At 33.0% G+C, this 72,089-nt stretch overlaps 4 protein-coding genes and 1 non-coding gene across 6 annotated transcripts; 1 reads left to right on the forward strand and 4 right to left on the reverse strand.

Annotated features, from left to right (window-relative positions):
• Positions 1-11,650: 11,650 nt before the first annotated feature.
• On the reverse strand, positions 11,651-28,712 carry LOC100250192 (protein MULTIPOLAR SPINDLE 1). Of its 2 annotated transcripts, none has more exons than XM_010658317.3 (11): positions 28,633-28,712; positions 18,593-18,768; positions 18,428-18,485; positions 18,191-18,337; positions 18,045-18,107; positions 17,826-17,905; positions 17,643-17,697; positions 16,394-16,507; positions 13,744-13,936; positions 12,312-12,382; positions 11,651-12,053 (listed from the first exon to the last, which is right to left on the reverse strand). In XM_010658317.3, exons 2-11 carry the CDS (start codon positions 18,722-18,724, stop codon positions 11,869-11,871), a joined length of 1,098 nt encoding a protein of 365 aa, XP_010656619.1. In that variant the 5' UTR covers positions 18,725-18,768; positions 28,633-28,712; the 3' UTR covers positions 11,651-11,868. The 2 variants fall into 2 exon arrangements, with proteins under 2 accessions (XP_010656619.1, XP_010656620.1); XM_010658318.3 differs by having other exon boundaries at positions 11,651-12,066.
• On the reverse strand, positions 23,002-25,179 carry LOC104880719 (uncharacterized). The gene is made up of 3 exons (XM_010658355.1): positions 24,583-25,179; positions 23,391-24,468; positions 23,002-23,294 (listed from the first exon to the last, which is right to left on the reverse strand). The coding sequence occupies exons 1-3, from the start codon at positions 25,177-25,179 to the stop codon at positions 23,002-23,004; spliced, it is 1,968 nt and encodes a 655-aa protein (XP_010656657.1).
• Positions 28,713-38,247: 9,535 nt separating the features above from the next.
• On the reverse strand, positions 38,248-48,303 carry LOC100260481 (eukaryotic translation initiation factor). The gene is made up of 9 exons (XM_002277182.5): positions 47,859-48,303; positions 46,238-46,309; positions 44,751-44,846; positions 44,348-44,539; positions 41,628-41,722; positions 40,650-40,737; positions 40,190-40,540; positions 39,842-40,084; positions 38,248-39,751 (listed from the first exon to the last, which is right to left on the reverse strand). The coding sequence occupies exons 1-9, from the start codon at positions 48,045-48,047 to the stop codon at positions 38,693-38,695; spliced, it is 2,385 nt and encodes a 794-aa protein (XP_002277218.2). The 5' UTR covers positions 48,048-48,303; the 3' UTR covers positions 38,248-38,692.
• LOC132254705 (small nucleolar RNA snoR103) lies at positions 46,995-47,096 on the reverse strand. The gene has a single exon (XR_009467011.1). It is a non-coding gene; the product is annotated as a small nucleolar RNA snoR103 (small nucleolar RNA).
• A 20,711-nt stretch (positions 48,304-69,014) lies between the features above and the next one.
• LOC109123376 (uncharacterized mitochondrial protein AtMg00810-like) lies at positions 69,015-69,485 on the forward strand. Its single transcript, XM_019222923.1, has one exon. The coding sequence runs from the start codon at positions 69,015-69,017 to the stop codon at positions 69,483-69,485; it is 471 nt and encodes a 156-aa protein (XP_019078468.1).
• Positions 69,486-72,089: the final 2,604 nt, after the last annotated feature.

The following is a 72,089-nucleotide window of genomic DNA, read 5'->3' on the forward strand; positions in this document are numbered from 1 at the left end:
ATATAATTAAAAAGTTAGGATTAAGGTGTACTAAGATTAAATGCAAGTTTTGAACCATTGTGTACTCAAACACAATCCCTTAAGCCTTAATAATATTCAGCAAAGATTTGGAAATCATGCTCTTCACATGAAGTTCGAAATCTTTAAAAAGGAGTTAGGGATCCAAACTAGCTATTAGACATAGTTTTGGAGTCAAATCGACTACTAGTTATTAGAGATTTGTTGGTAACTGTAAGGCCATAGGACTCAATCAAGTGAGCCATTGGTTAAAGTAGCCAACTAAATCTTTGAGGGATTAATTGACTTGTTCAGCCAACTAGTTCAATCAATTTCCTTGCACCTTAACTAGTTGAACTGAAAAAGCAATTTTGAGACCAAATCAAGGTCAGAAAACCATGGCTAAACTCTTTAACTTTTGAAAAACCTTTTAATATGATTTTAACCAAATATAAGCTTAGGTTTTTCCTCAAAAATGGATTCATCCAACTTGTAAAAGATAAAACCAATTTTAGAACAATTGGATGAAATAAGGTGCTTTTAAATGCAAATGTGCTAAGCTTAGTACACCAACAACCTTAAAAAGAGAATCCTTAAAAGATTTGATCTTCAACCTTCTCTTTTGAGTATTTATCATTTTTCTTCAGCCGAATGATTTACATTTGACATGTATTCTTCAAATGGTTTTCTTTTTGTTTAAATCTTCTTACTTGGATACATTTAGATATAAATAATTACTACTAACATGCTTTGTTATTATAAAATCAAGATTAATCAAACTTTGATTTCCTTCATCTATGTAAAGTAATATGAAAAAAAATTGAAACCTTTTTTGAAAAACTTTTTAAATACCAAAAATAGTTATTAAAAATCAAATACAACTTTTAAGAATATTTGATAAAATTCAAGAGCACATTATGCTTTCTTAGAAACATGATAAAGAAGATATTTTGGTTTAATTAAATCTTTTCAAAAATATCGTAATTTTTTATCTTTAATAAAAACATTTTCAAACATAAAATTAGTCTATCATAATAATAATAATAACTTTCATTTTTTTCACCATTAAAAATAAAAACTAAACATTATCTCAAATGTAGTTTAGAGTGCGTTTGATAGTGATTTTAAAAAATATTTTTAATATTTTTAATACTTAAATGATACAAATTTTAAAATGTTAAAAAGTTGATAAATACTTTCTAAAATCATTATCAAACATAGTCTTTTACAACAACTATTTTACACTTTTATTTAGTTTATACTAAACCCGCATTTTCTAAATGTGTCTTTTGGCCTGCTGCGAGTTACTCTTCCTTGGACATCTCACAAATTTTCCTTTTCTTTCAATGTGATGGTATGATATCATAAACCGTCACGGTTTATTTTGGTGTATAAAGTATTGAGCAAATATTCTGCAAAAGCAATGATTTACACAATATGAGATGGATGACTCATGTGGAAACAAATTGGAAAGAAACAAACAAGTCGTTTTCTGCCTTGATGGCATACCAAAAATGTCAATCCAGATGGTTGGTTCTGGAAAGTATCAAATAAATAAAAAAATAAAAATTATTTTTTTATATTTACTTATATTATAAAAAATAGGAAAAAAAATTAAAATTAATTAAAAATTTATATACTTTCAAATTATTAATTTTTATATAAAAAAATTAGAATAAATTTGAAATAATATATAAAAATAATTTATTAATTTTAAATATTTATTTTTCATTTTTTATTTTCTGTTTCTTCTATTTGTTTCTATGGAACTCTTTTAAACTTTTTTTAGATGAGAAGTTCATGTCGTGGAAGAAATTACAGAGGAATTGAAGAGGGAGCTGCCCCACAGCAATAGAGCATTTTAATACTTCAAGGTTAAATTAAAAGATATGCCGTTGAAGGTACGGCTTCATGACTCATTGCCGACAATCCGTATACATGAAACAAAGAAGGAGCAGGTAGAGATGGTGGGTCTGAGAGTCCCATAAGTCAAGAACAGAAATTTACACGCAACCCATCAAAATATCTTTACAAATTCAAACCCTTAATTAATTCTTAAAAAAAAAAAAAAAAAAAAAATTGCAAGCAACACATAGGGGTCGGGGCTCATGAGGGAGATACCCAGAAGAGCAAAGGGGAGTAGCTATATCATGAAGAAACCAAGAAAAAGGAAATATAAAAGAAAAGAGCAGACATGGAATGAAGAAACTTGGGCAGCAACAGCTGAAGAATGGGAACCAGCTCTTCCGCTTCCGCTTCCGCTTCCGCTTCCTCTAGCTCTCACTTTTCTCATGTAAACTCCCAGCTTCCGATCGTGGAGGTGGTTGTTGTTGTTATAATTAGCCATCAGTTGTTTCTGTTGCTCCAATGGCTGCCCCATCAGACCTCTGCTCAATATTGCTGAGGAGACGCCTTGATCATGAGAGGATGAAGTTGGAAGAGACTGAGACAATAGCAGGAGGGCGATGAGTGGGAGAGAGAGCAAACACCTCTTTTCAGCCATATCTTTCTTCTGTCTGATCCAGTTAGGGTTTTCGGTAGATAAAAAGGCCAGGAGGTGGACCATTTATAGATATAGTAATGTTAGTAAAGAGTAGTGGGTTTAGTTGGCCCCCCCCACCTCAAGCCTGAGTGTCTTGACCATGTTCAAATTATCTGAAATTAAAATATTAAGAAGGGTTTCAAGTATAAATGTAGAGGGAGCTATTGCAGGGTCAACTCGTTAATGTCGTGTACTCCAGTGCCACCGTTAGATTACACGTGGCCACGTACTCGTGGATAGTCATGTTTGACAGGATCATTCATTCACTAATTGACCAGACATGGTCAGCCAGCCATTTGCTTTGACTAATGCCACTAAATTCAAACGTGGAAGTAAGGAGTCACGAAGGGATTTACATAAATATAGGTGATCATTCATAAGTTCTTATAATTTAATAAATTTTTACATTATATAACGCTTATTAAATTATCATAAGAATATGCCTCATTAAAATTTTATTATGAAAAACCTTTAGTAAAGAAATAAGCTTATAATATTCTTTTGAACTACTATGACTGTTTCATTGAAAACCTTATTAATAATAACTAATGGGATAAAACGTAGACGAAGGAAAAAAGAGTATAGTATATCTACATCAGTACTCCCCTCATATATACATGATCATGCTCTCTTCAACACTTTAATTGATAGATCTCCCTGTCTCCATATTCCAATATCTTCATGTTGATACAAAACTTTATCTTTGAAGTAAGTAGACAAAATTTTCCTTCCCCACCCTTTCTTTCTCTTTCTGGAACTCTTTATTTTAGCTTTTGACTAATTCTGTTTGGGAACCAGTCTTACACACCACCTATGGTTTACGGGATTGTCTTTCTACTTGGGACATGTCTGCTATGTCCCCAGCTTTATCTAGGCAAGGGCTCGAAGCAAGGCAAAAATCGAGCATCGAAGTGAGCATATAAGGAGAAATGCTTAAAACTCAATAAATGAGCGACCACCTTCAACATGAATGACTTTTTGGAACCAGGCTATGCCACCACACCTCCCCTGTGAAAGAGGGCTACACAACTAATTCGGTTAATCACATGTCAGAACAACCACTAGGGATTTATTTGTCATCACCAAGACGAAGGCTCCTACTGTTAACCTTTCTCCATTTGTTGTGCTGCTTTAAGCAGGGATTCTGCCTTCAACTAATCAATAGAATCGTTATAGCTTTTTGAAGAAGTGGCTTCTGATTTTTATTGCCTTGCCTTTCCTACCAATCCGCTAGAACAATTCCATAGTCATGTACAATCTATAATATATATCAGTGCACTAATGACATTGAAATTAAGGTATTTCTGGATCGAGTAGTTCTTCATTACTTTTTTTAGGGTGAAAGAGATTCTTTTTCACTCTAAGTGAATAAATTACATTAGAGAGCTTAATGAATGTAATTTCCCCATATGAAAGCATTTCATGACTTTTTATATATGCTAATTGATGGACTAACATTCCATTTGTAAAGTACTCAATTTACTAGTTGGGACAAAATTTTGGCTTTCCAAAATATTTCATTAGATAATTAACTACTCTTATAAACTCTTCAAGAGTTCCAATAAGATTGTAACAATTATAAACCTCAATTTTAATTCATATAAGGATGTAACTTAATCAAGTATATTTTATAACATTATCTAAAATATGTTGTCAAATATCAATCCTTCCCGTTGCCTCAAGCATGTTAATCCTTTAGGGATTTGATTGCTTGATGCATTTTGAATCCTTCTAAGATTTTAACCCATAAACAATATATAGTACACATTAAAATTTTCAAGGATAATCAATCTTGATAGTTAGGAATATGATTAAGTCATTAAAAGAGTCGATGCAAGGTTTCCATAGAAAACCTTATGATACAATTTATTTTAAATACACTTTTGTACAATGACTCATTGGTATCAAACAATTTTTACGTCATTAGATGCTAAACTTTAGGTCCATTTACATTCAACAAGTTTGACATCTTCTAGAGTCTAAAGTACTACAGGTCCAAATAATCTTTATCTGGTCAACTAGTCTAGTTTGTCTATATTGCATCTTCCACTTTGGTTGTTAATTTATGTCAACATTCTTGCATAATTTATGATTTAGAATCTTTATCATTCCCCATGATGTCAAAGACCATTTAAAAATAAAACAGATGCATTGTTAATGACGACATTATTTTGATATTATCATCTCCTATCATGTTCATAATAAATATAAGTCACTTTTACTTTTAGGTATGAAGATACCCATGCCTTTTCATGGGCTATTCATTCAATTTATACCTCTTTAAGGGCTATTCATTCAATTTGTACCTCTTTAGGGACTATTTATTCAATATGTGCTTTTTTAGAAACTATTTGTTTAATATGTACTTCTTTAGGGGCTATTTGTTTAATATGCGTCTCTTCAAGGACTATTTGTTCAATATATGCCTCTTTATGAGTTATTTGTTCAATAGTAGCCTCTTCAAAGGCTACAAGTTCCTTAATTTTGGATTGATCAATCATTTTATATATGGTGTCTTCAAGAGTATCAAGTTTTTCATGTATTTTTCCTTGTGTGTTTCTCTTCCAAGGAATTACATCATTTGAGTCAATATATTTACTACACTTCAAGCAAGCCTTGGATTCATTTGTCATCATACTAGCTATGTACTTGTCCTACTAGAACATTATTTTTTGCTTATTTTACTATAATTCATGCATGTATCTACCACTATGTTAGTTAATTATCCTTTAGGGACATTAATGCTTGTATAAAAAAAATTTCAAGAAATTTCACATTGTTCTCCTAGAATCAACTTCTTTCCCCTAAGAGTGGGAAAATTTGTCTCATCAAAATAATAATTTGTACATTTAGAGTTATAAATAAACTAGTCATTGGGTAAAAACTTCTGGTTTTATATCTATATGACTTGTAATGAGTTATGCATTATTATTTAACTCAGAGACCATGTTGGTTATATTATTTTATTCTGGATTTGATAGAATATAAAGTGTCATTCACATGGAATTTGATGTCATTAGTAATATATGTTTATCTTTTGAGTTTGCAATCAAGTTTAATTACTTAATATATATTACCATTACCATAAACTATTACATATGTTGTACAATATACATAACAAATATCTTGAAATAAATTTACTTGATATTATAAGCACATAATGAATGGTGAAAATATTGGTTTTGACGGATATACCAATAACTTGATTTTACGGATAAATTAGTGGATGTTTTGACACAAAATATCATTAACATGAAAACTAATCAAAACTCAAGAAAATGTTGGAGACCCTCCAAGAAATGATGTAAGAAGTAATAATACACATATTATAATTGATATATGAATGATATAATTTATTATATTTTATATTAATAGGTGGTATTTAAAAATTCATTTAATATTAAAATGATAATTTATCACCATTATTCGTCCCAAATTTCAAAATTTTACTAAATTAATTTATATAATTAAAAAGAAAAAAAAATTGATTTAACAAAAAGTAAACAAAGTCTAATTTCATGGTGACAAATAATTGATTCCAATGGTTAAATCCTATGGAATTACAAGGAAAACATGGAGGGTGTTTCCATCTACCAACAAAAATTTGCTAACCTCACATTTCATTAAATTTAAATGTGGTATTAGTATCCACCAACCCACTCTTACCTTGATTTTAGAATGGCCAAAAAAGAGACGAGGAGAAAACAAAAAGAATGTTGACAAAGTAGGAAACCATGATAATCCCCACAAATTAAGGTGGGATGATTTTTATTCAAAGTTTACACTCATAGAACACCATACAATTGAGTATATATATCTACCAAGAAAATAGGCAAAAGGGGTGTATGAAAAAAATGCCACTTTCCATTGGGAGGCTATGACTATGACAAAAGCTCCAACTCATAAACAAACACCTGCTTCTTTCCATAGGTTCAACGTATAGAATCATCTGCAAAGATTCCTTGGTCCCGACTGCTAACATGAGTGTTTGCCATTTCATATTTAACTTGGGATTAAGATAGGTTGCTAATTAGTTATTATCTAAGAAAATCATAGTGTTTGTTTTTAAAATGTTTTCAAAAACAGTACTATGTTTTTTTTTTAGGTAGAAAAATTGTAAATTTAAGGGTTTATTTGGTAACTATTTTAAAAAAGTTGTTCTTTGATGTTTTGTAAAACAAAAGTATGTTTGAAAAACTAAAATATTTTTAATCTGTTTTTTATGTTTTTAAATATATTTAAAAAATAAATTTTACATCTAATGTTTTATTATTAATCATTCTCTATATTTGTATAATTATTTTTTTAAACAGTCCACAAAAAGCAAATGAAAACAACTAAAAACAACTTAAAGATGTTTTTTGAAAACACTTAATTTTCTACTTTTTAAGAACAAAAAATTATTTTCTATTTTTTGGTTGTCAAAATATGTTTTCTTGTTTTTTTTTTTAAAAAAAAATGAGAAAACTATTTTGAAAAACAGTAACTAAATAGGTTATAAATGTTTCAAGTTCTACTGTGTTTCCAAATATTTTTCAGAAATAATTTTTAGGTGTAATTTTTTAACATCAATCATTTTCCATATATTCATAAATAAAAAAAACATATTATTTTTGGATTAAGTTATCAAAAAATTGTTTTATTACAAAGTTACCAAACTGTTTGAGTTTGGAAATGGTTAAAACACATAAAACTGTTTTTAAAAACAGTTTCAAATGGGTGAAAAAGTTCAGGAAATTAGAAAGGAATTTGGCTTGTTCCTTAGACTAGTATTGCTATACACAAATTAACTATTTTATCATCAATAATTACCATAATAAAAAATATTATATTATTTTTTCATAAAATAAAATATTATATATATATATATATATATATATATATATATATATATATATATATATATATATATTTATATGTTATATGACTTCACAAATTTCATTAGGAATATCAACATTCTCACTTTGACAAGAAATCACTTAATTTGATAATCATAAAAGGAACCCATGATATGATATTTGTTTGAATTCTTTACAACAAAAAAAGTGAGAATTTCTAAATTCTCATGGATTCAAATTCTTAACACACATTGTGTCAGTCAAATCTTTAATGCAAATATGTTAGTTTAATAATATAAAAAAAAAAAAAAAATCACACAAATGGTATATGAGGTTTTAACGTGATTCGGCTAATTATGTCCATATTTACGGATGAGAAAAAATCATTCTACTATACCATAGAAAATATTATAAAAAACAGAACCAAATATAATTATTAAGTTTTCGAAACACCTCATATTACCTCATTTCTTGTATTCACACCCTAAATCACAAGCTCTCTTATTTCACCGAGTGTTTTCAATTCTTTTTCACATCTTTATCCACCTTATATGGCTTTTATAAACACATCTCTATCTTATAACTTTTTCCCCTCATAACTTATAATATTTATAGACATATTCCTAATAATTTTTTTTATATTATAAGAAAATATAATATTATAATAATATTCAACTTAGGAAATATTTTCTAGAATAATCTTTATACAAAAGGAATTCACACTTAATTGGAATTTGGGGCACTTTCCAACACTAAAAATTCCAAGTTCAAATATTTCCTTGATATATAATTTTTGATAAGTTTTGACACGGACCATCACAAAAATTTAAAAATTAAAAAGCATAAATGTCACCTCAACTTTTCTTTTTGGCTCCACTATAATATAGAATCGACACATTAAAAAATGCAATCAACCCTAATATCTTACATATGTATGACTTTGTACCTTGCATTCACCTTATTCATAATTTTTGATGTTTTAATCTTGTTTATTTATATCTATCCAGCATATTTATACTATAATCTTATATATTTATACCATCATCCAACAACCTAAATTTTATTTTATACTTCCAACATTGGAAATGACATTTTAAATTACTACCAAATCCATTACCTAGTATTTTTGCTTTGTACAAAAATTTAAAATGATATAAAAAATATATGTACAAAGTCATACATATGTAAGATATTAGGGTTGATATATTTTAAATTTTCATTTTAAATTTTAATTGTATTTTTGCTTTGTTATCACACAACAAGCTTCTTCAAGATTTCAAATTTTATTCACTTGTACAGGATAAGCATCAGACACAAATCCAATATTATATTTTTTATCTTGATTTCTCCCACTATGGGTTGTTTATTCTTCTCCCTTTGTATATACCTATTACATAAAAATAATAGTCTATTATATGATTGCCTCCAATAATGTAGGGAAACAAACCGATTAATTATTATATTAATCCCTTGTTTTTTAACAGTTGTTTTAAAAATTAATTATATAAATATAAAAAATTAATTATTAAAAGTAGAGTACTGTGAATGAAAGTGGTTTTTTAAAGCTTATTTAAAAACATAGAAAACAATTTAAGTACGTTTCACATTTCTAAACATATTTTTGGTTTACAAAACAATAAAAAATAATTTTCAAAAAATGTTCTAAAAAACGGTTTTAAAAATTATTTTTTAAAACACTTTCCAAATTGAGCCCTCTTTGGCAATGAGAAAAACTCTATTTTATTTTTAAAACTTATTTAGAATATAGAAAATAGGTTAAGTACATTTCAAGTTTTCAAATATATTTCTGATTTGCAAAACATTAAAGAATAATTTTTAAAAAATATTTTCAAATATTATTTTAAAAATTATTTTTGAAAAAGCACTTTCAAATAGAGTCTTCTCCTCTTTAGCAATTACAAGAACTTGGATCTAATTCACTCTCCTTTCTCTTTGGATTCTTTTCCATTTGACAAGTTAGTCTTATATATTGATACTATAAGCTTCCTTGTAGTTGTAACCATGTTTGTGACATTAAAAAATTTATTTAAAAAATAAATATAAAAATACGATATTTTTTATCAATTGTTTTATTTTTGTATGAAACTCGTTTTACCGTAAATTTATCTTTTGAAAAGATGGGACTAAAAAATTTGGAGATGCGTTCACTTTTTTTTCTTTTTTAATACTAAACTAGTCTTTTGGAGGTTACCAAATTTTCATTCCTAAACCACAAGTAACGCACAAATGGAAAACCCCTTTTGCGTTATGCACGTGCCACGGGTGGTATGTGTTATGTACACAAGACACAGCCCATGATATGTGTGATGAAAACAAACCACATCGGATATAATCGCGTGTTAACACGCAATTAGGTACTAATAATGTTAAATAAATATATAACTTTGAATTACTCAACTCAAGAAGAAAGAATAAATTAGTCAACTACTTTTTGTTTATTGAAAAACTCATTGGTCCGACTCCGCCAACACTCATGGACGCCGGCCTCCGCACCACCGCTGCTGCTCTCAGCAATCTAGAGTAGTACGCCACCGTCCATCACCGAGAGATACCTAATCAGTCATTCGGTATTGATTGGATGTATAGTTCTATATTAGCTTTACAAACAACAATAATGCTAAATGACTTGTATTACGGTTAGATAAATTCTTTATTTTTATTTTTAAAAACAAATACTCAATAAATTATTAAAAAAAAATCTATAAAATATAAAAATTACAATTTTTAAAATTCAACTAAATATAAAAAACCCTTTTTAATATCTTAAAATTTTGAGATTTTAGATAAAGGTATCCTTAAGAATACTTTCTAATATTTTAAATCTTACTTTTACATTTGGATAAAGGTATTCTAAAAACACTTTTTAATATTTTAAAATTTTGATATTAGATAAAAAAAAAAATAGTTTGGATAAAGGTAATCTTAAAAATACTTTTTAATATTTTAAAATTTTAAGAGAGTAAATATACTTTTTCAAATTTAAAAAATTTTAAAATTCTTTTGACCATATTTTTTTAAACTTGTTTTTAAAAACTGTTTTTAGATTAAAAAATAAAAAATAGTTTGTAAAAACAAGTTTCATGTTTTCTTTTTGTCTTATAAACCAGATGAATCCAACTTTTATCTATTCTCTAAAAATTGTTATTTATTTCATTTCATTTTTAAAAAAAGTTTTCAAAAAATAATGGTCAATCAATGTTACAAATTTTTAAAAATAGAAAACTATTTTTAAATCATACAATCAAATGACCTTTTAATTTCTAGTTTTTATATAAAAATTATTATATTTTATATGGGAGTTTTTTATTTTTAAAAATTTTATCCAAATCATAATCTAAAGCTTTACCATCTCATGTAGTAAAAAATATAATTGATATCTTTTTTAAATAGATTTTCAAAATCTTTATTTTTTAAGATAAGTTTCTATAGTACTTCTTTGTATTAAAGAAAGGTATTCAACCAAACCTTAAAAATACTTTTTATGCTCAACCCATTAATGAATGCAGAGTGATTCGCTCCTGATGATGATATTAAACTAAGACCATAGGCGGAAACCATCTTCAAGCCTGCTTACCAGACAAATCATCCAGAACTTCAACCCTTGAGTTGCTTTGAATTGTTCCAGTGCTGTTTCCTGTGCTTAATAAGTAAAAGGAGAAGAGAAAACAAAAAGGAAAAATCACCTTCTCTCACAACCATCAATTTTACAGATTCAAACCTGGATTAATACAAAATTGGCAGCAACGGAGGAGGACATACGCAGGCATCAAGATCTGGAGATCAAGAACCAGAGTGTCCAATGCCAGATAAACTCGACGCTTGGACTTTACCTACTGATTTTCCATTTCTGATGACAACTATAAGAATTTGTATGAGCAGATATAAACTGACCATATCCTAAGCTAGAGCATTTAGCAAAATACATTAAGAAAATGATATGGAACCAACTCTTGGAATTTGTCCTAGTCCAACCTTCCAGGTGCAAAAGGAACTGGGTTTTATCAGCTAGTTGTTTCCCTGTTGCAATGGGTGAGCAAGAAAGCTACTGGGTGTAAAGGAGACAGCTACCCGGGAATGAGTAGATGACAGAACCCAAATGAAAACAAATCCGTTTCTATGCCAGGACCTCTGTCCTGACCTCAAAATGGCAAGCAGATACTTTAACCACCTATCCAGCTTAGGCCTCGTGATCCCATCATCCACTAGAATATGCAGTGACAATAATTACTGACATAAGACGAAGTGGGCAAGATTAAATGAAAGAACCACACAGAATATCATTATAGTTTCTACTGAGAAAACTGATGATAAGAGAGAATGAGGTCCTCTGGTTCTGAATTTTGTTAAAGGAACATGATCCTAATATTCAAGTGTGCAGAACCGTCTCTATTTTTCAAACTAAAAATAGATTTACAAGAAAAAATTCAGGCATGTGGTTTACAGTGCTGAAAAATATGCAAAAGAATTTTGTCAATGGAACAGGATATTAATAATATCAGGGTTGAGCTCCTGGAGTAGTGAAACCTGACCCACATGTTTAGCCAACTCCCCAGTCACCCTATCCATGTATAGAACATAAAGCCCATTCCTGCTTTCCAAGAGTTCTAATGCTTTCCGTGCATGAAGAATTGATGTCACCCACTCGACAAACAGCACTGCAATTTGAAACTGCATATCATTCCACAGTTGCTCATGTATGTTTGAAAACTTGGTCTTGAATCCAATATGGACAGTAATTATAGAGAATGTTTTCAGAACTACATAAACTCATGGAGGTATAGTAGTATAAGATTTTGTTTCTTAATTATAAACCAGGGATCATATTGCTGGTGATTTGGTGATAATGAAGCAAGACTGCTACAATAGATGTTAAAAGCTAATAGACATGTGCAGAGGGTGGGAAGGATACTTACTGTTGTCAAAACCTTCATCTCTTGACCAAACCAAGAAGTAGTCTGATATCAGAAATTCAATAAGCTGGATCCTGTCATCCATTATAAAAAATAAGACAAGGCTATCTGAGAAACACCACAGGGCAATGTATTGTGTCTAAAATTTTTCATATGATTTGAATTCTATTTAATGGGTGAGGGGAACATGATAAGATAGAAAAAAGGAAAATGCAAGCAAAGAAACAGTTCTTGAAAAAAGGAAAAGAAATAAAAAAGAAAGAAAGAAATTACTGCAAGAGATTTCACTACTTAAGCCAAGAAAGCATATAAATACAAGTACTGCAAGAGATTAGTATTTTTTTTTTTTAAATGTTAATGAACTCAAGATCTTCCATTTCAAAGGATGATTATTATTTGCTTAAATGGATAGAATGAATATGAGACAGTAATAATCACATTGTTTGACATATACCACTCAAGCACACTTGCTAGAAAACTACTGTCAATAAAGCCCATTCGGGACCATAAATGGCAGAAGGATGCTAAGGATGATTGAAGGAACACCAAGCATGCCGAAACCTCATGAAGATCATCATGGAGAAATGCACTATTCATATCTTACGCTGATAAAGGGAGATATCATTGGAGAGGCACAGCCACAAGCAAAAAATAAAAATAATAATAAAATTAAAAAAGAAAGACAGAATGAAGAAGAAGAAAGAAAAAAAAGCAAAGAAGAGGGGAAAAAAGGCAGAAATAAGCTTTGTAGATCTTCATAAAGTCATCTTCAGGAAAAAGGCAAGGCCACAAGTACTAGCGCATCAAAGAGCACTGAGCTCCTGAGCACAGCCACCTGTCAGCAAATTCTAGCTGTCTCATTATAACTATGGAAATCCTAATGACACTAATGAGATGCAAAATAAATTGAAAAAAAAAAAAAGGAAAAAGGAAAAAGAAAAGAAAAGAACATTAGTGATAAGTATAGTTAATCTTTGGGGAAAATGGTCATTCCAAATATTGAATTTAACTAACCTAAATCAGAAATAGTGGTTGTTAACAACAGAACAAAGTATAAAGTAACTATAATGACCTTCAAAATAATTTAACTCTTCAAATCCACAGCAGGAGCCAATCCTTAGAAATCTATTTAGTAAACTGCACCTAAAATTTCTTCTTAGAATTTTTTGTGGTAAACTTACTTTTTTAATGTAATATTTATGCTATTACCGTAGGGCACTATAACACCATATTACATAATTTCATGTTATGGACTGGCATCCATGAGAAGCACCTATCAAGCAGACAATAAGATAGGATTCTGTTTCATAATTAAGATATAACATACAGCTAACAACTAATTGACTTCAGTTTCCAAAAGATTGTGATTTTGCAATAGACAATTAGAATCATACAGATGATTATAGTTCTAAACAAATTACACTAGAATACTTACAGCACAAACATACAACCATGCAAATTTGGAAAAGCATCATCAAAAGGATCCAAGAAAAGCAAACTTTCAGCTATCAAAGAAATTCTTTGAGAAACTGAGAGTATTGCCCGGTGTCCAACAAAGGGATCACTTCCAAGCTTGCGGATCAAGTGCTGGACATAGAACTGGTGATCAGCATCCAAATGATGTAACTCTGAAATAAAATGTAAAAAACATAGGAAGGCAATTGATTAAGAGAAATAAAACAGGAGAATAAATGGTAGTATCATTAAGGACTTCAAAGGAGAGCATGCCAACAATGTTATATTATCACTATCAGCAAAACAATGTTAAATTATTACCATCAGCATATTTTTCTATAGAATGGCAAGCATATTTCCAATGCAAACAGTAAAATGCTCCAACCAGAAAAATAAGGTGTCACTGTTGATGAAGACCACCCAATAACCGGTCACTATCAAATATTTCTTCTATCTGGATTTGTTTTCTTTGTTTGAGGGAAGATTCTTATTTTGGACAAATTTGGGTGTAACAGTAGGAATATTAGCCAATTAGTGGTGCTTGCATAAGCAGAAGGAAGAGTTAGCTAACCATTTACTTATCAATTATGGGATTGCTCAAAGTTCATGATGTTTATTGTTTTCAACATTCAGTATTCCTTGGGGCTTCTTGAGTAAATTAAGGATACCCTGATTAGTTGGCAAGCTGTGATACATGGACATGTTAATTTCACCAAAATACCCATGTCGACACAACACAGCATGGGTGTATGTGTGAGATCCGTGTCATATTCATTTATATACATCTGCATGATTGTTTTATCTCTTTTTTAATTTTTTTTAATTATATTTATATTGCATAAGCTATTTTGCTACTTATAAATTGTAAAAAAAATAAAGAATTTTTTAATTAATTTCTAACTCTTGTAAGTGAAGAAGCACGTTATCTCTTTCTTATTTTTTAAATTATAATAGATAAATTTTAAAATAAATATAATAATTAATAGCGTAAAAATATTAAAAATAAATATCAAAATTAATATCTTAAAAAATCTAGATATAAATTATAATAATTAATATAAAAAAGTGGCATGATAAGAAATTAAATATGAATTATATTTTATCAACATCTAGTATATTAGAAGATTTTTATTACAAAATCAATATAAATTTTAAAATTTTCAAACTAATTAAAGTTTACTAATAATGTGGCATAATTTTTTTTTAAAAAAAACTTTCCTTAGCATCTCATTAAATAAAAGACCTATAATAAATAGGTTCTTCATGTACAATTAATAGTAATATCAAAGGAAAATAATAATTAGCATCTTGTTAAAACAGAAAAAAATATAATAAATATATTTTCTAACTACAATTAACCATGTAGGTAACTTATACTTATTTTACTGTGCTTATATTTAGTGTTAATTTATTTCTCATTAAGATCATATCCAAGTACCCACACCTATGGTTGAAAATTGAAATCCTTTTCAACTGAATCCTCATGTCCTAAGTGTTTAGGATGCATAGGATCTCACAACTAGACATGTTCCTGCACTTGACATTTATGCCCGAACCCATGTAACATAGTTGGGAAGGAATTTTTGTAAGGGGATAGAAAAGTATGGAATGCAGCTCTACTATGTTTAATTTTTAAGTATAACGAATGAACATAATATATATATATATATAGAGAGAGAGAGAGAGAGAGAGAGAGAGAAATTTCTATGGTTTAAACCTATCAGAATTGGAGCTGAGAACTATTCTTTTGAACCAACAATTTGAGTGGTCCGATGAGTTAGTGAAAAAGAGGCTATTCCTTGTACATTTTGTTTACATTTTGGTTGTCTTCAAGATGTAAGGAGTCTTTCCTTTTTACTTGTTTTTTTGTTTTTAAGTGGTACTTGTATACATGCCATGCATATGGGTTGCACCCCTTTAGGTGTTTGTTCTTATAAAATCTTATTTACTTATCAAACAAAGGCACTTATCATTCTCTCCAAAACAAAATCTTTCTTTGCTTAGCACAAGGTGAGAGATTGCTTTAGAAGTATCTAAATCACACAACTATTACATCATTACTTCTATTTATTTCACAAGTTCAAGTAAATTGAATTAGAGATTGTCCTTTCTTTCATATCCAAGATGGGCAATTTGTTTTTCCCTTATTTTTGCCTCAGTTCTTCATGTTCATATGATCAATTTCCAAGGGGCAATAGAAAAATGGGAATTAAAAGTAGCAAGCATAATCAAACCTTTTCACATTAGAAAACATCACAAACTTCAGTGTTTACAATGATTAGAAATCATAAATCTTCTTATGAAACACTGTTTCTTAAAGATTTAAGACACATCTCTCATAAATTTTAGAAAGTCATACCAAGAGAGGCAAATTTCCTACATGAGAAATGAAACTCAGGTAAATGGAATGAACTTTAAACATTCAACATCCTAGATTATTTTTGTTATTGTGTGAAATGAAACAGCTCCTTCTCATAAGATGCTAGCAAAGATGAAGCTTTCTAGATCACAAACTAGAAATAACTAAGAACTTAACAATCAAAGCACAAAGATTCACCAAACATAAATTTCTAAAACATGGAACTAGGAATGGATTAAATTTTAAATTTCAAGCACATCTAGCTATTTACCATCTCCTTTTAAGGGCGTACACAACCTTCTGACCAAATGCTTAATTAAGCTGTTGATAATTCCTTTAATGTATTCCACATTCTTTCTCACTGATAGCAGATTCTTCAATGAAGCTTCAAGTTACAAGCATAAAATCATTAAACTAGACCAAGCAACCATTTAAAAAGAAGTCATACATTAAGAATCTTGAGATAACATGGAAATATCTGATATTGAAAGTTTGACACTCAATCAAAGTAAGGAGAATGGTAACTAGAAGAGCATAAATGAAGAAACTTGTAATAATAAATCATAGAAGTTTCTCAAACTACCTCTCCTAAGCTGTGACTGTAAGGAAAGAACAACTAATCAATTGGTATAGCCCACCAAGCCAAACTATAGGGAAGTAGAATATGCGCTGCAGCACTTCATAATTCATATAAAGATGGTTATGGAAACTTGCTACAGCATCAAAGTAAAGTACATTTCAAGAATGTTTCTAAAATCTATACCCAACTCAACCACATCTTACACCCTGCCCGAAAAAAGTTCTTTTTTTCCATCCTCTTGTTCTTGTAGAGCCTTCAACTAAATGACCAAACATCTTCAATGACTCTACCTCATCTATTTCTCCATTAATGTCATCCTTGGTGTCTTAAGTATATTTTAGTTTTATTGTATCTATTCAGGCAGTACCATACTTCCATCTCAAAATCCAAATGTCAGCTCCCATGCTTCTATTAACAAGTTGTTTCTTGACTTTCTGGCAATAGGTACAATATTACTAAAATTTCATCAAATGCCAAACAGTCATAGCTTGAAATCACTGTTGATACTTGACATTGACGATCACTTAGTAAATTCACCATATCCCTTTCCATGTTTCAATTTCAATCATGATTTGCTAATGGCTGGAATATTAGTTTAGCAATTGTTTAGCCGAAACAAATTTTAATATGATTCAAGAATATTCCTGTCACTAAACATTTTTATTCAACAATCAATTTCTTCCAAGTACAAATTTCAGGGTAATATTAAGGCTTCTGATTACAATGATACACCAAGAAGGCAAGAAGTGGCATGTGGTCTGTTACATTCCATTAAGAATTACATCATCTACAAATGTGCCAAAGATACTTATTGATCCTAAAATACTTGCTTCAAGGATAATAGCATGCTAATGAAACAGGTTATAGAATCTACCTTTAGGAAGGTTATATACAATTTAAACGAAACTCAAGTGATAATAAATTAAGCACAAGATGCTACCTAAAATAAAGTCAACAGCTTGGTGTGACCAGTTTGTGAAGTTACTGTTCTCCACCTGCAGAATAGGTTTAAAAAAAAAAATAGAACTTAAAAAATATAATTAATATTCATTCAAATAAGTATTCATTTATGGAATCTAAGTGGAAGGAAAGCCTGCAGAAACAATGAGTAAAGAACACTGACAGGAGAAGCAGTGTCGCAAAGCTCCACCAGAAAATCAATTGAGGCCCTAAGTTGTTCTGTTTCATCCTCGCAGACTATATCTGCACTTGTAACCAGACCATACATTTATACAAGACTATGAATTTCCAGACACTAGGGATTGCACATTGGATTATTGAAACTCAAAAGAAAATAAAAACTAAGTGAACAGCCAAACTATTTCCATAGTTGTTTATATACCTGAATAATGGTTATGTTTGATTGAATCATCCGTTCTTTTTCTCCTTCGTTCCTTCAACCGCACTGAAGAGCAAAGGCAATCAAACTGCTGGGAAAACAAAATTAAAATACAAAGCTGATGATGCTAACGACGGTGATAATGAAACCTTGTCTGAGAAATCTCCGGCGAAGAACATCATTGAAGTTGCGATTAGAGCCACGTTCGAACTGATTGGGGCTCAATTTCCCCAAATCATCGAAGAAATGGCACTTGCAAGAAGCGCTTGGCGGGAAGAGATCATGTCGTAAACCATCTGAAACGAAAAAAGCAGCACAAAACCTAAGCACGATCTGTCCACGACGACTGAAACCGAAACAGAGAGTGAGAAAGATAATTCAAGGACCTTCGGCTTCCCTGAGATCTTCCTTGAGCCTAAGAAGCTCTTGTTTTCTCTCCTTGGCCTGAAACTCCAGGATATGGCAAAAGGCAATTAGGCTCAGTTTGGGCGCCAAAAAAAGAGAAGAAAAAGCAGAGACTAATACAAGAATCGGCTGTTTAGGTCAGAGACCTTTCGCTTCCAACGAAGAGCGTCGGAATGTGGAGGAGGAGGGTTGGTGTTGTGGAGGAGCTTAGAACGGAGGAGAGCCATGGCAACGGCCAATTTCAAGGATTGATGAGAGTCGGTGTTCGACGTCGACATTTTGCGTCGGTGACTGTGGCCTTCGGAGCTCTAATGCCGCCAACCTCACGGGCTTTTTTAACTTTTGCGGCAATTTTAAAAAATTATAATTAAAAAATGGTAGTTTTGAAAATATTGATAGATTTACGGCAGTTTTGGCCACGTGGAAGGTGTCTTTTGAAGAGACACCTTCCACAATTTTTAAAATCATGAAATAATTGAATTTAAGCTAAAGGTATCTCTTGAAGAGACACCTTCTACAATTTCAGAAAATTTGATTTATATTAAAGGTGTCTCTCGAAAAAACACTTTCCACGTGGCAAAAAATCCAATATGCATTAAAGGTGTCTCTTGCAGAGACACTTTCCACGTGGCAAAAAATCCAATATGCATTAAAGGTGTCTCTTGAAAAGACACTTTCCACAATTTGACAAATTTAAATGTCTTATGAATTTGATTTTAAAGCTAAAGATGTCTCTTGAAGAGACACCTTCTACAATTTCTAAAAATTTTAATTTATACCAAAGGTGTCTCTTTAAGAGACACCTTCTAGAATTCCAAAAAATTAGATTTATACTAAATGTGTCTCTTGGAAAGACACTTTACACAATTCCACAAAATCCAATATGTATTTTATTTGTGGAAATGATTTTAAAGCTAAAGATGTCTCTCTTTAATGTATGAAAATTGTGGAAAGTGTCTCTTCAAGATACACTTTCAGTATAAACCCAATTTTTTTAAAATAATAGAAGGTGTCTCTTCAAGAGACACCTTCAATACAATTCCATTTTTTGGGAATTGTGAAATGTGTCTCTTGATACCTTCCACAATTTTAAAAATATTGGGTTTATACTGAAAGTGTTTGTTCAAAAGACACTTTCCACAATTTCCATTCAAACAGTGGAAAATTTTGAATTTATGCTGAAGGTGTTTCTTGAAGAGACACCTTCCATAATTACAAAAAAAATGGAATTATATTCGAACACCTTTCATAATTTTTAAAAAATTGGGTTTATACTGAAAGTGTCTCTTCAAGAGACACTTTCAACAATTTTTCAGTGAAAATTTTGAATTTTGAAAAGGGACATTCTACAATTCCCAAAAAATAAAATTATACTAAAGGTGTCTCTTCAAGAGACACTTTCCACAATTTCCATATACAGTAGAAATTTTCGAATTTATGCTGAAGATGTCTCTTGAAGAGACACCTTCCACAAAAGAAAAAAAAAATTCTATCTCTTAATTAGTATTATCTACTGTACAACCAAATGTTTAAAGTTTATCACTTGTATACATTATAATCAGTATTTTGACATTCAATCCAAAACCAATGAAAACAAGTAAACCAAATGTCAAAATCAGCACCTTTCCAAAATAGTAACAATACTATTTTGTGTAAAATAAGTCCAAAATAGATAGAATACTATAGAACTTACGTTAATAAAAAGTTAGTTAATCCAAAATATAACAAGTAAAAACATACATCTTGAGTATTTGTCCAAAATAATGATACGCAAAATACTAATAGTATCCAAAATATAAGTCATATGTAGTAACATCCTCAATGTGTACCGCACGAAGGAGCCTTCCTCTTCCGTAGTGGACGTCTATGATGTGCATGCTCCACTATTGGCTCTATGGGGCTAACATGTAACCCTCCATGAGCTCCACGACCACGTCTCCTACCACGTCCTCGACCACGATTAGTCTTTTGTCGTTGTTGATCATCATTTGCTATATGAACTAACTCCTCATGAACCAATGTAGCCTCTATCGATGGTAGTGATGATGCAACAAGTGGTACTACAGGTGGAGTGGATAGCACCTTCATAGGTGTAATAGGAGTCTCCTGAACAGGTGGCAGGCTAATGTCAGTCGATGGTGCATCTCTAAGAACAGACGTATGCCTAGTCCCTCTCATATGAGCCCCTCGGCCTCTAGTCCGTACACCTCCTGATCGAGTAATGGGTGATATCAGCTGCTGATGAGGTGGTGGACTACTCCTCTTATGAGGCCCTCCTCCCCTAGTCCGTACACCTCCTGATCGAGTAATGGGTGATATCGGCTGCTGATGAGGTGGTGGACTACTCCTCGTATGAGGCCCTCCTCCCATAGTCCGTACACCTCCTGATCGAGTGATGGATGATATCGACTGCTGATGAGGTGGTGGACTACTCCTCGTATGAGACCCTCCCCCTCTAGACCGTACACCTCCTGATCGAGTGATGGATGATATCGGTTGCTGATGAGGTGGTGGACTACTCCTCGTATGAGGCCCTCCCCCTCTAGTCCGTACACCTCCTGATCGAGTAATGGATGATGTAGGTTGCTGATGAAGTGGTGGACTAATGTCAGTCGATGGTCGCACTCGGGCAACAACTGGTGTATGCCTAATCTCCCTCGTACGAGGCCCTCGTCGTGTAGGTCGTACATCTCCTGATGGAGGCTGGAGCTGTGTAGTAGCATCAACACTAAATGGAGCATCTAAGCGATCCATCTCATGTATGGCCTCTAATATAGTAGTACATAGCCTGCGAATGCGAAAATCATCTGGAGGTGCAATATCATATATCTGGTGTATGCTGGTAGTCTGTAAGTTAAATAAGAGTTGAATTAAATTCTTATAAAAATAAAATAAACTTTAATAAAAAGATAAAACATGAAAATTACCAATAGCTCGTGGAAGGACCCAGTCCGAGTAAGAAACCGAATAGCAATGGAGCGATACCACACCATGTATGGATCATGATACCCTAATGAACCTATAGCTATCTCGCCTCTAGCAATATGCTCACGCCTAGAGCTCCAACGTCGAATGTAGTCTCCATGTCGAGTAGTCCAATCAACATCATGTCTACCTCTCAAATCACATTTGTGTAAGATTGACTCATTATCACATGGTTGAGGAATCCCTTGACAAAAACCAAACTGCCGCAATACTCGATCAGGTCTATGCCATTCAATTATGTGGAAACATATCAAAGGTGAGATAGTGCACCATATATCTTTCCCAGCAGTACAATAATCAGGAAAACCAACATTCATGTCATCAACATAAGGCTGCCATATAATCTGTACCCAAGAAACGTTAGATATAATCAGTGGTTTAGAATTTGTTTAGAGAAACAAGTATAAGAAATGAATCACACTTTTATCACCTGATCTGCTGTAAGTCAATCAAGATGGTGCCTATACTGAGCTAAAATGTGCATGCTAATCGAAGTAGTCTGAAACTCATCTCTCCACCTATAAAATTAAAATAACAAAGCATAGTTAAATAAATAAAAAATGTTAGAATTTAAGTTTATGCATGTATCCTCATAATAGTAAAATTTGTCGTAATTTTATAATATATACCGAATGGCCAATGGAGGTGGAGGCAGTTGGTCATCATGTGGAGCTATACGTAAACGATGAGATGCAATAAATGGGAACCTCTCCCATACCCATAACTGGAGCAAAATCAGTGGGCCAGATATATCATGTGTATCAATATGAGAGGCTCGACACAACTGTCGATAAAGCCAAGCTAAACAGGCACTACCCCAACTATACCTACCAGCAACCTCAAAATCCTCTAGAAGGGGTAAAAACATAAGATGCACCTTATCGCTAGACTTTCCTGAAAATAGAAAACCTCCAATGAGCTGTAAGATATAAGCCCTAGTATAACGTTGACTAGACTCTTCATCAGCATCTGGTGCCAAAGTAGGGAAGCTCTGACTCAACCATGTAAGATGAAGGCGCTGGCCATCTATGTCTGTATCTCCAGGAGTGAGTCCTAATAGAGAATAACATACACGCCTCCAATCTAAACATGTGCTACCAGTAACTACATCTCCATCTACTGGTAGTCCAATCAACATGGCAATATCCTGTAGTGTAATCGTGCACTCCCCCTGAGGTAAGTGGAAGGTATGAGTCTCAGGTCGCCATCTCTCAACAAATGCAGTAATAAGATGCCAATCTAAGGAAATGAATCCTAAGCATGCAACACCATAGAAGCCTGCCTGCTGCAACAATGGAATAATACGCCCATCGAGTACACTGGTGCGATGGAAGATCGCCTCACGCCGTCTACAATGAAGCTCCTTAGAGTCAACACTTGTCCATGCTACAGATGACCTGTGTGTGGCCTGTCCATGTAGAACTGTCGGATCCAAGGGTCCCGGCTCCATCGTACGGTGATACCTACATATACCAAATAACCATCAATTCTTGTTATCATTAGTATGATTACAAATTTACAGACATTACATAAAAATATCATATTATCAAAATGGATAATCTTTCATACTTTAATTGTCATAAGGAAGGGGGTTGGAGAATTGCCCTCCATCTTTTGTGGGACAGTTGCGACGATTATGACCCGCTATTTTACATAAACCACATCGAATCCTAACGCTTGGTTCCTTCAAATCCATTTCATTCCTTATCCTTGATGATCTAGGACGCCCCTTATCCCTCATTGAAGTTGGGTCAGGGTGGAGAATAGGAAAATCAGGATACGGCCAATAAGATTCATGAGGAATGGGATTAAATTCAAGAGCATAACAACTGGCATAGGCATCCAGCCTATAGTATTTTTCAACTAATTGCCAACTATCAATCCTCATATGAGCAGAAACAGCTAGCACATGTGAGCATGGAATGCCAAATGATTGTCACTTATTACAACTACATATACCTTCATTAAGCTTAACCACTTGTTTGTTACGTCCTTTATCCATATGAAACCCATGGAGAGCAGTAATTACTTCAAATGTTTCATGAATTCGATGGAAAATGGTGACAGTGTGTCCACTAGCTTTGGCCTCGGCTCTTCTAAATTTTTCAATTGCATACGTAGTGTACACATCTCCAACTGCCATTCTAGCACGTATCTCTGCTCTACAAGTCTCAAAGTATGACACACATCGATAAAAAGTTAATTGAATAAGTGCAGTGATAGGTAACATTCGCGCACCCTTAAGCACCCCATTAATGCACTCAGCAATATTTGTGGTCATCCACCCATCCCGATATCCTAGATCATATGCTTGAGTCCACTTTTGAGTGTCTAACTTTGAAAACCAAGCCACACTTTTTTCATCCAATCGTTTTAACTCCTCCATGTATCTCTCATACTTCCACGGTTGATGTTGACATCCAGCTCTATATGCCAACTCTTTTAAGACCTTATTCTTAAATTTGTCATTAAAATTGCTCACTACATGCCTAAGACAATATCGATGTTGCGCATGAGGGGGGCTCCATCCAACTGATAGATTTCTAACAGCAGCATTTATTCCTGCATGGCGATCTGAAATTAAGCATATTCCTTCTCTTTGAGTGACGTGATGCCTCAATGCAATAAGAAACCAAGACCAACTATCCTGTGATTCTTCCTCAACAATTGCAAACGCAAGGGGGAATACATGACCATTTCCATCAATTGAAGTAGCAATTAAAAGCTTCCCCATGTATTTTCCATATAAGAATGTACCATCAATTTGTATAATTGGTCTGCAATGCTTGAACCCTTCAACACTTGCCCCAAATGCCCAAAAAACACGCATAAACCGCACGTTCCCAGAAATCCCTCCTAAAGGTATTGTCTTCCAAACAATCTTTGTTCCAGGATTAGTTAGCTGAAGGATGTTCATCCACTTCGGCAATGCTTGATAAGATTCATCCCAATCACCAAAAACTCTAAGCATTGCTTTTCTCTTAGCTTCCCAAATTCTTCTATAATGGACATCATATCCAAATTTATCCTTCACTATCTGGTGTAATGTAGCAATAGAGGTAGTGTGATCCCTCTAAACTACATTTTGGATCTCTCTTGCAATCAATGTAGAGTCCAATTGAGAGTGGTCTTGTGATAATTTAGGGTAAACACAAGTATGAGGACCTGCGTACTTGGTTATCTCAAACATTCCATGGCTTTTACGACGACATCCACGAAGCCTCCAATTACATCCTTCCTGCCACTTCTTACATCTCACTGCCCACAATTGTGGTTCTGATTCACAAACCACCAAATGTTGATTCCGACATATTACATAACGTTTTACAGCATATTGCAAGTCTTCTTTACTCTCAAATCTCAATCCTTTAAACAACTCATTGGATTCATTCCACAATCCGGTACGTGGTGTGAGAGGCTCAGTAGTCATGCTATTTATTGCATCCCAATTCAATTGTTTGAACATTGGGGAAGGCATAATATGCTCACCATCATCTAAAGAAACCTTATTTGTTGGAGGTTCATCATCATAATGCATCTCATTAATCTCGTCCTCATCATAAAATTCCACATCATCATTTTCATTTGTAAATGGGATGTCAACATAATTGTTTGTCGCTCCCATGACTGACTGAGTTACTACTGCCAAATTCCCCCCCATTTCGTCATTGTGTGCTAAATTCTCATCCATTTCATCAATCTGCACTGCCGAATTCCCCTTTGCAGGTATTTCCACATCATGACCCATAATTTCTTGATCAAATATGGACTTAACTCAGATGAATGATCCCTTGGACGTGTCTGCAAATACATTTCAATAGTATTCGATGGTGGGATTTGTGCTACAACATGAAACATTAACCTTACATCATCATCATCTTTAATTGGTAATTGTATATAGTTAATGTTTCCATTTCCAATCGACATAAGAATTGGATACCGAAATATCATGGATAACATGATATGAGCGCGATCGATCGACATAACATGACACAGCTTATCCTCCAACTCATCATATTTGATCAAATTGTTCACTAAGACACCTTTTTTAGGAGGACAACTGTAACACACCCCATTTGGCCCATCAATTATTTCACCATCCTTATAACACACAATTGTAAGCAAACTTTCCATTGATTACTAAAAAGAATCAAATAAAAGATATATAAGACTAAATCAAATTAAATTTATTTTAATTTATCATATTCAATGTAATGTATTTTATATAATTTAATAATCAATACACTTATCAAATTTATAGTTTTTATTAAAATGTACATACAAAATTGAGCTTTTTTTTGCCACGTGGGGGGATTCGAAACCCCAACAAAAGGTTCAACATGCATCCATAGCTCCACTAGGGCAAACTTGCCCCATGACATATAAGATGCACTAAAGAAATATATATATCAAAAGTTAGAATATAAATACAATATTAAAAAAACACTTTAAATAAAAAATTAATTATAACTATTTTATAATTGAATGAAAAATTTTCATTTAATTGATTAGTAAAATTATATCATAATTTTATTCATAGTGTTTTTACTATTATCAATATATTAAAATTTTATATATTTATCATCATATAATATATCATAATTTTTTAATATTAAATATATTTTAAAATTAAACTATAATCACATTTCACAATATTATCATCAAATAATATTTTATATAATCAATATTCACTTATCAAATTTATAATTTTCATTAACATGTATATACAAAATTGAGCTTTTTTTTGCCACTTAGGGGGATTCAAACCCCCAACAAAAGGTTCAACATGCATCCATAGCTCCACTAGGGCAAACTTGCCCCATGACATATAAGATGCACTAAAGCAATATATATCAAAAGTTAGAATATAAATACAATATTAAAAAAACATTTTAAATAAAAAATTAATTATAACTATTTTATAATTGAATGAAAATTTTTCATTTAATTGATTAGTAAAAATATATCATAATTTTATTCATAGTGTTTTTACTATTATTAATATATTAAAATTTTATATATTTATCATCATATAATATATCATAATTTTTTAATATTAAATATATTTTAAAATTAAACTATAATCACATTTCACAACATGTATATACAAAATTGAGCTTTTTTTTTGCCACTTGGGGGGATTCGAACCCCCAACAAAAGGTTCAACATGCATCCCCTAGTTCCACTAGGGCAAACTTGACCCATGATATATAATATGCACCAAAGAAATATATATCAAAAGTAAGAATATAATACAATATTAAAAAAACACTTTAAATGAAAAATTAATTATAACTATTTTATAATTGAATGAAAAATTTTCATTTAATTGATTAGTAAAAATATATTATAATTTTATTCATAGTGTTTTTATATTATTAATATATTAAAATTTTATATATTTATCATAATTTATGTTATAATCACATTTCACATTATTATAATCAAATAATATTTTATATCATTTAATAATCAATGTACACTTATCAAATTTATAGTTTTTATGCATACAAAATTGAACTTTTTTTTTTCCACTGTTGGAGGATTCGAACCCCCAACAAAAGGTTCAACATGTATCCCAGCTCTACTAGGACAAACTTGTCCCATGATAAATGATATGCACTAAAGAAATATATATCAAAAGTTAGGATATAAATACAATATTAAAAAAACACTTTAAATAACAAATTAATTATAACTATTTTATAATTGAATAAAAAAATTTCAATTAATAAAAATATATCATAATTTTATTCATCGTATTAACTGATTCCGCTTACCTTGGAGTTAAGTCTAATTTTCACTCCGTATGAATATCAGTCTAACCAGATAAAGGATTCATATAGAAATACAAATATTTCTTCAACTGATGTATGTGGATTGCCTATTAAAGATCAACATACCTTCTTGCAATAGTTGAGAGCAATGAAACAAATAAAAATATTTCTTATTTGTTTTTAATTTTAACAAAAAAAAATAGTATTTTTTATTTTTTATTTTTTATTTTAACAAATAAAAAGTGAAGAATCTCCTTGAATTTAAATTTGAATTTCAATTTCAATTTCAATTATTGTAGGTACTAATCTAATCAGGTTATTATTTTTTTATTTTGTTGCAACCCCCGTTTGATTCCCAAGTTTGTGCAATCCCCGTTTGATTCCCAAGAAAATCCATCCCCCATTTGCTTTCCGGGAAAATCCATGCAAAACCCCCTAAAAAAACAAAATTTCAATTTCAATTTCAATTTCAATTATTGTAGGTACTAATCTAATCAGGTTATTATTTTTTTATTTTGTTGCAACCCCCGTTTGATTCCCAAGTTTGTGCAATCCCCATTTGATTCCCAAGAAAATCCATCCCCCATTTGCTTTCCGGGAAAGTCCATGCAAAACCCCCTAAAAAAACAAACAAAAAAATGTTTTTTTTTTGCTCCGTGCTTTCTGGATCTGTCCAGGGGTCTCTTTGCTTTTGTGCCATTGGATTTAAATTTCACAAACCCTAAATCCACGATTTTTGAGCCACGCTGAAAAACACAACCTTTCCCCTCAAATTATGATCACCTTTCCCCTCAAATCATGATCAGATTACCAAATAGCTTATATTTTTTTATAAAAAAAAATTGGACAAATACCATGTGCGCTGGCTGGACTGGTAGAAAATATTGGGAAAAAAAAATTTTCAACTTTCCCACACTTTCTTGGCAACCAAACAGAATCACAACAAGCCGAACCACAAAAAAAATTAAAACTTTCTCCATTATTTTTAGTCTACTCAGTTTCATTGTAAAAAAAAACAAAAACTTTATTTTTTTTACAACTTTCCCACACTTTCTCGGTGACCAAACACAACCACACCACCAAATATAACCACATAACTTACAGAAAACACCGGGGGCAATGGTTTCTCAGATCTTCACTTCACTTCCTTCCTATTGGTGTTGAAGCAAGGATCTCCACCTCATGATCAGCGTGCGGGATAGTGGGTTTTCGGGCATAGGAGTTTTGATGCAGAGAAGAAAAACGGGAAGGGAAGAGAAGAAAAACGAGAAGGGAAATGGAAAGGGGGGAATGGGTTTTCATATCTCATCCTACGTGTTATCCTAAGTGTTCAAAAGTGCCGTAGAATTGCAATTATTTTCCAAACTATGGTATTTTAAATATTATTTTTTTTAATTGCAGTATATTTATCAAAAATCCCCAACCTCACATTTGCATCATTTCTTGAACGTGTCAACCTGCTTTCAAACACTTCCCTCAATGATACGCTTTGACAAACACATGTTTCCATTCAATAGTAGGTTTTCTTTTTAATGAATGTAATATTGCATTCTACAGTAGATATATATAGTTTGTGAATAATATAAAGTAACATCATCTCAAATAGTTATAACATTTGTAATTAAACATGAATCAATTGATAATAGAAACTTTTCATAGCATAAATCTGTCATTAAATGGGCAATTACATCAATTGGATGGTAAACTCAATTAATACAATCATGTTTGATTAACATAGTCATTCCTACCTACAACTATGATTACTCATGAATGAATTAACAATGTAAACGCTAAATGGGGCAATATGCCATTCGCTGAGCAATAACATTAATTAGGTTGTGAACTTGATTGAAGCGGTCGTGTGTAATTAATATGATCATTCACGATTATATTTGTAAGTACGCTTGATTGAATTAATAATACAAACTCTTAGTGGATAATGTATCGCAAGATCAATAAAAACATCAATTGGACAATAAACTCGATTTAGGTGATCATGTTTAATTAATAGTCATTACTCAACCACATCGAAACTACATATGAATGAATTGACAATACAAATTCTTTATAAGGTAGTAGGTCCTCATATCAACAATAACATCAGTTGGGTTGTAAACTCAATTCAAGTTATCATGTCTGATTAATATTGTCGCATGCTAGCTATATCTACAATTGTACAAGAAATGATTGACAATTCAAGCTCTTTACAAGATACTGTGTCATCAAATTGATAATAACACCTACAAGCAATATAGGTGATAATTGTGGGATGCTCGCCTCCGTCCAACATGACTTGTCCTGCACTTGCCATGTATCATCGTCTGTCCACCAAATATCCTTGTCTATCCATCTCACCATGTAGATCGATAAAAACTGTTTGGATACTATTCATCGCCACCTATCTAGCATTAAATACAAAAGACATTAAGCGCATTAAATGTCACAACCATTACTAAGCATAAACACCAAACTTCAAGGTTTAAAAGCTATTATTAATAATTGGCATTAAAGACAATAAAAGCATAATCAAAGACACAATTAAAGTAGAGAGAGAATGTTACTTTTAGGCAAGAATAAATAGCCATCAATCACCATAAGAAAGGTACATGACCAGTTCCCAGTGTTCTCTTGCTTAACTCTTCCTCACCCAACTTAAGTTTCAGAGGAGTGTGCTTGAAAAACCCATCCGGACACTTCTTATTGCAGATGAATTCTTCGTTTACTTCAAGAGGAGACTAGTCAAATACATACATTGTTGGTCATACACCAATAATAATGAGCAATATGCTAACAAGAATAGCATCTACAATGCACTTGAATGAGTTGACAATACAAATGCTTTATGTGGGGATTAAACTCTAAACCCTACATTGTATGAAGTGATGTCATGAGCATGTGTTGCCTATAACATGCACTTCTAAATACATTGATAATATTAAGAGACTCCATACAATGCCTAACTCAATAAAAAAGAGCATTGCTACACATAAAAGAACAACTTTGGGTCTTACCTAGTCTATATGGTTATGGTGATATATGAACATCTAATTAAAAGGAATACTTTGCAATGTTGAGAAATGAATTAATGTAATGAGTAAAGGTAAATATGTTTGTTGAGGATCTCCATGCCTTACATGCCAGAATTCTATGTCATCGTCCATTAATGATGCCTTGATAAAACCTTTAAAAATAGATAATAGCAATTCTACAAATGTAAGAAAAGAATAATTGAAGGCTTATTCCAAAAGCTCACTACTCTATGGTCTATGTTAAGGAGGGTAGATGGTGTAGCAATCTTTGATAAGAGTAGGACATATGCTTTGAACATGTGGGGTAAAGGGTTTAGTATGGATGTCTCAAGTGAGATTCAAATTGATGATGTGGATAGCTCGACTAAAGGAGGGCAAAAGATGTGGAAGTCTTTAGTGGTAATGAACAAGTTAATATAAGTGTCTCAAGTAAGAGTAGAGTCAATGATGTGGATAACACACGTGAAGGGATTGCAAATGACGTAGATACCTCAAATGGTGGTAGGGTAGCCAATGCTAGGTGGATATATGGATGATGCTAAGATTATCTTAGATTGATGCACAAATGGTCTAAGTCTCAACTACTACCTCTCCTTAAACTCTAATGAGTTGCAACATAGTAGTGTTGATCAATTCAAATAGTCTCATGGTTGGCATTGATGGTGTAGATGACTCACATGATGGGTTTGTGTGGTGAACCTTTCCAATGGCATGTAAAAAATCATTAACAATCTAATGAATGTCTCTCAAATTAGCTAAGGTAACTCTAATAGATCAACTAGCAATTTGCATCATGTGATTTGTAGTAAAAAATAAAAAATAAAACAAAATAAACGCAGCATCAATACCTCGAATCTTCTATTAACCTTAATTTATAGTAAGATTTTTTAATTAAATTGAATGATCTTATTAGTAAGCGATGACGGTCACTATATTATGGAACCCCATTTGATCTCTATGCACAATGGGTGTGGTCAATAATCATGTAATCCTATAATAACGTACCATCTTTGGATCGTGAAAATCTATGAAAAAAATGACAAATGGTGTCATCACAATATATTTGGAGCGATTAACTTAGTGTGATTAACATGCTAGGCATGGAATGCGAACTAATTGTACCAATGTTGTCCTTGCTTGTCTACTAAATATAGGTCTAGCTCTATAAATAATGCAAATACATTCCTTGTTGAAAACCCAACTATCATAAAACTCAATCTAACTTATGCCACATAACAATGTCAAAGAAAATATGAGGTAAAACATCATTTGAAAAATCTCCCAACCAACCACAAATATAATTGAAAAATATTTAATCAAATATCTTATTTAAGGCTTCCATAAAACATGTGAATGTCAAAACCCATCATTAGTAACATTGTTGCACATGTTATCAATGGTAATGCAACGTATCCATATGTTATCTATCCAATCTCTATGTGTCAAATTGATCTTAATAGAATGTCAAAACATGAAAAGACAAATTAAAATCTTATTATACAGATACTATGCATTTACATCCTAATAGATCGAGCTACAATGCCTCGTGTGGCAATAGATCAACAAGCATAACCTTATTTGTTGTTACAAATGTCAGATTTCTGATGAAGACTATATGATAAGGAATAAGGCAAAGAGTGATATGGATTGGAATACACTAAAAAATAGTCCCATGTTGCATAGTATACTATGGATCCAAAGGTTAGAGACTTACAATTCCTATGATTTTAAGTGCACCAATACCTCATTATAGTGGGAAGTTTATATCCCATGGATTATGATGAAGTAGTGAACGGTTTTCATGTTCATTCTTGACTATGAAAGGATAATTAGAATATTTGTATTCTAACATAGTTTGAGTTCTTGTAGAAGCACTTAAAGGGATAAAACCCATAAATGTAAGATGGTCTATAAAAAAACAAAAGAGTAGATGGAAAGTTTGATTTTTGTGTGGCTAGACTGTAGCTAAAAGTTATAGTATGAAACTTTGTTTCAACTATGGAAAACTTTTTCAATAGTAACCATACTCCAATCCATCAAAGTACTCCTATCTATTGCAATGCATCTCATTTATGAGATACTACAACTAAACATTTTTATAGCAAAGAGCCTTGTATGTACAAGAAGGAATAGGGAAGCATGATAGTGTTCTTAGATCTTGTAAGTAGATGATAATTTACTCATTTTGAATGATATAGGTATCAATCAAGATCTATTTGTCTACTTAGTTCTCAATGAAAATCTAGAATGAGCCATTTATAAGTTCTTTTAAGATTACAAGAATAGGAAAATTGTACTATATCACCTACATTGATGAGCATTTAGTCAAGTGCATGATGTAGAACTCTAAGAAAGGTTTGCTACCCTTTGGGTTTGGAGTTGTCTTTCTCATGATCAATGTTCTTAGACATTTGAGGAGAGATCGCATTAAGGCGGTATCCTATGCTTCTATAAGGGGTAGCCTTAAGTAACATTTGTTTTGTTATAGGAATAGTGAGTAGATATTACTTCATATCATGATTAGAGATTTGGGGAGACATCAAGCACATATGCAAGTATCTTAAGAGAACAAGAGGATATATGCTTATGAGTTTTTGTGACGAGTTGGTACTCCTTGGGAACATGGAATTAGAATTTCAATTTGATGAGGAATTTTGCATTGTACACTTTAAGTGGTTTTTGTTGTTTTTGAAGTAACAAAGGAAGTCAAATGGCTTAAGATGTTTCTTATAAGAACTAAGGGTAGTTCCCTTTGCTATATCATCCAAGATCCTATTTTTTATAATAGTAGGATGGTGGCACAATCTAAAGAACCAAGTTACCACAAGAAAAGAAAACATATGGAAAAGAAATACTACTTGATTTATGAGATAGTTAAGAAAGGTGATATAATTGTAGAGTAGATTCTTTCTGCAGTGCCTAGTCTACTTTTAGGGCTAGTGGAAGTTTGTTAGGATTGATCCCCTAAAAACAAGATATAATGTTACAAAGTTAGACTTGACAATCCTCTTTTTATCCCTTTTATACATTGACATTGAATTGAACAATAAGTACATACCTCTTACATTGTACATGACTTGGGTACATTAGGAGTTGCATAAAAAATATAAGTCACGGGTTGCTTATAAATAAATAAGTTGTCTACAATCAATTCATAGATTTGGGCAATCAAATAGAGACTATAGTGCATCACTTCATAATTGGGGGGATGACTTGTCTTGGTTGTTGGAATGGATTTCCAATGGTGAGTGCACTAGTGTATGTGATGCACACTGGACAAGGACTATGGTGAATCATGACACATAACGCAAGGCTATCAATTGTCATTATTCACCAAAATACTATATTGTATGGATTCTCAACCTTAAGAGGATATGGAGCCTATGCTGAAATCAACATGAGGCATTAATCTATGGCTAAAACCCTAAAATCGTCATATATCCCCATGGATTAGGTCATTATTGATGGAGGTTGATGACAACGAATATTCTCAATAGAAGCACCATGATATCTCATGAAATTGAGATAGAGTGTCTCATTGGGTGATTCAAAGGACATGTGATCATGAAATATATGGTCACAATAATTCCTTTAGTGGAATTTGACATATACTCCTTAGAGTTAGAGTATGTTAGTTGATCACATAATAAGTGAGATCTATAACTCAATGATTTGAGAATCAATTTTAATAGGTGATAGCACTACCTTGTTAGATTACGGACACAAGTTCAAGGAGAGTTTACATGCAATGGATAATAGTGATGTGATAGCATTACTGTTGGCAGATTGGAGGGTTGGTCGCGTCCATCAATTCTCCTTGTGTTCGTTGTGGGCGCTTGGGTGAATGCACTATAAGGTTAGGGTATGTGTCTTTCTTAACAGCAATTGCTTTTAAGAAAGTTGGTAGCGCTTGAGGTCTTACAAGTGGTATCAAAGTCGAGGTCACGAGTTCGAACCCTAGGGGTGTCGTTGGGAGAGGGGAAATTGTTGGCAGATCGGAGGGTTGGCCACGTCCATCAACTCCCATTGTGTTCGTCGTTGACACTTGGATGAATGCACTATAAGGCTAGAGTATGTGTCTTTCCTAACATCAATTGCTTTTAAGAGATTTGATAGTGTTTAAGGTCCTACAATTACCTTGTTAGATTATGAACACTAGTTTATGAGGGGTCTGCATGCAATGGATAGTAAGTCACAAACTTGAGCTTTGTCTCATTATTATTTACATAAGGTACTAGAGTGCAATTGATTTTTTTTAGTAGGATGTTGAATCAACTTCAAAATTGGATTCTGAGGGAGCCAATTTTCCTATGGGTCCCAATGATCCCCACTCTAAGCTCATATACCATGTTGGCACAATTTATGAGGGTTGGATTGGCTCTTGGTTTACTCCTATGCATAAGAGCGTTTTGGTAATTATGCAAGGTTGTACAAATGATAGTGAATAAGGTCTCTGGATTGAGCTAATTGATTAATTAGATGGACATGTGTGGTTATAAATCAATTATGACTCATTTTGGGCTAGATTAATTAACCCAAGCCCATATGGACTTAAGTCACTTAAGCCTAGTAGGGGAACCTTATAAATACCTCTTTATGGGGTTAAGGTTTCCTAATGGATTTTAAATAGTTATCTTCCACCTTCAAAGAGAAAAAAAGAGAGCCTAGGTTTCCACCATTCCAAAGCCCACACTTTGGAATGCTAAGATCATGGTTCGAGTTATTAGGAGGAAGATATTGAGTGAACGAGATCTCCAAACTATTCAGGTATGTTCTTTACCACGATGATTGATCTAGGAACATCCAAATCTAGGTATGAGTACTATATCTCTAGATCTACTAGTTAATAATGGTTTTTATTATCGTTTTATTATGTTGCGAAAGATTTAGAGATGCCTAGGGATAGATGCATGCACCCTATGAAATCCAAGGCATGGGAATGGAGTAATCTAAGGTTCCAAACATGCACCTCTTTTGCATAAGAATCATATGAGGTTCCATAGTACGATGTCAGCCACTAAATTACTAGTGAGACCATTTGAGACACAAAAACATTTTTAAATGAGGGTTAAACTTAAATTACGTGTAAATGCCTCATGTTTCATTTTCTTATATAGATCACCACCGTGACACAAATGGCTATTTCAAATTATTTGGAATAAACCCATTGAATTTCTATTAATGTTTCATGTGCTATTAGAAAGGACCATCACATACACTCAACACAAGAGTCATTCACATCTTCAAGGCCATCCATGAGACCACCGTCATTAACTACTATTGTTAGGGTACAACCCATTAAAGGCTAAAGGAGAGGTGGTGAGTAAGCTAGTCAACGACATGTAACTCGGTCATCTAGTCTGGTACAATCCTCGTATCCACCAGTGACATTGATTCCAGTCCCTTCACCCCTACCTAAGACTTCCACACCATCTACCCTTGATCCAATCATTTATATCCCTAGACCTATTTATACCTAAGGCATCCATACTAGCTCATCTCCAACCAAACACCCCCCTCTCCCCCATATGAGTATCACATCATCTACCATTCCTTTATTTCAACCATCTATATCATTAGACCCACCCCTCCACCCCCTTGTTACATCCATACCAGTCCCTTCACCCCAACCTGAGGCTACCATACCACATTTGCTCCTTCATGTTACATCCATACTAACCTCTTCACCTCCACTTCCACCCAAGCAATCTATATCAATGGATGCACCCCCACTTGAGGCTTCTATACTAGCCTATACACAACATACCGCCTTAGCATCCATTGTACCTATTATAGAGTCCATTGTACCTCCACCTTTTCTTGAGAGGACATCTCATGCTACACGACTACATACACGACATCGGGCTCCATGTATACACCGAGTTCTATCTCCATTAATTCCATCATATTCAATAGCACATGTTGAACACACATCATAATGTATAGAGATAGAGGCTTCTCAAATAACCCAGATGAATCCAACAAATATGATCATATATCATAAAAAGAAATATTTCATCATGTAGCACACATTGAGAACTTTTATCATGTTTATAATACTATAATAGTTTGGTTGATACATATAAGTTTATATAAAGTATCAATTCAAATGAATGATGTTATGATATTCACCCATTTCCTTGACAATTAAAAAAATTAAACATTTTAACGAAGAAATAAGTTAAAACTACAATTAAGTTATATTCATAAGTAAAACCTTAAAATCATTATCATTGGCTCTAATTTTCATATGAAATTTTAAAATTTTAAAATAATATGAAAGAAATATTTTTATTTAATCCATATGTGATATAATTTATAAAATAATAAATATTTTATTTAGTATAAATATATAAAATCTTATGGGAGTGCATCTGGGTGAGAATTTTTTTCAAAATTTTAATCCTAAAATCATAGTTAGTGACTGTGATTTTAAATATAATTTTAAACTACAATTACTTAATGTGGTTTCAAAAATAATTTAAAAATCATAGTTAATGATTATGGTTTCAAGGTTTTTAAGATAATTTTAAGAGCATTGAATGTTGCTTTAAGGAAAATTTTAAAACCAAAGTTGCTGACTATAGATTTAAGGTTAAAAAAAAACAGATGAATAATTACATGGTAACAAATAACTAATTTGGTGAATATTTTTGGAGGGGATCTACATGTGCCTTTTTTTTTTTCTTAAAAAAAAAAAACTATTTTGGCCTTGAACTCTTTTTTAGCCACCAAACAGGAAGACTAAAGATACTAAAATTGGAAAATAAAAAAGAAAAATTAAGGTGAATAAGCACTAGATTTTCAAAAGTTAGTCACATAGCTAATTTTTTTGTAGTCAAAATCACTACCAAAGTAGCTTTTAATGAGATTATAAATATTCATATTCATCACCAGATAGGTTCTTGATAAGATTATAACCATTAATGTAAAATCCTTTATATTAATGCAATGATTAACTTTCACAGCCCTTTTGCCCAAAAGTCATCATACTGTAACTTTTATTTAAAGAGTAAAAATACACAACAATTTACAGAATAGAAAAGCTTAAGAAAATATTTTTGGGGAAAAGGGGTTTTTAACTCGGTATCCACTTTAATAGCGCCCAAATTTTATCAAAGATTTCAAAATTTTAATCTTTTCCCTCCCCGAATTCCTTCCATTGGCACATAATTTGAAGATTTGGAATCATTTTATCAATTCATTCTACTCGATGCTAATAATTACGAAACCTAAGTACATTATGATCAAGAATTAGTAGTTATTTAATAAATCAATTTAATAACTTGATTTAAGTCATTAAATATATTTAATAAAATAACTTTATGATATAGCTTTTTAAGTAAAAAATAAAAATAATTAACTTATTTTTACATCCATTTCTTAATTTTATCTTTTTATTTTCATTTTGCTACCTCTATTGTTATTCAACCCACTTTACCCTAATTATAATTTATAAGTATAAATATATTAATTTAATGATTTACAATAAATTTTAAGTTAATTTTATCAAATAACTTTATTTACCTAAATTAAAAATTAAGCAATAAATTTTAAATCAACAATTTAAATATAATTTAACTTAAAATCAACTTAAATAATTAAATGATAAGTATTAAATTTTACCAAATATGCCCTTAATTTGCCTCAAGCTCACACCTGTCCATCTCCAAATATTACTTGTTTTTTTAATAGAATTACACTAGTCCAGTTAAACAATCAAGCATCAATCATTTTATTTTGTAACCTTAAAAAGTTAAATCTCATGGAGAGGCCAACTAAGAAATAGCACCCATCCACATGAACAAAATGAAGTATGAATTTCCCCCCAGATGAATGGGGGAGAAGCCTGTAATCAGATGCCTGAGACTAAAAGAGGAATCAACCTCAATAAAAATAAGCATTCTCAGAATTTCAATCAATTCAAGTCCCAAGTAGCCTATGCACACCCCTAGAGCAAAAACTGCAAGGGCAAAGGATCATCATCAACTGGAAACAGACATGAGAAAGTTATTCTCCAAAGGTGAAACAATGGCATTTATGATGTAACCAGTTCCAACCAAAAACAAACAAACAAACAAACTAAATTACTCTGTCAAGAAAATTAAAAAAACTAATCCAATACAAAACCATTGGGTCCCCAATTCTCGACCGACCATAATTAGCTGCACTTTGAGAGCAAAAACCATGGTGTTATGTTCTCATTTTTTTTCTTCAATAAACACACTACTATCACCTCGGGCAAAATATACAACTCAATAAAAATTTATCTGTTCTTCACAGCTCCGTCTTATCATCATATTGTGATACAAGTTGCTCGCCTTAAAAAAGGGGGCAAACGGAAGGGGCAATTGGAAAGAGAGAAAATAGGCATAGGCATAGGCATAGGCATGGAACATCCAATCTCAGTGGTTACAGAAATTGATCTACTCTTGCAAACAAAGGGTAAGGCTTACTAGAGCAGGCTCTGGCAAGCTGCAATGTCGGCTGCCTGCGAATCCAACACCCCTTGCCCAGAAGGACTGGAACTGACAATCCTCATCACAGCATCAAATATCATTTTCTGAAACCTGTCATCCTCCACTTTCTTCATGATTTCCGTCACTACCTTGAAGTCCAATGCCCCAGCCAAAACTAGGTTCCCAATAACCTCACCAAAGCTATTCGGCGCTTTTGGTAAATCAATGCCAATATCATCCAGCATTGATCCGTACATCAAACATCCAGTCCCTATATCCATAGTGGTAAGAACCTTCTTGGAAAACAAGAACTCCAGGAGTTTCGCAACAGGGTCAACACAAGGTGGGCTCTTTTCTAGTGCAAGGGAAATAGCCTCCTTCACAACTTCGGGATGGTAAGCTGGGGACTTTAGTTCCTCCACGCACTGTAGTGCTTCATCTAAAATCCGAACACCAAAGTACTCCTCAAGAAGTGAGACTGTTTTTCTCCGGAGGTCATCTGAATTCAATCTGGCAGCAGGAGTCACTGGTTTCTCAGCTGCTGGAACAATAGATGCAACAGGAACAGATTTAGCAGGCACAGGGCTTTGGAGTGCAGGTTCCATACCCAAGCCAAAGTTGGCAGTGCGGGCAGGAGGGGGACCACTACCCTGCAATAGGGCACTTGTCCTACCACTTATAAAACCAGCACTGCCCTGAGGTAACAGTCTTGAGTTCAGTGGCATTGACTTGCCCATCAATGGCGACTGGACATGGGTCTGCTGGACACGAGTCTGAACACCTGATCCATCACCTCTAGGCATGGCTCGGGTCCTTGGAACCTCCCAATTGTCGTTATCAATTCCAGGCATACCAGGCATCTTCCTGGTTCCTGGCATTCCAGGCATCATCCCCCCAGAGCCAGGCCGGGTGATTGGGAAGCCACCAGGGCCCATGGTCCCTTGAGCACCAGAAACAATGTTGCGACTATTTCTAATGCTTGCAGTGGCACCTGGACGCAACCCAAGATTTTTTTCTGCCTCTGTATGGATTTCTGTTATGGTTTTAGCTTTCACCTGTGACATCAAGGTAGGAATACTTAGTTAAAAATCAAAATCCAACAGCAAATCCAAGTCATTATCAGTTGATGAAATTTGATGTTTCACCTCTTCCCGCCTGGGAACCCAACTGTTTGCACGCAGATCAAGAACATCACGAACCATGAACCTCAGACGTGGAGCCAATTGGGGGTTTGTCGTTAATTCCTTCAATCGGCTAAAGTACATATCATTTATGCGCCTAGATTTTGTACTTTCATCAAGCTGCTTACCTATAGTGTTAAAGAACTGGCATATGGCCTCAACATTCTCTTCATCAGGACAAGATTTATTATCATGTCCTAAAAGCTCCTGTGTTTCCCATAACAAGCATGAGATAATCCCCAATAAAAAAAATAATAATAACACATCTTCATTAAAAACTATAAGGGTTAGGAAAGGATGTCTGAGTAGAACCTGAACAATGTGGTGGACAATCTTTTCAGGTACCATTTTCTGTTTCAGAAGCTCCCCAATAAGACGGATGTTTCCCAAAGTTCGAAGCTTAACCATTCTTTCCTTGTCTCTTCGCTCCAACTCTTGTTCAGGGGCAGTCATCTGCCTTATTTCTGCTCTCAGTTTATCAGAACCTTCAAATGCCTCCTGGCAGTTATTCAAGAGAACTCGCTTAAAAGTGATTTCTTTTCCACCAGGTTCATCAGATGGGAATGGGGGAAGCTTTTCATTAAGATCAGAGCACAGGAGGGCATACATGGGACAAAAAGTGGGTTCTAGCACTGCCTTATCAAATATCAGCGAGATGACTCCCTGCATTGCAAGCCAATCATGAGTTACATTGGCAACAATAGAAGCAAAAATCCTTTATTTAAATAGTATTTCTTGAAAGAATGACAAAAGTTTTTTAAGAAAGAGAAACCTTCAAGATATCAGCTGTTGTGATCCCAGAGTCAATCAATTGGCCCTTGAGAAGATCAAACTTCTCTGGAGTGAGCTTGTTCAGTATCCTGCATTGCAAAAACAAGTAGTATCCAGCATACAACTAGTCATTACCGTGTAAATTTCATACACCATCTGGAATCAGAACTATGCAATTGAATAACAAATGGAAATCATGCAACAAGTTAAAAATGAAATGCCTCTCTTCAAGAACAATCTGCTCGTATATATCAACATGAAAAGCATGCCATCTAGAAAGTTAATGAAGAAAATGCGACTAGTGTTTCAACAAACAAATTCATGGAAACATGCGTATACAGTTTACATTCTGTTATTAGTTCAAGGGTTAATACATTAAATAACATATTTATTGCAGCACTATGGTATAGATTTCAAAGTCTTAACATTGATACAGCAATATTAGTACTATATTAAAATTATATTGCATGCCATTAAATTACAGGGATCACAAAAACGTTTGTTTTACATGTAATATGATATCTCATGAATAACACTGAAAGAACCACCCAAAGGTTTCAACCGTTTCAAGGATTAATGATCAAACTTAAAATGGATTGTAATTTTTGACAAATCCTTTCCAGTAAGGTTGCTTCTTTCAGGCAGAATTATCCATGTAATATATGTTTTTTGTTATGCACAAGTGCCTATGCAACATGCATAATTATCAACATATATGCTTCATCCAATGGGGGTGGTTGGTTGCGGATGGATGTACATGGACATTTAAGAAAAGCATGTTCTGAATGTCTACCATTTAACGCCATCCAGATTAGATCTGTAATTTCAAGATTTGAAGAATTTCCAGAAGACAAAGTTACAAAGACTCAAATTTAATGATTCACAATTTGATTGGTAGGTCTTCATAAAACAAATAGACATCATACCCTAATCACCGAAGGTCACCTATCCTAGATATAGACTATTCATGATATATTACCCTTTCACTGTCTTCAAGACACGTTCCTTCTCAGAAAGATTCACACGTCGAGCGGACCATGGCACCTCAGCCTTCACTAGAGCAGGAGCAGGTCCCTGGTTCAATAAAGCAAACATAGGAGTTGGAAATAATGCCAAACAAATGATGCACCAGAAATTCATCTGGAGGCTAGTATGAGTTCAAAAAGCAAATTGCAATATAAAATCATATTTATTATTAAAAAGAATATTCATTAACTAAAACAACCACCTAAAAACCACATCGGTTTTCTCTTGTATACAATTTCAATCTATATTGATGTCTTTTTTTAAAAGGCCACTATATCAATTTATAATGAACTTCAAAATTAAATAAACCAACATGTTTCAAAGTAATAATTACTAAATCCAAATTCCCCAGTAGCACAACTTTTTCCCTTTTTTTTTTCCCATTGATAGTTTTTTGTATTTATCGATTATGAAATAAAAAATAAAAAATTATGCTTATGAGGACACTTATTGCTGGTGATAATAGAAGTGGAAATTTAATACTTAGTAATCCTACTTATTCCACATTTCCTGTGGTCATTAAATATTGGAGGATCAACTGCAAGCCACAGGTAGATCTGATTAAATGAATACAGGATTCATTTTTTCCTGCCACAATTACTGGGCACATAAGCTAACCTTTGAAGGCAGTCGAACAGCCTATCATATAATAGCAGGACTACCATAAATGCAGCAGAACCATTGCCCCTAGTGGTTCTAGAAAGTGTGTTAACACATACTAACATCATCCACTGAAACAATGAAGGACACCCCTAATTAACATGTGCATTTCTGCTGAAAACTTAGCATGTGTAACATGGTGTAATCTAGCAGGTCATACAACTTAATGAACAATTAATTGGAAAATTAAAAGTAGGTTCTGAGAAGAACCTTCTCTATATAAGATAAGATGGAGTATTAAAAGCCCAAAAGAGGGGGTGCAACCAATGTATAAACAATGTATACAAGCAGCACACCAGAAAACAAAAGGATATCATAAAGAAACCCCAGATATTAGTATGCACAGCCACAGCCATCAATAAAGGAGTTCCATATGTTGGGAAATAGATAGAAAATGTATATAATGCACATATATACATATATAAAATATGTATATGTTGCAAAAAGAGAACTAAAATACAATATCAAATCACCAATCTATCAAAAATCATTCATCTATATACTTTATATACCAAAATTCCAATTTTTAAGTATTTTAATATTATTTTGGTATCTGATAAAAAAAAATTATTATTTTGGTAGCAACAATGGAAATTGGTCCCTAATTTGATTTACTAAACTGTATTATTATTATTACTTTTCATAGGCAAACAAGAGCATATATATATATATATATATATATATATATATATATATATAATTTCATATATTACACAAGGAATTGGGAGCCTCTCATCTGTTTCATATATCACATAAGGAATTGAGAGGATGCCATCTGTATTCCACTATGAGCCATGAGGTGATAATACACATTGGTTATTGGTAAGTTTTTAAATTGATTTTGCTAAAAAATGGACCCCTATCTAGCACTATATATAAGATAGCTGAGATGATGTTGGGGAATTGGAGAAGTCCTTTTGAAGAAGACTCCTTTCACTTTGGCAGCAACAAGGGTGACAGCAACTCCAGTTCGTATCAACAATTGCAAGTTTTCTCACCAACAATCCACCAATGTGGCCAACTTCTTTTTCTTTCTTTTTTTACCCCACTTTTTTTTTTCTTTCATTAATCTTTTCAAATTTCATGTTCTTTTTCATTTTTGCCCCTTTGATTCTTGGCAAAATTAAAAGAGGGGGGGGGGGGGGGGGAACCCTACTGAAATATGTATCACCCTATACATGCACCGTACCGTATGATACAATTCACAATTCATATTGAAAATTTGAAATCCTTCTAAATCAAAACATATCAGATGATACATATTTTGTACCGTACAATACTAACAGCCATGCTTATTATATATTAGTAATTATCACAAGACTAAACTAATAATCTTAGAGTAAACATGGAACAAGGAATTCAGATTAGTTTTTTTTTCCAAAAAAATAGAGAAGAAACTGAGAACCATAAGTAATTTACCGACATGCGATCTCAGGTTGACCTCATACCAGTAAGTAACAATTTCTAGTAGTGTTTATTGATTGAGTCACATTGAAAACAGGAGTAAGAGTTATATAAACATAATAAGTTGTAGCAGCTCAACTCACTGAATGAAAATATTATATTGCAAGACATCATATAATTGTCAAGCACCTTGACAATTATATGAACACACTCATGATTGACAAGGCCATTTGGGAACATCCCAAAGTGGGCTACCTCAGGTTGTCAATGCCACAGCTTTCTCCCTACAATGGAAAACTGTATTCACTTGGAACCAAGAGAACACCTCACATAGGTTTATCAAACATGTTAAGAATCCTGGTTACACTACCTAAAGCTAACAAGGTTTTGGAGTCTCCAGAAGGCATCTAACTTCAATTTCACTCACAAATTTAAACAGCAACCAGAAGGAAAAAAAATATAATAAAAAATAAAATAAAACAAACAAAATTCTATTCTTCATGGAGAAAATTCTCTCTAGAAGTGAGAGTGGTTTAACATGACTGATAGAAACACAAAAGGCATAAAAATTAGAGATCAATCCAGATTATTTCAGTTAATATTGATTACCCCTAGGACAGAAGATATTTGAGCCTTTGCAAACTGGGAGTTTAGTTGGTCTTGACGATTAAATTGGTTTGCTTCCTGCTGTCTAGAGTCAAACCATGACCTCTCCTCTCCAGAGGCAGGAAGCTGTGCAGACCGGCCACGCCAGTCACGATTATCTGGCTCAGAATAACGACTCTGAGATTGATTTGGCAGCTGAAGAGATAAACAATTGTTAAAATACAAACAGACATAAACTTTAATAAGAAAAATGGTACATGCGAAAATCTTTCAGCTACTCTTAACAAAAACCACTGATAAACGTATGTTGCATGCATATGCACTAGATTAATAATTGTATGCTTCCAAAAGAAACTACTCCTAATGTCAAAGCCAGGGAAAAAAAAACAAAAACAAAAAAACTCACATTGCTTTCTCCCCGACCCCAATTTTGATCTTCACCAAATAATTCAGCTTCTATCTCTTGTTTGATTTTCAATATATCCTCAGGGACATCAACAACCTATAGAAGATAAGAAGTATCAAACATTTAGTGAGACGCAAGTGACAGCATAGACAGAATATGAATCTCAAGAACAGCAGTAACAAAGAAATACATTAACAATAAATGGTGGAGAGATCTAATTACTGGTATACTGATTACACAAGCAAACTATTAGAAAACTAGAAAGACCAGTATAAGCAGTCATTCAACATGCTGAACAAGCAAATGCTTGAAACCTACTTTTTGTGCCCAGGAAAAAAGGGGTCATTCAACTCTCCATAAATATCAAAAGGCACCAAAAAAAAAAAGGTAAAAAGGTGCAAAAATTGAAAACAAGGAGAACATGGGGGATAGACCAGGGAGAAAAGGATAAAAGAAAGAAAGTGCTTTGTAAGTCCATGGATAAGACTATAATTATCATCTCATAAATCACATCATCAAGTCATTATTCATCCAAATTTGTTGTATATTGATAAAAAGAAAAACACATATTAAACATAATAAAAAGATATGTATGCATATACAAAACACATACATATTGCAAGGATGAAGTAGAAAAATATAACCAATTCAATGACAAGATAAATAAGATCAAAGGAGATCACAATGGCACTCATTAATAGTATAAAAATGAAAACATTGAACACCACATGTTTAAAGTTATCATCTTAAGAACATATAATATTTTAATGCATAGATTCATCATAAATTTGCAGTGCAGACTTTACCCTTCCTAAACCTTAACCATAATTTTAATCTTAAGTTTCTATCAGCCCTCTAACTAGATATTGTTGATACCAATTTCTGAAGTTTAATGTTTCAGGTTTGTCATCCCCCATAAAAGGGGAAAAAATCAAAAAATAAAATTTAAAACTAATATATTAAACAAAAGTTATTTTGTAGGAAAATTTAGGAACTTTTGTCAATTTGCGCACACAAAGACACAAGTTACTTATCCTCATACTTTAAGTTAATAACACCTAAATATTTGTTGAAATAATGATTACAATTAAGCTTCAATTTTCCACGTATGTCTTTGAAAATGCATGTACAATGTTTCCACAAGGGGATTGTAGTCTTTTCCTTCCCTCTTTATCATTTTAACCCATCTAAAAATATTGTACTAATCTTTTCAAAGGAAAAGAAAATCGTCAAATGTGACTGTCACAATGTTCAATATGCATGACAAATCATGCATATCGTCTCCCTTAACATACTAGTAATATATAATTTCACAATAGGATAGATACTCTTGATACATATTATTTTAAAGAAATTGTATTGCATCATATGTATCACATCATAAATCATAATTTTTTTCACAATTATTGATAAAATACAAGGAGATCTGTATCAACAAGATTTAATGATATATATGTTCATCAAGAGCAGAGAAGTGAAAAAATTACCTCCCTAAGTTGCAACAGTTTGTCTCGGGTGAACCGCACACGCTCACGACCCTCAAACCGACTATCCCCAGCCTACAACAACAAAACAATAAATGTGTCAAAACCTTCCATAACAATGCAGCCCATTATTCAACAAAAGAACAAATAGGTAAGCTATCAGGATAAATAAAGGGATGGGGAAGAGGACCAGGGATGAAGGCATCTGCTGATTTAAAAAATAAATCTGAAAATTGATTTTAAAAACACAATCTACAGTGCACAAAAATATTAATGTTGAATCACACTCAAGTTGGATCATGAAGATTCAACAGAACAATAATTTCTAGGTTCCCAACCAATTAAAAGAGCATCCAAGTACTCGTCCAGCAAAATCTCAACAAGAAAAGGTCATTACAACATGAGATGATGAGTTCACACTCTGTGTGGAGGACTCTTCATTAGAAATTTGGAGAACTCACATGCGATGAACAAAGAAAATATATGAACAAAGGAATTGAAGTTGTCTCTGAAAAATATTTGCCTACAAACCCTTTATTCTTTTGAAAAACAACTCACCCCTGTTATAGAAAAAATTCAAACAACAGCCAGTCATAAGCTATAATAATTAACCATTCCTGAAATTATTTAGCATGAATTTAGGGCCCATCCAGCCAATAGTTTAGTATGGCACATTGAACATTGACCTCACTTCTCTGACACTCACTTATTAAATCAAACTTCCCTTGTTCAATCAAAATCCATTACTTAAAGCCTCCATGTATGTATGTAGGTCCTTTATGGGCAACCTGATGCTAATCACTTGCCCACATAAAGCCTGCGTAACTGTTTGTACATACTTTACCAATATTCTGTGCATTAATAACAATAGTAGCAATAGTAGTAGATTTAATAATAATAATAACCATAAGAATGACAATAACAAAAAAACATTCATTGTGGAACCAAAATATCAGCTCCAAAGCTCAAAGCAATATTCTGAAATACTGGGGAAAGAAGGTGGAAACCACAATGGACAAAAGGGTTTCAATTTTTAGCTTTCATTGATATAACAGGTAAGACTCTTTCTCTGGACTCCCCTTATGTAGTTAGGTTACACATCCTTCTGATTTTCTTTAATATATTGTTTTATGCGCAAATCTAATAAGAAATAATAAAGTAAACAATAATGATAATTAAGGAAAATAATAATAAACATGTGAAGAAGAAAGGGACAATTGCTAAAGAAATCTTTGAAGTAAAAATATCAACAAGTCCTCCTAGCATAAGGGGATAAGCAAAACAAGAACACTTAAGTTCACACAAATGTCAAACGCAATTAAGATTCCGATCAACAGATAGCAACACACGTATGATCAACAAAAGAGCCATAATCTAATACAACTCAATCCATGCTTCCATAGAATTCAATCCAATTAACAAATAGACAAAAGCATCGCGAATCAAATAAAAGGATATCCATATCCAAGCCCAAGGATAAAAGTACATATTCATTTAAATCCCCCAAAAAAATTAACCAAGCCCTAAATTCCCCAAACTAGCACACTACCAAAAACAGGTTCAAAAGCCACTAAAACAAACAATCAAAACCCTAGATCCAATAAATGGCCGGAAGTTTATATACCTTTATAGAGAAAGAGGAAGGAGCACCGCCATGAGGACGCAGAACAGGAAGATCAGAAGATGAACCAAAAGGCGAAGAAGAAGACGAATCGAACCGAGGACCAAGGAATCTGCTTCCTCGATTGGCTCCGCCGCCGCCGCCGCCGCCACCACCAGGTCTCAAGCTCAACACCGTCTGATCAGCCTGCATACCTCGATCTCGCACTATCTATTTTCAGCCTATCGCCCCCCGCACCGATCACCGGAGAAACAGAATCAACGATTAGATAATCGCTAAATCTAAGAATGGAATTTCGAGAGAGAGAAACGAGATGCTATGTTTGGTTTTTTCTAGAGAGAGAAAGAGCAGATTGGGAGTTACTCCTTTCTCTCTTCTGCCGAAGAGCAAAGAGATGTGTGTGAGAACGAGAAAACCCTTATGTAATATGATTTATTTACTTTTTTTATTTCCTTTTTTATTTTATTTATTATTTATTTATAGGTTCTGTAATTAGTACCTTCCTGTAATTACGTCACTGCCCTTGCTGGTTTAGATCAGACCTGGATACAGCTTTCCTTTTTTGGGTGGACCACTTTGCCCTTTTGTTGGAATCAAATTATATTTCTAGCCCATCCAGCTTCATCATATGGGAAGTTGTCGATCAGGATGACAATGGGGCAGAGTTTTTTCGGGTCTCCGCCCCTAATGAGATGGGATTTAATTTTAATAAACGGGTTTAGGATGGGTTCGAGATTTTTTTTTTAAACCCAGGGCAGGTTCGAGTATTACCCCATCCCACCTCCCCTCGTCCGGATTATATATAAAATTAATTTTAAAATTATATTTAATTTAAATTTTAAAATTAATATAATTTTATTTAAATTTTATTTTACTATTTTTAATATATAAATAATAATAAAATATTTTTCATAAAATAAATTATAAAAAATATAATAATTTAATTATTTATAAAATATATTTTTTTTAATGTAATTAAAAAAAATTTAAGTAATTTTAAAAAAAAAATTAAAAAAAAATTAAACGGGGTAGGGCGTGACGAGTATGAGAATTTATCATACTCGCCCCGCCCTGCCTCGTCCCATTTAATTTTTTAAATGGGATGGGAATGAGAATTGTATTGAATAAATGGGGCAGGGTTGGGATGGATTGCTAGGGTTGGGATGGGAGCAATCCATCCCAAACCCGCCCCATTGTCATTCCTTATCTCTCAAGTGGGTAAAACTTATAATTATGTATTTTTTTTATATTAACATGATAATGATTAATACCAACAATTTCAAGCAATTTGAAAAAGCTTAAAATTGGGAAAGAATTTGAACTTAATTAGATTTTTCTTAAATAATTTTCTACAAACTTTCTATAATGGTTGGCTTTATGATGGAGTCATATGAATAGAAATTAAGTTTATTTCCTTATTTTATTATTTTATTTATTTTAAGAATTAAGATTATTTTTCTATTTTATTATTTTCCTTATTTTAGTTGAAGTAAGTTGATTTATTTGAAATTTATACGGCAATAGTTTCCTTTATTTTAGTTAAGGTAAGATCGATTTTCTTTCAATTTCTTTTTCTAGTGAGAAAGTTTCCTTCATTTTGAATTTTAAATGATTGTGATTTAATTGTTTTTTTAATAAATAAAAATTGACAAATAATTCTCTCCCCTTTTGCTTCTTTTTTCATGAATTCCTTTATACGTAAGTCAAATTTTTATTTCATCATAAATTCCTGGATATTTTGATATACATATACATATTTTAATGCTCTTTTTCCTAAAATAGTGAGATATTATTTGGGAAAGGGTAATTTTTTAAAATATACATTATATTAATTAAAATAAAGTTTCTATAAAAAGTAATATTTTTCTAATTTCTATATTAATTTTAAAAAAAATTATAAACTCTTTCAACAAAATTATCAAAACAAATAAAAAAAATCTTATTGAAATTTACAAAAAAAAATATATTTATTTTTGAGAAATCAAACTAAAATATGACCTAAAAGAATTATAACATGTGGACAACTTTTTCCTAGAACGTGGATTATATAAATTTTAACTTTATTTTTTCATGTTTCAAAAAATTAAGAAATCATAAAAGAGAAGAAGACACTCTCATCAATATTTCCATAAATATAGAGAAATTAAAGAAATCAAATATTAATAATATTTTATTCTCACAATATTTAACAATATTTGATTATTACAATATTTGGAAATCAAATATTAGTATTATCTGATTCTCTTAATTTTATGATATTTTCCTATATGTTAGTATTTCTTTCTTTGTATAACTCATCTGTATTTTTATATAAAGATTCACAAAAGTAATAGAAAATATATTTTATTGTCACCTTATCAAACTTTACATGGGATCACAGTAATAAACTTATAAGCCAAAAATATGTCTTCTTCTTTATCCTTTTATTTTTCCCAAACATAGAACCTAAACTCAATATTTAGCAATGTTTTCAGAACTGGACCAGTCATTGACCAGAAAAGTTACCGGTTCACGGTTCACTGATTGAACCAGTGACGTTATAAATATATATTTTATATATTATTAAAATTTAAAAAATTAATAAATAAAAATAATAAATTCTATCTAAATTTTGATAATATCTATTATGTTTGTTGAGTTTTTTCACAAAAATTTTTACATGTAGATGTCAATCAACCAAATATTTTCAATAATTTCAATAAATTAAAATTTCAAGGTGCAATAAATAAAACAAAAATAAAAAAAATTAAATATTTGTTGTAAATGAAAAGTAATGAATGACCACATTGATGGTCATTATGAACTCCATTTACTCATCTTTAAGATGAGTAATGGGAGTTCATATTATGAAGCCTATAAAAGGCTTCTTACTCCCCCCATGTAAAAGCATCCCGAGAAAGAAAGAAAATTCTTCCTCTCATTCTCTCTCTCTCTCTCTTTCTTTCACTTTCTCAATTCTCTTCTTTGATTCCTTCTTCCATATTATATATCAAAGTAAGATATATTTTATCTCTACTACTTTGATTTGCATTATATTTTTCCTTATTTTACAACATGTTATCAGCACGAATTGCTCTAAAGTTATTTGACAATGTCGAATATTACAAAACTCGAATTTGTGGCACTTGACATTTCGGGAAAGAACTATCTATCTTGGATCCTTGATGCTGAATTACATCTTGATGCAATGAACCTTGGAGCTACGATCAAACAAGGAAATCAAGCATCCCTGCAAGATCGCGCAAAAACATTGATTTTCCTTCGCCATCACCTCCATGAAGGTTTAAAAAATGAGTATCTTACGGTAAAGGACCCTTTTACTTTATGGAGTAATTTGAAGGAAAGATATGACCACTAGAAAATTGTGATTCTCCCAAAAGCTCGATATGATTGGATGCACCTAAGGTTGCAAGATTTTAAAACTGTTAGTGAATACAACTCTGCACCTTTCAAAATCAGCTCTCAATTAAAGTTGTGTGGAGAAAAAATCACAGAGGAAGACATGTTAGAGAAAACTTTTACTACGTTTCATGCCTCGAATGTGCTCCTGCAGCAGCAATATCGAGAGCGTAGATTTACAAAATATTCTGAATTAATATCATGTCTTCTTGTTGCTGAACAAAATAATGAGTTTTTGATGAGAAATCACCAGTCTTGTCCAACTGGATCTGAACCATTCCCTGAAGTGAATGCAATATCATCCCAAACTCGTGGACGTGGACGAGGACGAGGACGAGGACGTGGTCGTGGTCATGGAAGAAATCCCCGATACCATAGTTCTTATAGTAATAATTCTCAGAAAACGAAAGCCTCATTGCACCACCAGAAGTGGAACAATACTGAGACAATACAAGAAAATGGGAAGCGTTTACAAGATAAACCTCCTAAGAACCATGAGAATAATTGTTATAGATGTGGTATGAAGGGGCATTGGTCGCGTACCTGTCGTACGCCCAAACATTTGGTCGACCTTTACCAAGCATCAATAAAAGCTAAAGGAAAAGAGATAAAGGTGAACTTTACCGATGGTGATGGATTGGATCTAACCTATTATGACATTGATTTCTTTGGAGGTCCCAATGAAAAAACAGACCATTTGATAAATGATGAAAAAATTAACATTGATTGATGTTACTTTATATATAAAATAATATATTATTATGTCTTATATTTACATTTGATTTACTTTGTTATTTACATTATGCCATGTTTTTTTGTTATATCTAAAATCCATGTGTTATTTGGTCTCAAGATGAATGAGGATGATGTATGTCTCGCAGACTGTGCGACCACGCACACAATTCTTCGAGATAAAAGATATTTCCTCGAATTGACATTAATAAAAGCTAATGTAAGTACCATATCTGGTACTACAAACTTAGTTGAAGGCTCTGGAAGAGCAAACATAACATTGCCAAATGGAACTAGATTCCATATAAATGACGCGTTATATTCTAGCAAATCCAGAAGAAATTTGCTCAGTTTTAAAGATATCCACAAAAATGGATATCATATTGAAACTATGAATGAAGATAATGTAGAATATCTTTACATTACTTCCATTATATCTGGCCAGAAGCTTATAATGGAAAAACTCCCGGCTTTCTCCTCTGGGTTGTATCATACAACTATAAAGCCTATTGAATCATATGTTGTCGTGAACCAGAAGTTCAACGACCCAAAAGTTTTTGTCCTTTGGCATGACAGACTAGGTCACCCAGGGTCTTCAATGATGCGTCGAATAATCGAACACTCACATGGGCATCCACTAAAGAACCAGAAGATTATTTCGCCCAATGAATACTCATGTGCTGCCTGCTCACAAGGTAAATTGATAATCAGACCATTTTTTACTAAAGTCATATCTGAGTCACCAATCTTTTTAGAAAGAATACATGGGGACATATGTGGGCATATCCATCCACCATGTGGACCATTCCGTTATTTTATGATCTTAATAGATGCTTCTACTAGATGGTCACATGTTTGTCTCCTTTCTACACGTAACGTAGCCTTTGCCAGACTCCTTGCACAAATAATCAGATTACAAGCACAATTTCCAGATTATCCAATTAAGACAATACGTATTGATAATGCTGGCGAATTTACTTCTCAAACATTCATTGACTATTGCATGTCAGTAAGGATAAATATTGAGCATCCTGTTGCTCATACTCATACTGAATGGTTTAGCAGAATCCTTCATCAAACATCTCCAATTAATAGCTCGACCATTACTAATGAAAACCAAATTACCTACTTCCGCCTGGGGACATGCTATTATGCATGCTGCAGCTTTAGTCCGTATTCGACCTACAACTTACCATGAATACTCCCCTTCACAACTTGTGCTTGGAAAACAACCAAATATCTCTCACTTACGAATCTTTGGTTGTGCAGTATATGTACCAATTGCACCTACACAACGCACTAAAATGGGTTCCCAACGAAGACTTGGGGTTTATGTAGGTTTTGATTCTCCATCTATCATAAGATATCTTGAACCTTTGACAGACGATGTTTTTACAGCCCGCTTTACAGATTGTCATTTTAATGAGAGTGTTTTCCCATCATTAGGGAGAGAAAAGTCGATTCCTGAAGAACAACGAGAAATTAGTTGGAAGACATCTACTATGACCCATCTTGATCCTCGTACAAATCAATGTGAACTAGAAGTTCAAAGGATCATTCATTTGCAAAATCTTGCAAATCAATTACCAGATGCATTCATTGATACCAAGAAAGTGACAAAGTCACATAGCTCGGCTGCAAATACTCCAGCATGGATTGATGTCCCTGTAGGACAGTTAACAAATGAATCTAAGATACGCCTAAAGCGTGGTAGACCTATCGGCTCAAAGGATGTAACTCCCCGGAAGAGGAGAATCCAAGAAAAACTTGACACTCTAGAAGATACCATCAAAATGATTGATCAGTTTAAAATTGATAAATCTATAGCCCTAGAAGAGACACAAATAATGCAGAAAGCCCCTGAAGAGGCACATATTGAACAAGAAGCCCCTGAAGAGGCACAGGTACCTGAAAATTGTGAGATCTTAGTAAGTTATGTTCAAACGGGAGAAAAATGGGATTGAAATAATATTGTTATTAACAATATTTTTGCTTTCCAAGTGGCCTCTGATATCATAAGAAATGATGAAGATCCTGAACCACGAAATGTGGAAGAATGTCGACATAGAAATGATTGGCCAAAATGGAAAGAAGCTATACAGGCAGAATTAAACTCATTAACAAAACGAGAATTTTTTGGACCTGTAGTCCAAACACCTGAAGATGTAAAGCCTATGGGGTACAAATGGGTATTTGTACGAAAGCGCAATGAGAATAATGAGATCATAAGATATAAAGCGCGATTAGTAGCACAAGGTTTCTCGTAGAGACCTGGTATTGACTACGAGGAAACATATTCTCCCGTCATAGACGCAATCACATTTCGTTTCTTAATTAGTTTGGCAGTCTCAGAAGGACTGGATATGCGTCTCATGGATGTTATTACAGCATATTTATACGGATCCATGGATAATGATATATACATGAAAATCCCCGAATGATTTAAATTGCCTGATGCAAATAATACAAAGCCTCGTAGCATGTACTCAATCAAGTTACAACGATCCTTGTATGGATTAAAGCAATCTGGACGCATGTGGTACAATCGCCTTAGCGAATACTTGCTAAAAAAAGGGTATGTGAATAACCCTATATGCCCATGCATCTTCATTAAGAAATCAGAAACCGGATTTGCAATTATTGCAGTGTATGTTGATGACTTAAATCTTGTTGGAACTCCTGAAGAGCTCACAAGAACAACAAATTACTTGAAAAAGGAATTTGAGATGAAAGATCTTGGAAAAACAAAATTTTGTCTCAGCCTGCAGATCAAGCATTTTCCAAATGGAGTTTTAGTACATCAATCAACATACATTAAGAAAGTTTTGAAGCGTTTTTATATGGATAAAGCGCATCCTTTAAGTTCTCCAATGGTTGTCCGATCACTTGATGTGAAAAATGACCCATTTCGTCCTTGCGAAAAGGATGAAGAGTTACTTGGTCCTGAAGTACCATATCTTAGTGCTATTGGTGCATTTATATATCTTGCCAATTGTACACGTCCAAACATTGCTTTTTCTGTCAATTTATTAGCAAGATACAGTTCCGCTCCAACTCGAAGACATTGGAATGGTATCAAATATATATTGCGTTATCTTTGCAGAACTACTGATATGGGTTTATTTTACTCAAGGGAATCAAAGCAACAATTGCTTGGATATGCAGATGCAGGATATCTTTCAGATCCACATAAAGGCAGGTCACAAACAGGGTATGTGTTTAATTGCAATGGTACTGCTATTTCATGGAGATCTGTCAAACAAACAATGGTAGCCACATCATCAAATCATTCAGAAATACTGGCAATTCATGAAACAAGTCGTGAATGTATATGGCTAAGATCTATGATCTAGCATATTCGGGAATCATGTGGACTCTCCTCTATCAAAGGTAACCCGACAACATTATTTGAAGATAATGCTGCATGCATTGCACAAATAACAGGGGATTATATTAAAGGAGATAGAACTAAACACATTTCACCAAAATTCTTTTATACACATGAACTCCAGAAGAGTGGTGAAATTGATGTGCAACAAATACGCTCAAGTGATAATCTAGCATATTTATTCACAAAATCATTGCCAACCTCAACATTCAAGAAGTTAATACACAGGATTGAAATGCGTCAATTCAAGGATATCGACATGAGGGGGAGTATGCTTGTAAAAGGGTGTTAGTGTACTGTACTCTTTTTTCCTTCGTCCAGGTTTTGTCCTATTGGGTTTTACTGGCAAGGTTTTTAACGAGGCAATCCTAATATACCAAGAAAAGAATATTGTACTCTTTTTCCTTCGCTAGGTTTTTCCTATAGGGTTTTTTACTAGCAAGGTTTTAATGAGGCATATTCTTTTAATATGGTGGTCATCCAAGGAGGAGTGTTGTAAATGAAAAGTAATGAATGACCACATTGATGGTCATTATGAACTCCATTTACTCATCTTTAAGATGAGTAATGGGAGTTCATATTATGAAGCCTATAAAAGGCTTCTTACCCCCCCCCCCCCCCCCCCCCTCCATGTAAAAGCATCCCGAGAAAGAAAGAAAATTCTTCCTCTCATTTTCTCTCTCTCTCTTTCTTTCACTTTCTCAATTCTCTTCTTTGATTCTTTCTTCCATATTATATATCAAAGTAAGATATATTTTATCTCTACTACTTTGATTTGCATTATATTTTTCCTTGTTTTACAACAATATTAAACATATCACTACAATTATTAATCAATAAAAAATTAAGAAATTAAATATAAAACATCAAAATTAAATTTTAAAAAACAAAAATGGTATACAAGGCTCTTTGGGAGGTTTCCAACGCAATGGGAGGGCTTTTTGCCGTCAGGGGGTGAGCTTTCCAGTACGCCTTTAGGGGTGGGGGGTGACAGGGCTTTGTAGGTGGGGGTTTGGCAACGAGGATTTGTAGTGTTTTGAGGGCAGGATTGGGAGGTCTCCGGCGCATAGTGTGGGAGGATGAGGGGCTTTCCAGCGCGCGACAGGGGGGTAGGGTTCCCAATGTCGGGGAGTGGGGAGCAACGAGGCTTTGCAAGCAGGGGGTTGATGACGGGGATTTGCAGCATTTTGAGGGTGGGGTTAGGAGGTTTCCAACGCACGGCACGAGAGAATGGGAGAGGCTTTCTAGCGCGCAGCAGGAAGAGGGGGGCAAGGTGCTGCCAATGGGACGACGAGATTTGCAACGTTTTGAGGGTTAGGTGGGAGTGGGAGGAGTTGGGGCAGGGTTCCCAACACTAGGGGATGCTACCAGCAGGACAACGCTCCAGACGACAATAGAGGTACTAGCCGCACAGGGAAAGGAGGAAGGAAAATGAGTTGCTAGGTCCGAAGGGAACCGGTCAATTCATTTGGTTCGTCAGTCGAACCGTCGGTTTAAGCGATTCGATTCCGATTCAATCGTTTTTTGATCTAATTGGGCAGATTGGAACCAAACCGTGATCGGTCGACAATCAAATCGGTCATACCAACCGGTCCGATTTGATTTTTAAAACCTTGATATTTAGTCATTTCACCAATTTTCTAGTTTCATTTTTATCAATTTAAACACCATAAATTCCCTATTGTGGCGATGCCAAATCACTCTTAGTCCAGAAACTCGGTGTTCTTCATCATCAATTAAATAAAAAAAAAAAAAAACTTGCTGAAAAAATTAAGGATGATAAAGAAAACAAAAGTCTTAACCCACAATACCAACTATAAATCAATAATGACAAACATTTTACTTTATGGCTTCTTGGAACCATCAAATAAGACGTTTTAAGCATGATCTTCAGTGTTAAAACGACATATGAAGTTTGAACATCTCTTGAAGAGCAATTGTTTCCTGTTACAGTAGAAAAAATAAAGGAATCTTAAAAATATATGACTCTCAAAAAAGGGTCATGGTCTCTTGAAAAATATTTAAGAGACTTAAAAAATATGTGTGACAATCTCTTTGCAATCAAAAATTCAATTTCATACCAAGACAAAGTTTTTTAATTTGCTCATGGCTTAGAAGAAATGCATGAAATTTTTTTACTTGCTATGCTTACTAAACTACTTTATCCTTATTTTAGTCAGTTTATGTTACTCTTTCAAGGATATGAATAATCACTCACTACCTAAAAAGAGGAAGATAAAACGTTCTTAAATCACGCACAAGTTTTCTTTAGATAATGAGGTAGTAGTCAAAATGGTCAAGGGGTTAGAGGAAATTTCAACTAAAAAGAAAGAGGATTCACACTTGTTAGGCCCTATAATGACAACCATAATCCTCAAAGAAATGACAATATTCTGAAACAATCAAATAACAACATAACTCAACCAAAAGAAAGACATCAATAATGTCCTGCTAGCTCAAATAATGGTAGTAAAGTAACTTATCAAATCTATGGAAAACCAAAATCATCTTGTTATTGATTGTTGGTATAGGTTTGATTATTCCTATCAACTTGAAGATTTTCCACAAACTCTTGCTACTATTGCCATGAACGACTAAAATGATTTGTCTTTTATTGTTTATTCCAATGCTACTTCACTATGACAAATGATTCGGGTAAACTTTATCATATTAAATTATATGATGGGAATGATGTTATTTATGTTGGAAAAATAATAATCTACCTATTTCTCATATCGGAGATACTTGTGTTCTTACAAATGAAGGAAATTTGGATTTAAAAGATGTGTTAATAGCCCCTATTTTGAAGAAAAATTTATTATTTACTAGAAAATTTACTAAGGATAATTTATGTACCTTTAAATTCACGACATTTGGCTTTGTTGTTAAGGACCAAAATCAAAGAACGGTAGCAAGGAAGCATAAGAAAATACAACTATATGCTTTGAATAGCAACTATTAAGAGGCATTCAGTGCAATAAAGACATGTGATTCTTTATCAATTCGTCATTAACAACTTAGACATCTAAATTCAAATATTCTCTCATTTTTAAGGGAAAATAAAGCTATTGATATAACACATTGGGCAACTAAACCTTTCATTTGCGTTAGTTGTGTCAGTTATGATATTTGGAGCTCAATTCCTATGACTACAAATCAACATTTTTTGTTTTTTTGTGATATATGTTGATGATTATTCATGATTCACATGGCTTTATCCTTTGAAATGAAAAACTGAAATTTTTTGTTTGTTTCCATAAGTTTCAAAATTTGATAGAAAATCAATTTGATTGAAAAATTAAAGTATTTCAATGTGACAATGGAAGAGAACTTAACTCTAGTATTTTTCTTGTGGATCTTCATAATAATGGAATTGAACTATATGTTTCATATCCTAGGACTCTTGAACAAAACGAAATGACCGAGCAAAAACACTAGCATATTATTTAAACCAAATTGACTATGCTTTTTCATGCCAACTTACCATTTTCTCTTTGGGTTGAAGTCTTTATTACAGGTGTGTATCTTATAAACAAGTAAGCCTCATCAACTCTTAACAATGTTAGCCCTTACTTTAAATTCTACAAATAGCATTCTGACTATAATGGCTTATAAGTGCTAAGATGTCAATGTTTTCCATCACTACATCATCAAAGTGGTTTAGAGTTTACCAATAAGACTTATTCTTCTGTCTTTCTCAAATATAACCTGATTCATAAAGGTCATATGCTTAAAGCCTCATACAAGGCGGGTTTATATTTCTAGACATATTGTTTTTTATGAAGACACATTTTCTTATAAGTCCTCATATGAGACCTTTAATTTTACTAATTTGAAAATGTTTGATTTCCCTTGTTTGATTCAACTAATAAGGAAACTACCTTGCTAATTAATTCACAAAATCTAAGAAGTTTGATAAATTCTAAAAGGAAAATATCTAATATTTTCCTTTATTGTTGTAACTATGATTTTATTGCAGATTCTATTCCAAATATTATAGGAAATAATGAAAAAAAATTAACTAAACTTGAATAGTATAATTACATCAAATTCTCTTACAAATTCTACCATTGTTCCAATATTCTATTCAATTAGATAATTCAATTCCAACTATAAATAAAGGTTTTGCACATGTTTCTCCTTCCATTAAAGCTCAACTTGAATATAATGACACTTCACAAGTCTTTCCAACTGAGTTAGTGCCATAAACTTGACTCGTTCAAGCCAGAAAGTCACCCTCTTATCTTAGTGACTACATTGTTCTTACCACTTCATCACTAACCTCTTCCCATGTGCATGATCTCATTCCATTTGAGTCAAAAACCTTAAGGACTACTCTCAAGGATTTACATTGGATTAATGCCATGAAAGATGAACTTCAAGCCGTTCATAATAATAACACGTGAGAACTTCTTCCTCAGCCATCTAAAATCAATGTTGTCAGCTCCAAATGGGTATATCATATTAAGTATAAAGAAGATTGTTCCATTAATCGTTTAAGGCTCATTTAGTTGCAAAAGATTTTACCCAAGTTTCAAGAGTGGACTATGATGAAACTTCCAGCCTTGTGGTCAAACCAACCATCATTCATCTTGTCATAGCTCTTTCTCTCTTGTTTAGTTGGAGCATGTGCCAATATGATGTAAACAATGCATTCTTGCATGGGCATGTAACTGAGATGGTCTACATGGAGCAACCTTCGGGATTTATTGATTTTTTTTCCTGAGTATGTGTGTTTATTAAAGATATTATTATATGATTTGAAACAAGCACCTTATGCTTAGTTCAATTGTCTTTCACAATTTTTGCTTCAACTTGGTTTCTATTGCAACAAAGTAGACATATCTTTGTTTATTTTTCATACTCATAACAAAACTACAGTTTTTCTTATTTATGTGGATGATGTTTATTGCAAGCAATAATAACCAATTTATTGTAGGTCTTTTTGCATAACTCGACCATGAATTTGCAATTAAAGATCTTAATCCTTTACATTATTTTCTTGGTGTGAAAACTAAACATTTTGATATAGAAGTCTTTTCTTTCTCAACAAAAGTATACACATTGTTAGGAATACTTGGATTTCTCCGTTCCCTGGCCCTTGATCATGTAGGGTGCATGCATGTATCCTAGGCTTTTTTCATATCTAACGCAATAGAAACAAATGGTATTAAAAGCCATTATTAATGTAAATCTAGAGTTCGAACGCTCAAACCTGTGATTTAGATATTCCTAAATCAATTTCCATCCGATGAAGACTCTAAAACCGCGATAGTCATTGTAGAACTCGTCTACCCAATAATCTTCCATCTAATCTCTCCCTCCATGGGTCTTGACACTAGAGAATGGTCAGTTTCTCTCTCTCTAAGTGTGGTCAGGGTTCCTCTCTCTAAAATCTCAAAAAATATGAGAAGAAGAATCAATTATTAACCCCTCTTTAAGGTGTTTATATAGGCTTCCATATGAGCTTAAGTGACTTGAGCTCAAATTGAGCTTGGGTCACTTAATCCAGTCCACTTGGGTCATAATTAATTAATTAACCCTGATAAGCTCAAAATAATTAATTAACCTAGTTTGGAAAGTCAATTTATAAGATCTAGTGCAATCTTGCATTTTTACTAAAACGTTCTTATTGCACACTTAAGAATTATATACCTAAAATACCATTAAAACATTGTCATCATAAAATAGCAGCTCGAGCGAGGACCAATGGGACTCATAGGAAAATACTTATCCCCTCATAATCCAATTTTGAAATTGACTCAACATTCCATAAAAAAAAAAAATCAATTGTACTTTAATATCCTATGAAATTACAACGAGATGAAATTTAGGCTTATAACCTACTATCCATTGCATGCAAACTTCCCATGACTTAGTGTCTGTAATCTAATAAGTTAGTGTTATCCTATCAAGATTACATCTCCAATCCTTGAGTTATAAATCTTATTTATTATGTGATCAACTAACATATTCTAACTCCAAGAAACATATGTTAAATTCCTCTAAACAAATTATTGTGGTCATAGATTTTATTATTACATGTCATTTGGATCACCCAATGGGACATACTATCTCAATCCCATGAGATATCATGATGCCTCTATGGAGAATACTTGTTGTCACTAGCTTTCATCAATAATGATTCAATTCTTAGGGATATATGGTCACTTTAGGATCTCACTGATAAGTTAAAGTCTCTCATTGATTTCAACATAGGCTCAATATCCTTTCAAAGTTGAAAGTCCATGTAATATGGTAGCTTAGTGAATCATGACAATCAATAGTGTTATGTCATGATTCATAGTAGGTCTTTGTCTAATATGCATCACATACACTAGTACACTCACAATGAGAAACTCATTTGGATGGTCAAGACAAATGATCCTTCCAATTAGGATGAAGTATACTACAGTCTCTACTAGATTGTCCAAATCAATGAACTAACTATGAACAACTTATCTACTTATAAGGAACCTATGATTTGTATACTTTGTGTAATTCCTAATGCACCCAAGTCATGCATAATCTAAGAAAGATAAGTTGAATGTTCAAATTAATGTTAATGCATAAAAAAGATAGCAAAGGGACAATCAAGTGTGACTTTGTTATAATATATTTTGCTTTTAAGGACTCAATCCCAACACACATGACCTACTTTCAAAACTAAGATGCTTGATAGTAATCCCAATGTCACATCTAAGGTTTTTGCTAACAAACCTTCTTTTTTAGACAACGTTTTAACTGATGCTATTGCTTTCTAAAGTATTGTTAAAGTCTTTCAATACTTAACTTTCACATGACCAAATATTATTCATGTAGTTAATCGAGTATGTCAATATTTTAGTAACCCTATTGTGACTCACTTGACAGTTGTAAAGCGCATCTTAAGATACCTTAAGGGAACGTAACACTTTAATTTATGTTATCTTTCTACCAATCCAATATCTCTTTATGGGTTTAGTGATGTTGATTGGGTAGGTTATCCCACTATAAAAATGAGCACTACAAGTTATTCTTTTTTTTTTTTTTTTTTTTTTTTTTAACAAATTGTATCTCTTGGTATTCAAGGAAACAACCAAAAGTTGCTCACTCAAGCACCAAGGTAGAGTATCGTTTTTTTGGCATTATTCGCAGTTAGTTGACTTAGATTACTTATGTCTTATGAAATATTGATGTTTCCCTCTCTAAACCACCATAATTATTTTGTGACAATGTTAGTGTTCTTTACATGTTCGTTAATCCTATGCGTCATGCTTTCTCTAGACATATTGAGCTCAACTATCATTTTATAAGAGAGAAGGTAGCTATGGGCACTCTTGTCACTCGTATATCTCCACACATTCTCAACTTGCTGATGTTTTTATTAATTTTTTGTGAGAGAATGTCTTCACCATGTTTTGAGACAAGCTCGACATCCATATTCATTTTCATTCTAACTTGAGGGGCACGTTAAAGGAAATATTCAAGGAAATACATAGAAGCAAGCACATAAAAAGGTAGGAAGACACTTCAATCAATATTTTCATAAATTTTAAAAAATCAAATATTAATAATATTTGATTCTCGCGATATTTGGAAATCAAATATTAACATTATTTGATTCTCTTAATTTTAGGATATTTTTCTATATGTTAGAAATATTATTTCTTTCTTTCTTTGTACAACTCATCTATATTTTTATATATAGTTTCAAATAAGTAATAGAAAATATCGTTTTTATTACCAAATTATCAAAATTTACACAATTTCAATATAATTAAAAAAATTTAAAAATTAAAATTATGCTTATTTTTTATAAAAATATTTTTAAAATACCAATTTCTAAACATAAAAGTATCATCATTTTTAGAAATGATTTTTCGCCCACGGCTTCAAGGTACCTTTTTAACCATTTGAAACATTTTATTTAGATATAATAAAGTTTTATAAAATCATTTTTAATAAATAAAAAATCACTTCTATCATTTCTTTTAAAAACTACTTTTTATTAGCTTTATAATTATCAAAAACACTTATGTGTATGCAAATATCAACTCATTCTTTATAAAATTATTTATAATAAAAGCAATTATTAATAACATTGTTATCAATAAAAACCCCACAAGTTAACAACACTTTTACTATTTGATAATTCTTCATTTAATTATTAAATTAGGATTAAAAAAATACTATTTGATAAAACTTAAAATTTAATATTAATATTTTGAAAGCTTGGAGTCAAATTGATCTTAATGAATTAAAATTAACATTCAATTTTATTTTAATTGATCAAGAAAAATGAAGACATGTTTGGTTAGTTGAATAAAATATAATATACATACTCTAAGATATGATACTCCATTGAACATAGTATGCGTACATGTGATATTATTGGAATATGATATTCTTGAATGTAATATCCAATAAGATATATTATGTTATATTTATATTTGATTTATAAAAAATAAAACAAAAAATATATTGTATTTTAATGTTTATATTTGTTTAAAATAAAATTATATTATACTAAAATATTTTTTATTTAAAAAAAGGTATAAAATCTCTCATATTTAATATTACTTGAAAAATGTGGTATGATTTATAATTTAATAATTATTTATGATTAAAATATTTAAAATTTATAAATGAAAAATTATATTATGTTATTAAAATATATTAAATATGTTTTTGATATATTTAAAAATTTTTAATTACAAATTTCATTTTTTACTTAATTTTTTTTGTTTTGCAACTTATAATTATTGTGTTAGGACTTACTTGGGAGATTTAAATATATCCGAACAGAAGGGCACCGTTGTAATTTTAACTCCAAACTCAATAGTTGAAGGATAAGCCCATGAATGATTTAGGGACAAGATGGGTATTTCGAAGCCCAAGACCTATATACTTCTCGGGAATTTCTAGTTTCCAAAAAGAAACTGTCCTTTCTTAAAATCACGAACAACGTTTCCAATTCCAAACAAAACTTTTCTATCTTCGTTGCCCTACCTGTACCGGCTACCGGATGCGGGCCCCACTTCAACCTCCCACTGGTTTCAAAGTTCAACGCACCTCGTGGCCTACACAGCCATCACCTACACGTGCCGGACACTTCACTTTCTGCACTAGCTTTCCTTTTATGCTTCTAAGTGAGGTACGGGCTGGACTGCATGGGCGGGCCACGTATATGCTCACGTCACCAAGGCTTTCTGTATTTTTAGATGGATTTAATTGATGTTCGGTGATTGACCCTTTTACCCCTTGAGACCTGCAATGTTGGGAGTAATGGTGTTGTACGATGCTGCCCTTGTTTGGAACTAGTGGTGGTGCTCCACATGGGCATAAAAATACTTCTAATTTTAGAGGATGGAATGACATTATTTCTTTGGCATGGTCAAGCGATGTCGGCCATTATTTTATTTTTTTATTTTTTATTTGTAGCTTTGTTTTCAAAATATATTGAGATTAGAAAATTGATAAGATTTTAATTAATTTTAAAAAATAATTTATAATTATTGCTCAATTTTTTATAAAAGAAAAACAAAAAATTCGATCAATGATGTTTAATATTATTCAAAACAAAGAATAGGTCGATATGGTTTGAATTTAAAAAAAATATAAGCGCTTAATAATTTAAAATAACATAAGAATGGATATAATTATTAATTTTATTCTTAAATAAAAATAGAGTTAAAATTTTATTTATTTTTTATATTCAAATAGTACAATAAAACCTACTTTAGAGAAAAGAAACATAAAAATTATTCAATTATATTGATAACACTAGAATTTAACATAATGGATATTGTAGGGCAATCAAGGTATAAGGAAAATTTTAGGAAATTTTGTCTAACTACGGTCTACAACAATCAAAATTTCAACTCTTAATATCTAACATAATATTTTATTTTATTTTTACTTATTAGTAATTTAATTGTCTGTGTTAAAAGATTCTGATAATAGTCGTGGCATTGAAATGTTAAGAAATAAAGTAGTATATAACATTTTTAACCCTCCTCCGTATGGATGAATCAATGTTTTAAAAATTGAACTATATCGATCGATCCAATCTATCCAACCGCTAACCAATGGTCCTTTCAGTCCGATTCCTTCTTTTGAACTACTTAACTATTGAATTTGTCACAAACTGCTTGAATCGACTATTGAACTAATGAACTTAGTGAATCGGACGGTTTTCCAATAACTGAATGGTTCAATGTTCCTGCCCCTTCTCCCTTTTCTTTTTTCTATTCAAGCCCTAACCCCCTTCCCATTGTCATCCAAGCCTCCAACAACCTTTGCCTCCAGTTCAATGACTCCAACCTTCAAGCGTTGATGCCAACGCCTGCAAGCCTCCACCTCTTGTAGGGTAAGTGATATAGAGTCAGTGGAAAAAGAAGGGCCAGTGTAGAAAGGGAAAAGAAAGCTTTTATGAGGAAGTGAAAACCAAGAAATATAAAAATAAAGGTAGAATAATTCATTTTGGTATTGCAAATTAGGATATGGAGGGTCTACTAAGATGATATTGCATATTTGCAAATCAAATTAGATAAAAATATTAATTATTTTTTTTCAAATTTTATCATATAATATTGTAGACCCTCATTTTGGTATAGTTTTTTTTTTTTTTTGTGGTTATTTTTGGAGCACTATTTTCATATCATCCCCGGGAGAGTTGGCAGCATCGTGGAGGAGTGGGAGGGACCAACTTCTTCAAGTGCTGAGAGCTGCATGCATGGACACATGGCCAAGGACACCACCACCTTGTCATGGTGGTGGTTAGGGATGGAGATATCTCTGAGCAAGAGAACAGAGGGGTGAGCAAAAAAATGGGTGAAAGTTGGACAGAAAAATGGGAACAGCTTGAGAGAGCGGGGGTTTTTCTTTTTTTTCAGGAGGAAGACATTAAGGAAAAATGGAGGAGAAGAGTCCAGAAGAGAATAGCAGCACAAGTATTTTTTCTATAACCTACTTGTTCTTTCTTTTTCATATGGTTTGAGTATTTTTCTATGTATACCGGTATTCTATTTTGATGGCTGAATGTGAGCATTGAAAGCTTTTGGTGTATTTTTTATTGAATATGAGTTTGTCGGCATGCATTTTATGCTTGATTTTTAACCCATTTCCTTCATTCACCAAACCCGTCACCATACTCTCACCTTGAACTTCTTTCACACCTGCCCAACCTGCTACCTCGCTACCCATTTCCCACTCATGCACACGGGAATCATGCATCCCTTAACCTAATTCGTTCTTCATACCCACTAGTGGCATTACAATCAATGATGCCATTGAGTACTTCATTCAAAACTTAAAGCCTTTTTCGGGTCGGACACGTCAACGATGTGCGCAATGCTGTGATGAGTGTCAGTGACTCGGCGGCCAAGGCCGAGTTGATTCAAGTTGAGGTCTACGCCCGTAGGTCGCTTCAGCTATGGCGGACACTCCTCAACTAGTCGACTTTCTTCTCCCAGATCTTTCTTCAGATCCTCTGAGGCACGTCGTCCGTGACTCAAATCCTCTCTTACGTTGGCCCTCGCCACCATTCTCTTCACTACTCAATCTCCTCACTTGGGCCGCCATTGTTATGCGGTGTAGTTGCAGAGAGTGGAGAAAGATGAAGAGCATATCGTCTTATGAGATGATGGACATACTTGAAGGTGTGAAGATCAAAGTGAAGGCGAAGATCATTGAGGTGAAAGGCCCAAGAGGCAAACTCAACCGCAACTTCAAGCATTTGAACCTTGATTTCTAGCTCATCAAGGATGAAGCATGACAACACCGTAAGGGCAACAACGCCCGCCGCAGTAAGAGCATCGTCGATGAGGATCTGAATGACCTCAAGGCCTGCATCGAGCTAGGTTTCGGCTTCGACTCGCCGAATGTGGATTCGCTGGAAAGTGATGACTTTAAAGACTCGACTGCTAATGAGGATGATGAGAATGGCGGCGGTAGATTTGACGGTGGGAGATGTTAGACTATCCGAATCTTCAGCAGAAATTCCAGAAGCATCTGCACCCAGTCCTCACTCTATCCATTCTGTTACTGATTCAAAATGATCCAGCTGTTAGCATTATTTTCTCCTACAAATGTGTATTTGATAGTTTCCTTATCTTTGCTCATACTTGTGTTCCTTATTATACGCTTGTCAGTTCAATTGTACAAATATAAATATAATGAAAAACTACACAGCTTGAGTGCGAGAGCCAAGTCAAAGATATACTGTGTGTTCATCTTTCTGTTGAGTTGTTAAGGTTTTACATGGTATCAGAGCTTAATTCTATAAGCTCGCGCTTTTCAAACGATCCTTTCTCTAGCTTCCGCATCATCCAAATGGCCAACACCAATGACACCTCCATCCCTGTATCTATCCTACCACCATCTACCACCATTATTTCTGTTAAGCTAGACGGCTCCCACAATTATTTGGCATGGAAAATGCAGTTCCTTAATCTCCTCCGAGGACATGACTTAATGGGCTTCATTGATGGCACTGAAGCTTGTCCTCCAAAACATATTGCCTCTGGTTCATTAAATCCTGCCTATGTTGTTTGGCAGAAGAAAGATGTTTGTCTCCTTGGATGGATCCTTGCATCTCTTTCAGAAAAACTTGTTTCTACTATATATGGATTAGAAACATCTAAGCAAGTCTGGACTGCCCTGTAGACTCGCTTTTCTTCTCAATCACGTTCTCGAATCTCTCATCTTAAACGTCAACTTCAAACATTGACTCAAGGTACCAAATCCTGTTCCGAGTATCTTGAAAGTGCCAAAACCCTTGCAGATCAATTGGCAGCAGGTGGCAAGCCTGTTGACGATCAAGACCTGATCTCCTTTCTTCTTGGTGGCTTGCAATCATCCTACACACCGTTTTTCACCTCTTTTAATTTTGCATCCCGTGAAACTGACTTCACATTCGAAGACTTTCAAGCTGAATTGCTGGGCTATGAAAATCTTCTCGATGTCAATCACTCTGTTCATAACACAGATGGTCCTCACTTTGCATTTGCTGCAAACAAATCCAAGGCACCTACTTATGTGCAAAAGAAAGGACCTCCACTCCCTCCTACTAAAATGCAGAACGCAGCTTCCTCTAATTATCGATCACAGCAGACCAGATCTACTCCTCCACAACTCCCCAACAATCGTCCAGTTTGTCAAATTTGTGGTAAATCTGGCCATACTGCTATTGATTGTTTTCATCGGTTTGATTATTCATATCAGGGTCGGTTTCCGCCTCAAGATCTTGCAGCAATGGTGGCTGAGACTAATGCCACATTTGATCATCAAGTATGGTACATGGATAGCGGTGCTAATGCCCATATTACATCAGATGCTTTTGGAATTTCTGCTGAAGATTCGGATAGTCTAACACTGGTATTGAGCTTGGATTTCACGAATCTGTCAATGACTACTCTCTGTTCACTCTACATACTGATCATGCCAGAATTTTTGTCTTAATCTATGTCGATGATATTTTGGTGACAAGATCTGACACCTTCGCAATTACTAAACTCATTCGCCATCTGCAGAGTATTTTTCATGTCAAGGATCTTGGTTCTCTATCTTATTTTTTAGGTGTGGAGGTTGATAGGAGCTCTCAAGGACTGCACTTACGTCAAACCAAATACATTTGTGATCTCTTAGACCGGACTCATATGGCTGGTGCCAAGCCACTTGCGTTGCCTACGGTGGCAAGTACCAAACTGTCTAGTACTAATGGAGAACTCCTATCTGATCCTTCTACTTATCGCCACATCATTGGGGCCCTCCAATACTGCACAATCACCCGTCCTGATATTTCTTATGTTGTTAACCAGCTCTGTCAATATATGCACCAACCACGAACTCCACACTGGCAAGCTATGAAGCGCGTTCTTCGCTACTTAAAGGGCTCTGTCAACCATGGACTGTTCTACACACCATCTCCTCTCCAACTACATACCTACTGTGATTCGGATTGGGCAGGCAATCCAGATGACAGAAGATCTACTAGCGGCTATGGTGTTTTTCTAGGTCGAAACCTGGTTTCTTGGAGCTCCAAGAAACAACACGTGGTCTCTCGTTCGAGTACCGAAGCTGAGTACCGTTCAATGACACTCGCTACAGCTGAAGTATACTGGCTCTGAATGCTTTTCAAAGAATTGGCTATTGGTCTCATCCACATCCCAACTATATGGTGCGATAACATTGGGGCAATTGCACTCGCTTCCAATCCGGTGTTCCATGCAAGAACGAAGCACGTAGAGATTGATTATCATTTTATTCGGGAGAAAGTATGCAACCATGATATTCAAGTCCAACATATCTCAACCGTGGATCAAATAGCGGATGTCTTCACCAAAGGCCAAACTGCAAAGCGTTTTCAATATCTCAAGGGCAAATTAATGGTTTGTCAAAACCCCATTAATTCGAGGGGGGGTGTTAGACTATCCGAATCTTCAGCAGAAATTCCAGAAGCATCTGCACCCAGTCCTCACTCTATCCATTCTGTTACTGATTCAAAATGATCCAGCTGTTAGCATTATTTTCTCCTACAAATGTGTATTTGATAGTTTCCTTATCTTTGCTCATACTTGTGTTCCTTATTATACGCTTGTCAGTTCAATTGTACAAATATAAATATAATGAAAAACTACACAGCTTGAGTGCGAGAGCCAAGTCAAAGATATACTGTGTGTTCATCTTTCTGTTGAGTTGTTAAGGTTTTACAGGAGATGGGTCTCGGTGTTATTGATTGTGTCCGCGGGAGCCTTCATTTTGTTTTGATTTCAACTATACCGAACCGTTGTTTCCGACGACCCTGATGGAGATTTAGTGAGACATAGTGAGGTGGCGACATGTGGCAAGGACAGAGGTGGTCCATCACTGCGGCTGGAAGTGGAAACAGAGGATTTTCTTTGTGTTGTTTTGAAGTTTTCCCTTAATGAGATGGAGGAAGACTCATAAACTATTTTAGATGGTGAAATAAGTGGAATAAGATTTGAGGTTGGCTACAAGACAAGAAATTTGTACTACATCAGTTAGTGACTGTCTCATTAGTCATGCTAGCCAACTCACAACTCCATTTTTCTAGGTTCGCCATTGGAATTTGGCAAATGTGAATCTTGTGGTACAACTCATTTTTATTATTATTATTTATTTCTTCATTTTGATATCAAAGTTTAATTTTCCAAAATTCTCATTTTCAAAAACTAATTCTCAAAACTCCAATTCTCAATTAATTTTCAAAATTCTAATATCTTTCAAATTTAGTTTTTAAAACTCTAATTTTCAATTAATTTTTCAAAACTCCGATTTCTTTCAAAATTAATTTTAAAACTTCAATTCCTTAATTTAGTCTTCGAAACTCTAATGTTCAAAATTCTAATTTCTTTCAAACGTAACTTCCAAAATTCTAATTCTTAAATTTAATTTTAAAAACTCCAATTTTCAAATAATTTTTGAGACTTCAATTTTCAAAACTCTAGTTTTCCTTTAAATAATTTTAATTGCACTCCAGTTTTCAAATATTTTTTAATTCTACCACTTTTCATCCTTTATTAGGGTTTCAAGTCACTAAAAATCCCGTTTTTTTTTTTTAAATTAACTTGCTACTTTTCCTTTCAAGAAAGCATTTTTCTCAATTTTTCTTTGATTTTAAAATAAATTTTCGTTTTCCTTGATTTATTTTTTTTAATAAGCAAGAATATTTTTTTTTTATAATTCCAAAATGTTGGAATTTGTGATACTAATTCATGCAAGATAAATTGGGCTTTGATGTGGGCTCTACATATGAGTTTTTTCTTTTGATTATCAACTGTTATATTTAATGAATAATTGTCTGACCTTTGTTTTGCTCTTTGATATGCATGTGACAATTTTATACTTGAACTAACCTTGTTTCCATAATAATGCGCTATTACTTACTGCTAAGGTATGATTTCACTCCCACTTTGCTTATTCTTATGCATGACTCGTCTTATTATTTGATTTTTTCATTGATATTTATTGATTTTCTAGTTAATTGTCATGTCTACCTCACCTTATTTAGTATAGACCCGTTTTTAGTGACTTAAAGGGGTGCTACGGCTCACCACCATGCCTTTCCAATAAGTAATTTGACCCCAGACCTAGACTTGGTTTTTCACAAACTTGTTTTTCCTTCAGAAGTCACACTTATGGTTTTTTTTTTCTTATTTTATTTTTCCCTTAAAAAATAAGTGGCGACTCCAAGTCTTTCTAAAAAAAAAAAAAAAAAAAAAAATCAAATTTTCACCAAATAAATAAAAGAGCGAGTTTTGCCATCGAGTTGGAACTCATCGAACAAAATACGAGGTCCACAAATATCTTTACATTCACATTTATTTTCATTTAATTTTATAATAATTAAATAATGATAATTATAAAAATATTATGAATTAATAAATATAATAATTTTAAAATAATAAATATATAAAGACATAAAAATAAAATTAGAATATTATAATTTTCTTTTTATTTTAAAGATATATTCATACTTAAATATTATATATATATATTTCATTCAATAAAATTTAAAATATTAATATATTTACATTTATCTTTATCATTTTATTTGAAATATATAAAAATGAAATATTATTAAAATTTTCAATTATATATTTTTAATTTCTTATAATTATTTTTAATTTTATATAATATAAATTATATATTTATGATATCATTGGTTCGATTGCAGTTCAACCATCGATCCAACTAGTGAACCGTGATTT

Source organism: Vitis vinifera, chromosome 11 (assembly GCF_030704535.1).
Source record: "Vitis vinifera cultivar Pinot Noir 40024 chromosome 11, ASM3070453v1".
NCBI classification, from domain to species: domain Eukaryota; kingdom Viridiplantae; phylum Streptophyta; class Magnoliopsida; order Vitales; family Vitaceae; genus Vitis; species Vitis vinifera.

What these genes read in the sequence shown, in the direction of transcription:
- LOC109123376 (XM_019222923.1), top strand. Translation starts at nt 69,015, where the DNA reads ATGGCTGGTGCCAAGCCACTTGCGTTGCCTACGGTGGCAAGTACCAAA.
- LOC100250192 (XM_010658317.3), bottom strand. Translation starts at nt 18,724, where the DNA reads ATGTCGACGTCGAACACCGACTCTCATCAATCCTTGAAATTGGCCGTT. An exon ending in TTTGCGACACTGCTTCTCCT is followed by an intron (nt 17,698 to 17,825) that starts GTCAGTGTTCTT and finishes CCTATTCTGCAG; the next exon opens with GTGGAGAACAGTAACTTCAC. An exon ending in AGCTGTTGACTTTATTTTAG is followed by an intron (nt 16,508 to 17,642) that starts GTAGCATCTTGT and finishes TGTAACTTGAAG; the next exon opens with CTTCATTGAAGAATCTGCTA.
- LOC100260481 (XM_002277182.5), bottom strand. Translation starts at nt 48,047, where the DNA reads ATGCAGGCTGATCAGACGGTGTTGAGCTTGAGACCTGGTGGTGGCGGC. An exon ending in GGGGTCGGGGAGAAAGCAAT is followed by an intron (nt 44,540 to 44,750) that starts GTGAGTTTTTTT and finishes TTATCTCTTCAG; the next exon opens with CTGCCAAATCAATCTCAGAG. An exon ending in CAACAGCTGATATCTTGAAG is followed by an intron (nt 40,541 to 40,649) that starts GTTTCTCTTTCT and finishes CTTGCAATGCAG; the next exon opens with GGAGTCATCTCGCTGATATT.
- LOC104880719 (XM_010658355.1), bottom strand. Translation starts at nt 25,179, where the DNA reads ATGGGTCATGATGTGGAAATACCTGCAAAGGGGAATTCGGCAGTGCAG. An exon ending in ACGCAGGTCCTCATACTTGT is followed by an intron (nt 24,469 to 24,582) that starts GTTTACCCTAAA and finishes ACATTACACCAG; the next exon opens with ATAGTGAAGGATAAATTTGG. An exon ending in AGTGGTTAAGCTTAATGAAG is followed by an intron (nt 23,295 to 23,390) that starts GTATATGTAGTT and finishes GTTGGCAATTAG; the next exon opens with TTGAAAAATACTATAGGCTG.